We start from the raw sequence: 72,089 nt of genomic DNA, 5'->3' as shown, positions 1-72,089 counted from the left end.
AGTGGAATCATACAGTGTTTGTCCTTTTGTGACTGGCTTATTTCACTTAGCATAATGTCCTCAAGGTTCACACATATTGTAGCGTGTGTCAGAATTTCCTTCCTTTTTAAGGCTGAATACTGTTCCATTCTATAAATATACCACATTTTGCTTATCCACTCATCATCAATGGACTCTTGGGTCACGTCTACCTTTTGGCTATTGTGAATAATGCTCCTATGGACATGGGTGGACTGTCAACTCTTGTAAGGGTTTATTGTGTCACTAGAAACATCCGTGTGCTCTCAAGGATGCCAAAGGAAGGCAGAGGTTCTACATGAAGTTCAGTTGAGTTGACGTAAGTAACACACAGGGCACAGAGGCTGGCGTTTTACTTTCTTCCCACCTCTCTCCCTTCCATGGGGTCTCTCTGTCAAGAATACCACTAAAAGGTACTGGTAAGACACAGTGCATTATTTTAGAGAATAGCATTTTTAAATTATCCAAGTAATACCTCTTCAATGCAGCCTAAAAACAGACTAGAACAAAGAACAGACAACTATTCATAGTCAACCACCCAGAGAGCACTGGTGTTACAAGTTGTATGTCCTTCTCACAGTATTTCAAAGGACATGAAGGTTTTTTTATTGTATTTGTCCCCGAAAATTTTCCCAAGACAATCTAGCAGGGTGAGGAAGGCACACGTCCCCTTCTTCAGGGACATATGCCATCTGGCTGGCTGGGTCTTCAGCGAGTCCTCTCCGTGTGGCCCTGGGCCTCACAGTGGAAGCCCCTTCCTAACTGTGCCTCATCTCCCCAGGGCCACCCGCCTGACCGTGCCCCAGCTGGCGCTGCGAGGGTCCTACGACCTGCAGGACCTGCTCGCCCAGGTCAAGCTGCCCACCCTGCTGGGCGCCGAAGCAAACCTGGGCAAAATCAGTGATGCCAATGTCAGAGTCGGAAAGGTACTGTGCGGCCGTGTCTATCTGTACCTGACTTGGGTTCTGTGTGTTCACACATGGGAGGTGTAATGGGAGGGACACAGAGGACTCTTTGTGGGGGGCAGGGTAGGAGGAAGAGGAGAGCATGGCCAGGTTGGTGAATGCCCAGGGTGGGAGAAAAGTGACCAGAGTTTTCTGGGGCTTTCCAGGGACAGGTGGAGAGTAGCAAACCCCTCCCCACCAAGCGTTCTGTGGCTCTGCCCAGCCTGGCCTAGGCTTGGGTTCCCCCCAGATCCTACAGCAGGATCAGGACTAGGGGCCCTAAGAGTAAGTACCCCCAGGCCCAGTGCTGGCCCTGTCAGACAGCTCCTTGCTTTAGGAAAACACTCAGAAGTAGGCAGACTGTCCCCCTGCCACATGGAACGATGCATCTCTGCAACTGAGAAGGTGCCTGGATGTTCTGGGCACTGTGCTAGGCGCTGGGGATAAAAAGGGGTCACTTACAGTCGTGGCCTCAAAGATCACTGTCGGGGGAGGCATGAGCCCTCTGTGCTAAATTAGTAGAATGAACCAACCACTGGTGGGCCACAGTGGAGGGGCCAGGGATTCTGCCCCAGACAGCCAGGTGGAAGGTGGGAATAGGTGGGTTTGAGGGACCCTTTAAGGAGGAACCGTCACGTGAGTGAGAGTTGTCTACACCGAGGGGCATGCATGCACCACGTGTCACCCAGTAGGCTGGAGAAACGTCCTCCTGTGGGTGGCACTGCACAGCTGTCCTGAACCCTCCCTGGGCCCCCTGAGCCTCCAGGAGCGATCCCAATGCTTGCTGTCTTGCAGGTCCTGAATAGCATTCTTTTTGAACTAAAAGCAGAAGGAGAGCAGCCCATAGAGTCTGCCCAGCAGCCAGAGGTCTTGGAGGTGACCCTGAACCGTCCATTCCTGTTTGCTGTCTACGAGCGAGACTCTACTGCCCTCCACTTCCTGGGCCGTGTGGCCAACCCACTGAGCATGGTATGAGGCCCAGCCGCCACGGAGATGCAGCTGTCACTGTGCGAGGGCAGCAGTGCACAGCAACACTAATTTGTCACCGCCAGTCTTCCACTTTTTCTTCCAATGAGTCATCTTGGAGCTGGAAAGAAGCCGTTTATCCTTGGTAAACGTGGCACTGTGTATAATGGGCAGCAGAACCTACAGGAAGAAGCAGCCCTCCTGGGTTCTTAGGTTTATCTTGGGGGATGTGGCGGGAGCCAAGAGCCAGTGTTTGGCACAAGATGACTGTTCCGGAAAGAGTTTGCACAGACCAATGTATTTGTGAAACCAAACATTGTTTCCTTTTTAATTGGGAACACGAATTGGACTTTAAAATTAAAATACATATTTCATTGTCCTGGGTTTACATTTAGCTTATTGAATGTGAGCCTATGACCTGCATGCAGTCTCCACGATGCCTTAGTTTTTCTTGGTTTCTGTTTTTATTTCCCACGATACTTGTAATTTTTGAAAAACACATTACAAAAAACACAAGCATCTGAATGTAAGAACATATTATCATGTCTGATTATCCCTTGTGTTATTAATAAATGTCTTACAACAACAAGCAAAAAAGAAAAATTCTTTCACGTAGCAGCAGAACAAATATGCCATTTAGCTGACAGACCGTACAAATACAAGTGCTTTCTAGGACTTTGAGCCATATTTTGGACGGCATTTCCATGGAAGGTGCGGGCTGGTACTTAGCCGTCATTTGGAGATGTTTTAGGTGATGCTTTTCTCTGGACACTTCTATTTTTAAGCAGCAGTTACTGACTGTGTGATGGACAGGCAGGTGCATGGGGAGGCCCTGCACCCCACACGCAGCTGGGAAAGAACAAACAAGGCAGATGGACACTTCTTTCTTTCCGGGGACACAGGGTCAGATTGCTGCTCACATTGTGCGCAGGGATGGAAGACAGAGACAGAAATCTTCACAAATGAACATTTGCACACTTCTTGCCATCTGTTGAGTGCCTCTGCCTGTTCCCCCTTGGTGGGATTAGATCCCCACCTTCTAAACCTTGAGCAAAGCCTGAGGAGGAGGCGGGTACTGGCAGGCCCCATTGCTCGCTGATAACAGTGAAGATGCTTGCTGATGTACATAAAGCATTTTCTCTTCATCTCTTCCACAAATATTGCAATAACCGTAATCTTAATAACTATGTAATATGGTAGCTATTGATAAGAGCTCAGAAGCACAGCCTAACAGGGAAGGGAGCTAGGAAGCGTCGAGGGGTGGGAGTGGGGATGGATGGCTTCAAAGTTGACCAAGTTCTTTCCTGCATGGAGTTTCATTGGCATAAGCAGAAGTGTCTGTGTTCTGCTTGTATGGTGACTGCCCTGCCCACTGGTGCTCAGGCCTCGCCCTCCCCTCTACTGGGCCATCCTAGCCATGATCCAAGGGGCTGAAGCTGACCAGAGTATGCTGAGGGTGGGTGGTGGGGTCTGCTCCTCTGACTGAGGCCCAGGCCTACACAGAAGAGCAATGACATCCTCCAAATCTCAGTTTCTCCCCCCCACATTCCCAAGCACCCCTCTCTAGTCTGGAGTGCATCTCCCTAGGTTGAACGTCAAGGGGAACAGGTGGTCCCTCCCACCTCTGTGGCTGTGCCAGGCACATGAGAGGCAGCGTGACGGGTGCGTAGGAGTGTGAGTTCTAGAGATGGATAGGCTGGGCAGGAAGCCCAGCTCCAACACTTACTACTGTGGGACCTGGAGCAAGTCACTTCACCTCTCTGGGCCTCCTTTCTCTTCTGTGTAAAATGGGAAGTGCTTGAATGAATAAATGAATAATAAACACGATTCTGTCAATGGCACTCAGTCCATAAAAAGGTCACGACCTCCACCCTGTCTGGAAGTCCTGTTCCATAACGGTGCAGCAGGAATGGAGGTATTTTACCTGTGGGCAACTGTGGTAGGCTGAAGAACGGCCCCCAAAGATACCCAGGTTCTAATCCCTGGAACCTGTGTATATGACCTTAGATGTCAAAGCGGGCTTTGCAGATGTGATTCAAGATCTTGACATGAGGAGATGGCCCTGGATTATCTGGGTGGGTCCTTAGTGCAGTCACATGCATCCTTATGCGAGGGAGGCAGAGGGAGACTGGGAGACCAAGGAGGAGAAAGGCAATGTGGTATGGGGCCACAGGCCAAGGAATGAGGACAGCCCCCAGAAGGTGGAAAAGGCAAGGTTGGAAATTGCCCACCAACACCTTGATTTTGGCCCAGTGCAATCCATCTTTGACTTCTGGCCTTAGAACTGTAAGAGAATAAATTTGTGTTTTAAGCCACTAAGTTTGTGGTAATTTGTTACAGCAGCAAAAGGCAAGTCATACAGCAACCTTGACACACACCCTCAGATACATCTCCTAATGGCATCTTTGGGGGTCCTTCAAAGGCTGCTCCCTGCACCTTCCAGGCTCTTCTGAAACAACTTTCCTTTGGTGTCTTCTTCAGGGGCCAGTGCTCCCCCTTATCCATTAAAGAGGATCCTTGACCATCCAAGGACCGGGCTGGCGCCTGGGGAGCAGAGGAGGTGAAATGTCCCAGGGGAGGTTTCTGGGAAGGACCTCAAGTTTGCAGCCCCCTTGGTATACAGGCAGCACCCATCCCTGCCTTTAAAGCTGAAGGTGAAGTTGTCTGCTGAGGATCCTTTCAGTTCTCGGTCATCTTCCTCTCCCCTTCCCCAAATCAGCCTTGCTTTCTGAGCCGCACAGGGAGCCCCCAGACACACGTCTCGTGGATACGGACGGATGCTTTTCAACTCTAATTCATGTGGCCTGTCGCCTCCTTCTAGAGAGCAAATGAGCTTTAGCAAGGGGTGCACATTCCTCATAAACCCCCGACCTCACAGCATGGCCGCTCGAGCCATGGCTCCTGACGGGAGAAACACCGCGCAGCACCCGCGCTTTGCTCTGCTACTCTGCGGAGGCTGCATCGGGCCTTGTTCCCTGCCGCAGCGTGTTAGCGAACTGTAAGTGCTGACCAGAGCCCGCTGTTCACGGGCCGTGGGGCCTCTGTCCACTGCAGCCATCCCTGGGGTCCCTTCGTCACTCTTCACCATCACCTGCTGTACTTGGGCTCACCTTTCACCACCCGCACTCCCTGCTTCCTTCTACCCACAGACGGCAGCGTTGGGTAGATACTGGCGCACTTCTGCTCTCCAGTTTGGTCTTTTGGAAATGGCTACTGGACGCCAAGTCTCTTGGGAGAACTGGAAGGTCAGGGAGTTTGAAGTCTCACTACTCAGCGTGGCCCCTGGGCCTGCAGCAGCAGCCGCCCTGGAGGGATATTAGAAACGCAGAACCTCAGGCCTCCCCCAGATCTCCTGAGTCAGAACCTGCATTTTTACAGGAGGCCCAGGTGTGCACACTAGAATTTAGGAAGCACTGCTTTAAAAGGCACACAGAATCTCTGCTCCCAGCACAGGCTTCTAGAAGGGGCTGTGGCCACAACCAGTCAGACTCTACCCCCTGAATTGACGCTCTTAGGGGGATGACACGTCTTCAGATCAGAGCTACAACAGTGGCGGTTTCTTCTGTAATCCCTAAAACAGCTGCAAACGGACAACGGCGTAAATGTGTGTTGATTACTGGATTCAGAGCCACTCCTCCAGCCCCCAGCATATACCTACCTTCTTGTGACAAATAATGATGAGAGGCCACCAGAGTGCCTGGCTCTGTGCTGGGTGCGGGGACCCAGCAGGGAGCCGAGTCACCACCGGTGACGTCATCCTGAATCGTAAACCAGGGTTTTAAAGTTACCGGTAATGACGTGAGACAGACCTGCCACGCTGCAGCTAGAAGAACAGAATGTTTGTATTGTTAACTTTATTGTAAAAAGCAACTGGCAGTAAACTAGTGGATTTCTGCTCGTTAGCAGTCTGTTTCATCTTTGGCAGTTGCTAGGAGTAGAACGTTGCCAACCGACCGCTGTGCTCTGTTCTCCGCTCTTTTATAAATAGGAAGTTGGGTCAGGACGTTACAAGGATACAAAATACCAACATCTTGCAGATTACTTAACACAAAAATATTAACTCTAGGGGTTTGTTCCTCTTAAGCACTTCTGCACTAAATTCTAAATCTTCCTGGAGTTGCAAAGTGCTTATCCAGTAGACAAGGTAATTATTCAGCAATTACAATCACCTTCAACTGGAGATTTGGGCGTGAGACCTGAAGCGATGATGGCCCAGGGATGCTTCCCACGGCCCACCGAGGAAATTCATCAAATTCCAAGTCTTTTACTGAGTTTAGAAAACAGAAAGATTTGGCAGCAAAACCCAACCTAAACAGACGTGAGGCTAAGATCTTTGCATTATAGAAGTTTGTAGTGTGAATAGTCCTCAATTTGCTGCAGAGATGTATGTGTTTGGTCAGCAGGTGCTGTTCCAGAGCCCCTGGGGATGTCACATGACATTACCCAAAGAAACCACATTACCTTTCTAAAATCTGAAAAATTCTGGTCACTGAAACATGTACTGATGGTTTTGGACAGTAGATTGTGGATTTGAATATCATCCCATATGATTTGTTTTTTCCTAATAGGCAATTTTTTTTAGAGCAGTTTTAGGTTCACAGCAAAATTGAGCAGACAGTACAGAGTTCCCATAAAACTCACACAAGCACAGAGTCCCCATGACCAACATCCCCCACCAGAGTGTTACATTTGTTACAGTCCATGAACCTACGCTGACACATCATTATCACCTAGAGTCCATAGTCCATGTTAGGCTCAATCTAGTGTTGTACACTGCATAGGTTTGGACAAATGTATAATGACACGTATCCACCATTATAGTGTCATACAGAGTATTTTCACTGCCCTAAAATCCTCTGTGCTCTGCCTGTTCATTCACCCCAGCACCTGGCCACTGATCTTTTTTACTGTCGCCATAGTTTTGCCTTTTCCAGAATGTCATATTGTTGGAATCATACAGCATGTAGCCTTTCAGACTGGCTTCTTTCACTTAGTAATATGCATTTAAGGTTCCTCCATGTCTTTTCATGCCTTGATAGCTCATTTCTTTTTAGTGCTGAATAGTATTCCGTTGTCTGGATGTACTGCAGTTTATCAATTCACCTGGTGAAGGACATCTTGATTGCTTTCAATTTTTGGCAATGATGAATAAAGCTGCTATAAACATCTGTGTGCAGGTCTTTGTGTGGACACAAGTTTCCCCATGTAGTTTTTAAAGTTGCAGAATGAGCAGAGATGTTCTGGGTGACTATGAGAGACTCACAAACACTGCATGTTGAACGTTAGTGGCTCTAACACTTCAAGGGAGTGGGGGTCTCATAGCCCACATCCCTGCATTCAAGTTACCTCATTCTTCTGTGGTGTTACCTGCAAAGAGTTTGATCCTCTGAGGCTTTTAAGTTTTGTTGGGTAGGTCCAAACCAACCTTTGGTCTAGGCTAATATGGTGCCACTCCTGAGGACACATCCTTCAGAGGATTCTTCTTGTGGCCCATGTGAGAGTCTTTCCATTCTGGCTGGCAGGAACATACATGATTTCTGGGCTTTTTGAGCTCTGAGGATTGTTCCACCTGCTCCTTTCAAGAAATCCTCTCCTGGCCTTGATAGCCTCCTCACAGGGCAGCTGATCATAAATCAAGAGACCCCCCCCCCCGACAGATCCCTACTCTATTACTCTGACCCCCAAGTTCTAGCCTCCTCCTCCTCCTGGGCTCTAAACTGTCTCAACTCAGGGAGGTGGCCAGGCTCCAGGGCCTCCTGTGCTGAGGCCCGGACACTGTCCACGCAGGACGCTGGGTGATCACACGACTCACCTTTCTCGTTTCCCTTCTCTCTGGGACCCTGCACTTGTGTCATCCAACGTCTGAACAGTGTCTGAACAGTGTTGCTTCATGCGTTTGTCTCGATTTTTAGCTGTTTCAGGTGGGAGTATGTAAATCAGGTCCTCATTACTCCATCAAGCTGGATTACACAGAAACTGTAACAATCAAAATGCGATCTCAAAGATTAATAATACATTTTGGTTCAACATTAACAAGAGCTAAGAAAAGATGAGACTCCTGATTGATTGTTCTGAAATTCAATCTGAAAGTGAAAACTAATTGAAACTAAGTGGAACATGAAGGTATTTTTAAAGTCAAATGAAGGTACCACTTCTTTCACTTGGTACTGACAAATTTTTACTGCCATCCAACGTGACGCTTAGTGGCCAATCAAGAGAGGCAGGGTCTTTTAAGGGCAACTGAGACCCGGGGAGTGCCAGAAATGTTTGCACGTCTCAAATGAGAGACAGCGTTTCCTTTACAGCTGCTGAAATTGAGGTATTATGAGGAGAGAGAGGACTGCCAACTGGGAAATGTCTGCTTTTTCACAAATTGGGAAACCTTCGACTGGAATGTTTGGTTGCTGATTAGGCAAGATCTCTCATGTGTATTAAGATGCCATGAACAGAGAAAATAAACAGTGCCTTCAAATAAGAACCCCTAACTGATGTTGCTTAAGAATCTGGCGTTTATCACTGTTCTTGAGTTCTGAAACATCAACATAAGCACGAAGGTCTATGCATTCTCAATGATGTGGTTATGCTAGCGCCAATTATTAGCACTAACCAGAGCTGCTGCCGTCCTTAAAGCAGGGCAACATCTAGCAACCAAAGGAAATGAGCATTAGAGCTCCTGAGGTGCCCTGCTTTCATCCCACCAGGAGAGGCATTAAGACACAGAGCAGCCTTTCCATAAGCAGGTTTTGTGACTGTGCGGTTCTCACATGGGCAACTCCATAAAGTAGTTCTAGGGAGCTGCAAGGAATTACTGATCCAGGCCCCCAATAGGAGATTGAGGTGTGTATCTAAAGAAGCTCCATAATCCATTTTCTTCTCTTCTTCCTGGACACACAGCTAGACTAGTTCCTAGCCTGTGTGGCTGAGCCCCGGACACCAGAGTGTGTGGAAGTGTGGTGCGCTCCCACAACCACTCCCTGGGGTGCCCTTCATGCTCTTTTCCCCTTCTGGTTGGCTGCAGCTGAGGGGGAGTAGACTGAATGGTGGCCCCCAAAAAGATACGTCCACATCCTAACCCCCGGAACCTGTGCAGGTGACCTTATTTGGAAAAAGGATCTTTGCAAATTAAATTAGGCATCTCAAGCTGAGATCATTCTGGGTTAACCAGGTGGGACCTAAATCCAACGACATGTGTTCTTCTAAGAGACAGAAAACACAGAGGAGAGGAGAAAGCCATGTGAAGATGGAGGCAGAGACTAGAGTCGCACTAACTTAAGCCAAGGAACACCTCGAGCCATGAGAAGCTGGGAAAGGCAAGGAAGGACTCTCCCCTAGGGCCCTCAGAGGAAGCAGGGCCCTGCCGACCTCGATTTTGGACTTCTGCCTCCAGAAGTGTGACAGAATAAAATTCTGTTGTTTGCAGCCACCACATTTGTGGTAATTTGTTACAACAGCCCTAGGAAACTAACATAGGAAGTCACCCCCAGGGTGAACACAGAGGCCTCAGGATGGAGATGGCAGACTTGCAGTTAGCCTGCGTCCTTGAGTGACTGCACAGAGCACCCCTACCGACCCCTTCACTGCCTCCCAAGCACGGTTAGATGACGTTGGCAAGGAATACACCTCTCTTGTGCTTGAGACCCCTTTTTCATTCTATATGTTACAAAGTAAAAAATATAGTTTTACAGTAAAAAAATATTACTTCAACTTTATTCATTAATGATCCTCCAAAGCAAAGCTAACTGATAAAATACATATTAAATCAAGGAGACGTTCTGCGGAAGCAAGGGATGAGTGTTCTGGAACTCTTTGCTTTTTACCTAAAGATTCTTGTTTCTTAAGCCTAAAAATAGATATTATGACATCAAGGATGTTGCTATTGTGAATCAAGCTGGGAAACATGATGTTATTGAATCAAGACCGAGCCTGGGGCTTGACAGGTGTTGAAGAAATTGACAACTTGGGTTCCTATTCTGGATTCTTACCTTCTCTGTTCCAATGCTCAGATTAGGGAGGGAGAATTACCTAGCAGTGAATAAACTGGGCTCTGGAACTATCTTACCTGGGTTTAAATTCCACTTATCAGTTATCTCAACTCCTTAATTTCTGTCTCAGTTTCCTCATCTGCAAAATGGGAATAACAGTGCTGGAGTTGGAGGAGGCTAATACATTTTATCCCTCCCCAACCACATTTTGAAACAAACGAGAGGCAAAGCAGCCAGCCATATGGGGACAAAATTTTGAGTCTTTCATTGACTAAGGCTGGCTGGAGGGAGTAGCTCAGCCATGTGGTTACTGAGGTAGACTTGTGCTGGGTCAACCAGGCAAGGCTGGGACTATGCTTCCCCAAACTCCCTTCCAGGTATGGTGAAGGTCTGAGTTGGCCACGGGAGAATCTCTGCATGATCCAGAAGGTGGAGCCATGCAGCATGTTTGGGCCCAGCAGTCCAGTGCAGGGCCAGGCACTGCTGCAGCTCATGCACGTCATGCTGAGCAGTAGGCTCACCGACTGGCATGAGGCACTAGCCCCCACTGGATCTCTTCCTTCAGCTTCCTCAAACCCTGGGCCAAGCATGTGCAGCTTCAAGAAAGCACAACTTCTTCTGCAGGTCACTCCATCACTACACTCGGGAGCCCGGAGGCAGCAAGAGACAGGTGCAGGTTCCATGCTGTCCCTGTGGGTACCAGTTTATCCCCACTGGTTCCAGTTCACCCTTGCTCTCTCCCATTTCACATCCATCTTTCCTTCCAACTGCCCCCTGCTGCCTACAGGTCCAGCAGCATACAAAGTAGCAACAGACTTGTGCAGACTGGTGAGCCAGCTCCCACAGCTGAGTGAGGTCAAACCCGTGCAATAAATGCCTTCTGCTGTTTCGCTCACGTGGTTGTTTCTCTGACCAACTTCCTAATATTAAACTGCAGAGTGAGACACTTATCCATCCAGAAGCAGGGACTGCACTGCTAAGACCAGAGCATATGCTCTCCGTAGGGAGCAGAGAAAGGCCCAGAGTGCTCCCCTCTGGGGGTCCATCACCTGCACACAGAGTGGGAACTACCTCACAGCTGTGAGAGCTGGGAGGATGTGCGGGAGCTCCTCGTGCCCACACGCTGCTGCTCTTGATGCTTTTGCTGGGATTCCTTTCATGCTCCCTCTTATTTCTCTAGCTTTGCACCTCATCACCATGCTAAAAAAAATCATTCCTACTGACTCCCAGATCTGCTTTCTTAACTGCCTATCATTTATGCTTTTCCTTTCTCCCCCTATAGCTAACCTTTTTTTTTTGGTGAGGAAGATCGGCCCTGAGCTAACATCTATTGCCAATCCTCCTCCATTTTTCCCCCCTTTTCTCCCCAAAGCCCCAGTAGATAGTTGTATGTCATAGTTGCACATCCTTCTAGTTGCTGTATGTGGGACGTGGCCTCAGCATGGCCGGAGAAGCTCCAGTAGATAGTTGTATGTCGTAGTTGCACATCCTTCTAGTTGCTGTATGTGGGACGCGGCCTCAGCATGGCCGGAGAAGCGGTGTGTCCGTGCGCGCCCGGGATCTGAACCCGGGCTGTCAGTAGCGGAGCGGAGCGCAAGCACTTAACAACTAAGCCACGGGGCCGGCCCCTCTATAGCTAACCTTTAAACAAAGAGGAGACTGTGATGTAAAGAAATGCAAAGCTAGAGGAATAAGCACAGCTGCGTTGGTATCACTGTTAAGCTGAAAGGGCAGATGCCACAGCTAAGCACAAGTGCTCTACATGCATGTGCAAGTATGCGACTTAACGAACCAACTACATGCTTTTAATACCTCTTTCCAATACTCTCAACTCTTTCTCCTCCCTACCTCCAGGATTAACTTGCCAAGAAGGGTGGGCCTGCTGACTTCTATGGGACGGTGCATTTGTTATCCTCCCATGGAACAGAACTCCCACGCATCTAAAGGCAGGTTCCATGACAGACAGGGCCCTTCCAGGAGGTGTGAAAGAGAGGCACTACCCAAAAGGAAATGTGTGTCATCACAGGGCACAAACAAGGAGTATCTAACTTGTGCTGAATTCACAAATAAAAGGTACACATGCTCTTGGCAGACACTTCTTTATTTAGGAAATAAATCTTCCCTACTGGTTCTAGTTCCTGACAGAGGTCTGAGTGATGAGCAAGATCAGAAGCACTGTTCTTAAATACCTCGTGAAGAATGGAGAACCACCACTTTACAGCCTCTTTCAGAAAGTCAATAAACGTACAGTTATTTCACCTCAGAGAAGGGTGTTTCCACACAATATGGTCTCTCCACTGCAGTTAGTTGCCTCCAACTGCAGGACCAGGAAGACAACTTTTTATATTCATACCTATAGATTTACTCTAATCATATTTTAGAAATCAGCTCTTCCTAAGATTTACAGTAAAAATAAAAAATTTGCTCTGTAAACTATAGTAGAAAGTTTCAAATGTCTTAAAAACTATCTTCCATACAATGGAAAAAGGCTTTTGTGTTCTTTTGGGTGAGAGAAGACCCAAATATGCTGAGAGAGCTGCATTGGCATGTTGCTGGAGATGAGTGGAAGCACTTTGCTGCAGAGGCCGGTAAGAGAACAGAGCCACTTTCTTCCCTCTGGGCCCCAGTCCAACTTTCCTCTCCCCTCGGGCTTGTCCCAGATACTTAAGGCTGTTCTGCTGTTGCCTGGTCCTTGGCGGTGACAACAAGCTCCATGAGAGCTGCAAAACTTTTTATGTCCTTTGTTTGGAGCCCCATCTTTTGTATCTGCAAAGGCCATGAGAATGAACTAAGTTACTACAATTTAAGCTGAATGTGGAAAAAAATACCCTTATAAAAAAAAACAAAATATCCATCCCCACCTTCTACTAAATCAGAAAAAGTTCCCTAAAGACTGGTTGAACATTTTTTCTTTAGAGCCAAGGATTTATTTATTGTAAAACTTTAATTTTGGGGCCAAACACTTGGCATTCTGAGAAGCTAATATGTTAATTTATCTCAGTCCATGAAATCAGGTTCTTACCAGGATAAGAGCCTCTTTTGTGGACTGGAAAAGAAAATTCACACTAGAAGAAATAATAAAGTGAGCTATTTTTTTAAGTGAAGAATTTTCAAAAAAGGATTGTTCTGAGCTCTTAATTTCTTAACATGTCATCCACAATCTTTTCTGAGAATTTGACGAACTGAAAACACTTTGGCTTAGCAACTACCGTGGATTATTTTGGCAATTGAGACATAGCACACCAGGTTCCCTCTTTTGTTTAACAACAACACATGCACACACACATATGCACACATACACACGCACACACAGGAAGATCTGGAAAAGTCTACACCAAATATTTAGTATTTGCTAGTGTGCTGTGGTTCATTCTGCGGACTGGGATGGAGGAGGGTCTTGTCTTTTCCTTTTCCCCATCTTCCCTCCCATCCCTCCCTCTTTCTTTTGCTTATTTGCTCTTCATGATCTATAACAAACTTTCTTGCTTGTAAAAAGTTTTTAAGTTTCTCTTGTGAATTAAAGAAACAGGCAATGGACTTTTGCCAGGATATATCTCTAAATTCACCTCAAAGCAGAAAAATTTTGATTTTCAGTGATGATCCTGATGTGTAAAAGAGAGTCCTTAGGGGGCTAGAAAGCCAAGCATCTTCTAATGGAAATTTTACAATTTCACTTCTTTTTCTTAGCAAAAAGGTCTTCCTTGAGGATCTACTGCTATATAGTAAATCTAAACACTTTAGAAAGCCAGTTTCTGAACATCTTACAGTTTTATGATACTCAAGAAAGTCACCTCAGTGAGAATGAAAGGCCTTGCATGTAATTCCTATCTGCCTCCTAAGTACATTCATTTACACTGATATTCATCCACCTCATGACTCTAACATCTACGTTTTACAGAAAACCTACAAAACCCAGGCAGAGAAGCAAAAAAGTTGTGTTCCGATGATTTCTCAAGTACCACAGTGAGAAATCGGTGGGCTAATGCTTTGCTAATTATTCTAAGCCAAACTAACAAATATTTCAAAAGACCCTGATTTGGCACTGATTACACATCAGGCACTCTCCAGGGAGTGGACCAAAAAGACACCATCTCTGTGAGCTCATACTCCAGTGGGCTTTGTGAACATGTGTGCCAGTGAACCAAGCCAATGTCAACTGCACCAGAGATCAATTCATCAAGGTTCAACAAGTCAATTTTCAGTATTCTTCTATCTTTTCTTTCTCATAATTCCTAGATGCAAATCTCTGACCTTTGAAAGTATTTTGAGGCCCTGGCTCTTTTTTCGAGCACCCGGGGAATGTACTCCCTAGCCCCCCAGCAGCATTTCTGGCTCACATGAACCACCAGGAGACTGCTGAGCCCTCAGAATGCGGTTTCAGACTCGCTGGAACTGATGACAGTTCATGGGTTACCTGCTCTCCTAAGTATTCAACATCCAAGGCCAACTGCAGCCTGATTTTGTCGTCATCACTCATGCCGCCACCACTGGAACCAACGGGGTTGGCAGGAGTGGTTTTTCTGGCTTGTTTTAGCCTTTTCAGGCTCTCCTCCATTTTCTTCACAGAGTTCAGGACATCTGACACAGTTTCATAGTACCTTAAGCACAAAACACATTTACTGGTGAAATAGACTCATTTGTATACAACACCAAATAGACTAACTGGCTTTGTGTACCAAAAAAGATTTTTTAAGACAAAAATTGATTTCTAATAGAAAAAAAAAAAAAAAAAAAATCAACCATGGTAAATATTTAATGTTTCTTAAAATTGAAAGATAAATAGGGTCTTGATCCTCTAGCACTCTATTCTCTCAGAACTTAAGAAATAGGTACATGGATTTTGTTTAAAATTTTAGTCCTAAACACTAAGAAAATCATAGGCCAAATTGTTTTTCCTCTATCAAGGGTGAACATCTATAGCTCATTCCCCAAATGCAAGTAACAAATTCATTTACAATTAGTTCTAGGAACAGTTCATCTTTTAAAGAGTAAAAGCACTTCAAAATTTTAAATAAAACTGCCTTCAAAATATTACAATTATATATTATATTAATATTATAATTATATTCCAAATTACAAATGAGTTACTTCTCAAAACTTTGTTTGTAAGATGGTTACTTGGCATTTGGAATACATTTGCCCACAAAAACAATATTATTATTCATTGTTATGTTCTAAATTAACCCACAAATGCACTTACGTCATAAGTTATTGAAATAAATAAAATACTACTGCAAAATTGATAATTAAACAAAATTCAAGAATAAAATTGAATAGTAAACTTTCTGACATAACTCAAGCTGGCACTTGGGCAAAGTAGATTTAATTAGAAATGGAGACATTCAACCACAGTGATTCTGAAGATCTCCTCTATTTTCAAGGATTTTAGGGTTTTAAACACCAATCCTTTATGAGTTGTAATTACACTTCAAAATAGCTTTTCTCTTCCTTGATTACAATGGTCTCATCAATGTTAAGTCCTTTGGTTATCCAGCACTATCAGAGTCATTTTGGACTGAGAAAGCTGAGGAGAGAAAAAATCTAAAGGAAACAATGTGCCTGGACTTGTACAATGATACCTGCATGAAATGGCATTAAGGGTAGTAAAAGGCAGGCATGCCCAGGGGGAGCATGGAATGTGCCTGGACCCCCAGAAGGTACACAGCCTGGGAGATGCCAGGGCCAGCGTGAGCCCCAGCTAGCCAGAGGCAGGCGGCTCAAAGCCTTGGGCAGGCGAGTACAGCAAGCACAGCTCACTGTCAACATAGACAGGAAGGGACTGAGCACCTACACCCTTACTTGTCCAGCAACAAAACGATTTGATGTTCTTACTACCCTATCTACAAGCAACCTGTGATGGTCTTAGTGGTCTCTGACTCAAGGCTTTTCTAAGAAAGTCTGGAGTATCTACATTTAAGTTACTTACTTATGAGTGCTCTCAGAGAGCGCACCTTCTAACCACTGCTGAATTCTGGGCTGTTTGAGCTTATCCTTGTGCCCACTCTGAAGCTGGTAAAATGGCCTCAGAGCACTGTCCACATAAGAGGAAGCTGTAGATGGCACCTCCTGGAATAATGTTGGTAGGGGTTATAGATGCACAGAAAAAAAATAAAAGACAGCAAGCTACTTAAACTTCAAGTTCAAAAGGATACTACCCACGTACCAGTTTTAAGACATGTACCACCTCCATCCCTCCCAAAAAGTAACAATAATATTGTCTACAGAAAGGCACCTGGAGAACAGGAGAGAGTCAAGAAGAGTAGGCAAGGGAAGATGTTGGGAGCCCAAGTGGATTCAGATGCTGGGCCAGCACCAACAGCTAGCTACCTAAGGCGCTGCTTCCCGTAATTTCACATCCATGCTAATCACAGGGTGACCTCATTAAATTCTGGCTCTGATGTGATGTGTGTATATGGGGGAGGGCTGGGGAGGGGTAGGGGTAGGGGTAGGGGGCTGAGTTTTGAGATTGTGCATTTCTAAAAAGTTCCCACCAGATGATGCTAATCCTGCTGGTCAACAGACCACCATTTGAGAAGCAAGGATCTCTGGTGAGTAACTTCACTTTTCTTAATTTTGGTTTCTTCATTTATAAATAAAGGACACTAGCACCCACTTTGTAGGAGGACTAATGAGAGTGTACGTAAGGTTTTTAGCACAGTGTCTGATCCAAAATGCAAGCACTCAGTAAATATAACATCCTATTGAATAGAAAGGGAAAGTTGGTAGATTACTAAAAGAAAAATAATGTATTCGGCAATATAAAATAGGTCTCTCTTTCCCACTTCCAAGTGGGAGCTTCAAGTCAGACCAGAAAGAGAAAATTAGGTGACAAGGTATTTTTGCTAGAACTGGTAATTCTATCACATGTCCCACATTTTAAAAGGAAAAGGAGAGCAGCCATAGAGGAGATTAGCTCAATCCTAGTTCAGCAGTGACAAGCCACTCACTGCATCCAGAACACCGCTTCGGACGGGAAGATTAATGCAAACAGCAGACAAGGCCGCCACACTTAGCACTCAACAAAGAGTCTGGCCCTAAACCAGGTGTGTTTGTAGGAACCCCAGGGATATTCCAAAACAGCACAATGTCTTAGGAGAGTTTCACAGTTCCTGAGAATAATTTCGGTAGTAAACTGCCTAAAATCCAACTCTACACCCGGGAAAAAGAAAATTAAGTGAGATCTAACAAGAATGAAATAAGCATAAACGCATGAAAATGAGAGTTCAGCAGGGAAAACTGAAACACTGGTAAAAACAAATTCCCCAAATCACCATTCCATAAAATGAGCAAACAAGAGAATTTGACTTTAAACCAGTGTTCGCACAATTTTTCATCTTATAAATGGATTTAATATTTCTTAATGCAGCCTTTCAAATCTTATCCAGTAAAAGAACAGGAGAAAGCAGGTACTTCCAATGACAATATGACGGGATCAAAATAAATTCAGATTTTTTCAAATACAAGATCTGAAGACAAAGTACAGGACTTACAAATATTTTGTTAAACTACTTTCTTTTGAAAATACTGTCTTTCCTTAAGGTCAAAAGAGTCCAGAAAAAGTTCATCCTGCCCAAGTGCCACAGTCTAAGAGAAGTCTGACCACCCACTGTGCAGTGCCCTCTCACAGATACAGTCGATCTGACTGGGACAGATGAAGTCTGCCTCAGGCGACCCCTGGGAACCTATTTCTGTCTCTCACTCAATCACCTCATCCCTCTTTCGCTTTCCTAAAATATATTTCCCCACCCTAAAATTCTTTCCAGTGAATGATGCTGACCTTATTGGTTCTTCTGTAAAGCCGAGGAATTTCCAGGGCACTTTTCAGGTAACTGAAGCAAGACTCACTCAGGTCCTGGACGATCCTGTTGCTCAAGGAAGGCAGACAGGCTGACAGAGACAGCTGGGAGTCCTCCAGGGCTGCTGCTGAGACAGGAAGGTTGTGCTGAATCACTGTTTAGGCCCAGATGTGAATTTTATCTTAACTACTGTCATAGTATTTAGATAGCATACTACAACTAATCAAATCAAATTAAGAAAAGTAAACAAAATACCTCATTTAGGGAAGTTATAATCACAGAACAGAATACAGAAACAACCAAGGATTTACAATTAGAGAAGAAAATGGTAGTTTACATATATCCTACAGTCTCTAAAATTTTATTTTAAATTATTTCTTATTCAAAGATTTGCTGAGTCTAAAGATTCGTTTTTACCTGAGATGGAAGAAAAATTCTTAAAGCCAATCGTTTCAAGTTTTGGCTTGATTGTTTCCAAGAGTTCTGGAAGCTGAAATAAACATGCACTTTATATATTCAGTCACTTTTTATAAACCAAAGGAAGAGGCAATTCTATTTGCATCTAAAACTCTAGAATACTGTTAATGAATGATAAAACTAAACTCAGGACTTTCAGCAATTTTCATGAGAAGAAAGCAAAATTCTTAATGCTTTCACTATACAAGAATCCAACAACATGGGAAACAGCAGTTTCATGGCTATTAACAGGCCCAGAGAATACATAAAATCATTTTCTATTCTGTGGCTTTTCTCAGCACCAAAAAAGCTCATGATAAAGACTGTATTCTTGCTCAAAACGTACGTTATTTGTCCAAGCACCAGAAAATATTTAGATTTGAGGAAAGCAGAATTATGTATCAGAGCACTTAAACACAAATTTATCCTATCAAGTTCTCTTAATGGTAAAAGCAAAAACATGGGACCTATACAGAGAAAATAGAGGAAGTTTTAACAGTTTAGCACTTTCAAAGTATAGCTGAAAATAAAATGTTACCAAACATTTGGGTAAGTGAATTAGAAATAACTAAAATCCAACTCATTAGAGATGGTGCCTGCACAGAATAAGTTGAGCTAATGAAAAAAAGTGGAGCATGGCTTGCTCTGAGCTTGTAACATCACTACTGAAATAGAAACAGAGGCCCCAGGTTAACACAATACTAGACTAGACTGGTAAGCAAGGAGGGAGAGAGCACAGCTGTCAGGGAAAGTTGGAGAGACACCAAGATGTTCACCTTGTTCCCTTGGGCCCCACAATTCTAAGCCCCATGAAGCCAGATGGTGTCATGTCTTTGCACATACTACTTTCTGTGAAAACACTGAACTTAGAAGTCTTAGAAGTCTTCTAAGACACAGGCTTACCTGCTCCTGAAGCTTGTCCAGGTCTGCAACCACATACACAAGTTGAGTACTGGAAATGGAAACTACAGGCTTTGTTTCAGGAGGACCACTTCCTTGGTCTTCATTGTTTCCTTGTGCAATGGAAGGGTCTTTGTTACCAGTTACCAAAGGCTTTTTAATATCCTTGACGCTTTCATTAGAGATGGGCCTGAGTAAAAGCTGAGACAGGATTTCAATGATTAAATACTTTTCCACTAGCAAGATACATGAGCATTTATACATGTGGGTCACCAACTCACGATTAAATGCTAGCTGCACAAAGTATTCAGTTTATGTTTACTAAAGAAAGAATACAGTAGCATCTCTCTCCAGGCAGGTGTGAAGAACTGAGAGAAATCGAAACAAACTACAACCCCATGTACATTTACCCTCCTTGAATTCACACCTAATTTCTGGTGATAAAAAGTAACAGGTAAACAAAATAACAGGTCCATAAACCAAAGGAAAACTAATTTTTGGAACACCACAGATTTTTAAAAATTAATTAACTATATTAGGTAAATAATTTACTGGATTGACTTAATTAACGTAATAATTAATAAGGATAAAAAAAATCAAAATCCGAACCACATTACGCTTCAAATAATAGAAACAACAAAAGTATTATTTGCATAATGTATTGTTACAAGGGAAAAACCAAAGAGAAGTACACTAGCATCAAGAAAAGAATGGAATAATGACCATTCAAGGCAAAATAATTTATTAGACATAGAAGAAAAAGAATTCCTGGCTAGCAAGAACGTATGACTTAGCAGGCTCAAGCCTAACAAGAATCATACCAACACCACTGTGTCCCAGGAATCGCACAGTGGTCTTCAGAAACGGCTGGATGGACCAGGGTGCTCTGCTAACACCCTTCCGAGCAGAGGGAAGGAAAAAGCGAAGGAGGAAATTAACTCCCACTGAGCTCCCATTATCTGCCAGGCACTTCTGTCAACAGTTTGTGAGTCAACAAATTTCTCTTTACTTCTCATGACAACCAGGTACAGAAGCTGTTTTCCTACTTCACAGATGATGAATCTGAGATTCATAGAGCTAATTTCCCCAAATCAAAAACTGACAGAGCCAAGGTTTGATTTTGTCTGACTCAAAGCCTGTGCTCTTTCCATTAAAACACTCTGCAAGAAGACAACCGGTTCCCCCTACTCCAGTTAACAAAGATTGTATTCCTTTCAATGGATGATATCATCATGTTGTCTTTCTTAGAACTTACACATAGATCTCATTTTCATACTCAGCACATTGCAATGACCAGGGTGCATGTCTGTCTGTCACTTGAGACTGTCCATGAAGGCAGGACATCTCTGAGACCAAGACGCTGACACAGGACCTGGTGGAGCCTGGGTGCTCAGCACTGAACTGTACAAACACTCCTGTGGCTTTATGCATAATATCTAATAATCTTCACAGGCACGTGGACATTTAATATATTCAACTATTTGAAAACGGAAAAAGTAGGATATTCTGAAATGAAGGAAAGATTAATTTTACTAACTTTTAATCTCGATGATCATATGATTTTTTAAACTTCTAAATATTAACTATTAACATATGTTTGTTTTTATTTCTAATTATTTTCATTAAAATGAGCATCTTTGTTTTAATTTGAAGGCACCTCCAAGATGCTGGTTTTGAGAAGGGAAGAAGAGCGCGTCTGTCAGCGTGGTGCTTTTCAACAAGACAAAGCACTGAATATGCGATAAGAACCACCCCTAAAGGCAACACTTGCCAGAGTAAGAAGGAAACACAAACAGAGCTAGAGACAAACTGGAGAAGTTAGCCTACTGCTGTCCGCTGAATTCACCTCTTGTGACAACACGGCCTTTTAAAATCTTAGCGGATTTATCTTAATGTATCTTTAGGTCTTATCAGTCTTGATTACAGACGAGCCAGCACTCACCTCGTTGACAAACACGGAGTACCGGGCTAAAATCTGCAGTGTGAGTCTCCACAGACGATGCGTCAGCGACGGCAAGAACAGCTCGTCTGACCAACACCTCTGAAGACTGCTCCATGTTCTATGAGAAGCCAAGAGGCAATACGAACTTCCAGCTAGAGAAAAAACATACATTTAAGGACTCTTAGTCAATCAAGGGCTAAAATGTCATATTTTCAATATATAACTTGAGAGTGAAGAAAGTGGCAGTCTGAAGAGCTATTATGTGGTCAGCAAAGCTGCAGGTGGAGGCAACATGAATGACCAAGCGGCCATCACCCACGTTACCACAGCATCTCTCACGGCAAAGGGATTTTCTAATTTTACATGATTCCACCTCCCAGGCATTTGATAAATATTAAACATATATAGCATTCAGAAATAATTTGTTAATAAGTACCTTATGCCAAGTCAACAAAGACAAGCCAGAATGGCAGTCACTTGCAAGAGTTTAAACTTTAGTTTTGAATTTGTCCTGTTTCACTTCTCTTCCCCTACCTGAACATACTATTTATATCTAGGAAGTCAATTACATATGACCATTTTTGGCAAAGATAAATGAAAACTTAACTTTGAGGCTAAAATAGTGTGGTTCAGATTGACTTAGCTGCATGTAAGGAAACAGAAATTTAAGTGCAGCAGCCTAGAGACCTATGTGGCTATAGAAATAGCCATATATTATGTGAGTGGCCTTTGGGAATGACTACAACATAACACAAGCTTAATGAGGCTGTGAGGAATGCAAACATGTCTGCAAAGTCTGCATACTGACCACTGTCATCTGCCCAGTGTCCCAGGACTGGGGCCAAGGGCTAGGGAGGCCTGGGGCATGAGCCTCAGCTATAAGTCATCCCCTGGGAGAGAAGGGCCATCCTGACCCTTTACCTCAGCCTGGGAGGAAAGCCAATCATAGCCAGTTTGCTATAAAAAGGGTTGATCCCTTCAGCACACCACGGGCTATATCCACTTGATATGTTATATTCAGGAACGAAAATGAGGTCTGCTTCCTATATTCTTAAATCATCCTTTTTATCATCTCTACAAAACAAGAAGCTCTATAAACCAAAAGTTTAATTTCTTTTTGCCTCTTTAAAAAAAAAGAAGTTAAACTAAGTCTTTAAGGTATAACTTACTGTATGATAGGAAAAGGTGAAAGTACCCTAGGGGTATTAAGGTCTAGATGACTTGGTGAGCTTAATTAACTCATTTAGTGACATCTTCTCATTTACCACTTTAAGGAAGTTACCTGGAGCATCATGCAGTATATCTGTAAGCGCTGCTTCTAAGGATCCCGCTATTTCTCTAAATCTGAGATAAAAAAACAAGAGAGCAAATTAGCGTTGACGACTGTTAGATGCCTCTGTGTCCATTCTCCCTTCTTCCTAAGTAACAGGAACTCCTGTTAAGTTCAATGCTCTTAGAGATGCCCAACCAGCCCTGGAATGCCAATTCTCCCAGACATTTTTACTAAGCAAGAAATAAACTTATCTTGATTAAGCCACTGTTATGTAGGAGGGGTTTCTCTGTTATTTGCAGCTGATCTGAATCACAACTAACCCCTTGGCTTTCAAACTAAACAAACCTCCTATCAAGAAGTCATTTCTGGCTAGCCCCACCTGGCTATGATCATGTCATCACCTTGTGGCCATAGACTGTGGTTTCTCCAATCCATCTGTATTAGCATTATCGCAGGAAAGTAATGTCCCCAAACTAAGAAATGGGAAAGCTGTATTCTGTATCTTTGTTTGTAGCTTGAGAAAAATCACGAAGTAGACAGTAAAACTAGAACAACTCATTGGTTGGTGCTCTGTGAATTTCTGCTGGCCCTCTCATGCTGTCATGGTACAGGCCCCACTGTACTGCTGCTCAGTATCTACACCACTGCTTCATTTTTTTTTTCTGTTGACAGCTGGCTCACCTGGCATCTCAGATCATCCTGTCACAGACTTCTGTTTTAATAACTGATATGGACACATTTTTACAACTTTGTGAAACTGTCTATATATTTAGTTTTTAAACTAGCTGCTTATGTAGTATTCTGTTTCCCAACTATATAACTCTTCTATTTTCATACCTTCTGTAACAGCACACTTTTTTCACCTGCTAATTCCCTCGCTACCAATAAATTCTGACGTATGCTTAAGAACAATTTATCTAAATGATAATTTTAGGTTTTTGAGAGCACATATGTGCTGTTTAAAAGCAGTTCAGAGACTGAGCTTAAGGAAATTGTCTGAAGAATAAAAAGGACAGCATTTCAGACAAAAAGTAGCAGCCCTGCCCTCAACAAGGGTGTAATACAGCTGAGAGCTGAAGACTAGAAGCCTGCCCTGGACCATTAGAACTAGCTGGTTTCCTGCAGCTTCCTATATGCTACATGGAAGGAAAGGAACTCTCCAATTGCCTAGTGAAGTTTGTAAAAGTGTAGAATCTCCAAGCTGCAGCTGAGAGGCACAGAGGGAACAAGTGACAGATAGAAAAGTGGCACAAGAGAAGACAGCACTGGAGACTAACCCAAGAACAGCAGCAAAAAGAAGAGAAGAGAAAAGGGACTACTCTGCAGCTGGTAGAGCAAACCAGCACTAGATCTCAACCTCACACCCCTAATTCCACCTTTTTTCAAAATCTACAGAAAATATAGGAAGTAACCTCCAATACAGAAAAGGCCTGAAAGTTAACACAGCATTGTGTATAGTAGGGAAAAACCGGAAGCAACCTAAAAGGCCCCAAGTAAGGGAATGGTTAGGATATTCATCCTAGAATGCAGTGTGAAAAGCAGTCAGCTTGAAGCTATATAGCAATGAGCAAAAATAGGTATAACTTAGTAGTAAGTAACGACACGGATATAAAATTATATGTGCATTTATGATAATTCTGAAAAACATACAAACGGAAAGTACAAGAACCAAATGCAGCAGACACCCTGGTCCCAGTGCACTTCAAAGACGTTGTGACTGTGTACGACCAAATGGAAAGATCCATGAAAGCGAAACTGCCTGAATCCCTTGACACAGTGGTGCCTCCAGGAGCCTGGCACCAGCCCCCCAGGCGGCTTTGCTGGGCAGTAACTCTGGGAGTGAAGTGATAAGTCATATGTCCCCTTGGAAAATGGCAAAAAGGAGAGAGGATACTTTGGTGAAACTTGAAAAACTGTGCTGTAGTTTTCACATGTATATGGAATATCATACTCTGGATAGGATATTTGTAAGAAAGGCAACTCCAAATACAAACATTTCTCAATTCTTAAATTTGGGTTTGGAGAAGATCTCTAGACATATTCCTCCATGCATGCCACAGGTCTACAATAATACAAAAGTACTCATATAAAAATAAAAATGGGGGACCGGCCCCATGGCTTAGCAGTTAAGTGAGCACGCTCCGCTACTGGCAGCCCGGGGTTTGGATCCCAGGCGCGCACCTACGCACCACTTGTTGGGCCATGCTGAGGCAGTGTCCCACATACAGCAACTAGAAGGATGTGCAACTATGATATACAACTATCTACTGGGGCTTTGGGGAAAAAAAGGAGGAGGATTGGCCTGGATGTTAGCTCAGGGCTGATCTTCCTCAAAAAATAAATAAATAAATTAAAAAAAAAAAAAAAAGTGGTAATAAGAAGAGTTATGGGGGCCGGCTCAGTGGCGCGGCAGTTAAGTGCGCACGCTCAGCTTCGGTGGCCCGGGGTTCATGCGTTTGGACCCCAGGTGTGCACTGACGCACCGCGTGTCAAGGCATGCTGTGGCGGCATCCCAAGAGAAAGATGGGCACAGATGTTAGCCCAGGGCCAACCTTCCTCAGCCAAAAAGAGGAGGATTGGCATTGGATGTTAGCTCAGGGCTAGTCCTCCCCACAAAAAAAAAAAATGGTAATAAGAAGAGTTATGGGCATTGCTTTTGCTGCTGGGTAGTGGCAGAAACACCGTAGGGCACAGCTCCACTTTGTGCAGAAGCACACCTGAGGAGAGCAGGGGGGAAGGGAAAGCACGTCAATACTGGATAGATTCTACGTCATAAAGGAGCAGATATACTATGTTCAGAATGTACTGAATATAATATTTATAGTACAGACATGTGAATGTTCTGGGAGTATATAACATTCTAGAAAGATTTCAATTAAAAAAGACCTAAAACTTAGCCTTTGGCATTTAAGGTGCTAACACTAGTTTTCAGGAAGCCATTGATTCACTACAAGTTGAGACTGTTTTGGTCACATTTGCATTTATTTTCTTCCTATGAGAAACTAAGTCCTAAACCTACTTTCCAATGCTCCTGTAAGAACAAATGAAATGTGGACACAGCAGGCTATCAGAACAGTGAGGGGATACAGACGTGTTCACAGAATGGTGGTGGGGGGGGTGGTGTTGCTTTCTTTCCTGAAGAAGAGTGTGACACAGACATACAGTCAGATCCAGGAGCATAAGCCTGTTACTGAGAGGGCAATATTAATACTTCTTCTGAGAAACATGTCAGAACATTATCACCCCACTGGCTTTCAGGCTTACTTTAAATGACCCTGAGGTGAATCAGATAACAATGCAACTCTGACCTTAATCTTGTTTGCAGAACTTTTTGTCATCCCTCAGAGTAAATAATCCAACACCTGATAAAAATCAATAGAACAGTCCTACAAAGTATTAACTTGAATTTATTTTTTAAATGGAAAAACAAATATATCGAAAACAAGTTCCACATTTCATAACTCAAACATAATTTTTAAAAATTTAAAATAAAATTTTCTTAAATTTGAAATATTTAAATTCAAATAAGCATTTGAATGTTTAAAGCTAAGATCTGGTCAAGGTCAAAAAACCCTTCAGAAAACTGCTGGCTGAGTTTCAACATAGTTGAAGGCTAAATGACCAGCTCTGAGAGAACATGTAATGAGAAGAGAACCCACTGAGGTGAGGCTGTGTGTGCCATCACTGTGGGGCTCAGCCTGGCAAACCCAGAGCAGGGGCTGGAAGCAGCCCGGAGGAGCTCCAGGAGGTGGGGTGACAGTACAAGATTACTAAGCATGGGGTCATGGGATCTGGGGGAAACAACTAGGAAAGAGGAGTTTGGAGACAGCAAGCAGCAGCATGTAATGTGAAGGCGTTAGATAGCTAAAGCAATCTAACTCCAAACTTGGACTTCAAAAGAAATGGTAAAATTTAAACATTATTTTTCTATTGCAATCTTATACTGTAAAATGATGCTTTACTATTTTAAACTCTGCTCATGAATCAAAAGGGCTTCTTGCTCTGGCGTGATCTTTATTATTGTTTAACAATTATTTCCAATGCAGTCAGTGAATATCTTGGATGAACAAATCCTTAATTTCCTACTGAAAGACAACATACATGATGATGTAACCTTGGAAAATTAAGCATAAAGCACAGTATTAAATGTGAAAGGGCACCTTACTAACATTCTGACAACTGTGACTTCATTATCAAAAGATGATTACATACATTCTCAATCACGGCAAGCTGTTATAATCAAGGTACCCGATTCTTAATATATTTCCCTCTCTCTAATTTTTCCTCAGACTCTGAGGAAAAGGACTGCATCGTAGTTAATGAAAGAATCCAGCAATTTAAGCAAAAAGTCTATGATTCTTTAAAGAGCATTTCAACTAAAATGTTCTAGTTTACATCATTCTATGGAGGAACTTACCATGACCTCACTCAAGAGAATCTGCAAAAATGGGTATAATGACCTATTTTTCTAGTGAAACATATGTTGTTAAGGGTTTATCCTAAATCCATTATTTGAGGCAGATGATGAGAAAGGGAAAACGGAAAGAAGATTGCTGTATAACTCCTACTTTCTCTACCTCTTCATGATGGACGAGAGAATTCGTGGGAATGAAGCTGGGCTTGGAGTCTAGCTCATTCCAAGCCCAGTGTTCTGAGCTCTCTAATTACCTCAAAATAAAACTTTCTTGTTGTCACGCCAGCCAGAACTTTGGCAATCATGATACTTCTTGTAAATTTGCACTTTAAATTTTGTTTCCCAAAGAATAGTATAATGATCACAAAGGAGGGGCTAGCGGGGTAACACCCTTAACTGGTATTCAAATTCTATTTTAGAAAGGTAGAGGAGGGGTGAATAAATTACTGACCTTATTTGAAAATAAACAGGCAAGTTCCACTTATTATTGAAGCTGTGATAGGCAGGATGTGCTCTTAATCTTTTTACACTGGCCTGTGATCCACATTGCCGTTCAAATGTTCTTACAAAATCCATACTTACGGTATATTTCTAAAATAAGAACAAACAGGTGGAATTTTCATTGTAAGCAGACTAACCAGAACTAGGAGCATATACTGAAAACTATAATCAAGATAAAGAAGGTCAACATGTAGAAACATAGTTTCTAGAGCTGATAGGGACCTTTAGGGACCTTCCCTCCAAGGTCGCCACCTGAAGATCAGGTAATGCGTGAAGCGGTTACACGTCATGCTCAAGGGCTTATGTGGCCAGCCCATCTGGAAGCCCAGGTTATTTATTCTAAGTCTAGAGCTCTTTAAATGACAGTGCTCATATTCTCGGGCACCCCTAACCCCATCCATTGGAATCAAAAGACATGGTGCATTAGGTGGCATAATTTTCATTGCCTCTCCAGAAGAAGTAGAAAATTTTAAAAAGGAAAGAATCAAACTATGTGAGTAATTACATTATTTTTATAGACAAGACAGCACAAAAACAGACAGGAGAATCTAACAGCACCAGTAGAGCTGCAGCTAATACTTATTTAACATTTACCATCTCCACACTGTGCTTAAAATTGTACTATTTAATTTTACCCACAAAACTACTCTACCAGGTAACTACTATCATTACCAACCCCCATTTTGCAAATGCTTAGGCTCTTCTGTTTAGGCTCAGAGAGAATATGCCCAAAAGACAAGGCTAGGAAATAGAGAAAACAGAACACTGGTCAGTTGGCAGAAAAGAGCTGCAGCTGCTATAATGCACATACCTGCCTCTCGTGGGTATCTATCCCTAAGCCCCCAGGCTCTAGGGAGAACACTGCTGGACTCTCCATATACTCACTAGGAGGGGCTCAAGTCCAGGTCATCAAACCCAGCAACCTAAACATGCTGATCTCTGTGCTTATACAGGAATTTTAGTGCTGTAAAAACTAAAGGTTTTAAATTTTTTTCAACTGGTTTTGAGCAACACTTATGGAATCCTGAGTGTGGTCTAGGTGTGTGGAGTTGAGACAAAGAAAGGTATTATTCATCCCTTTTGGGATAAAACTATGCCTCTGCATATAATGGATGCTAAAGGAATACAAGCATATTTCCCTCTTCACAAGAAGCATGTCACATTAAAGCCAAAAGCATTTTTTGAAAAAAATTGATAGATACTTGCTGGAAACTGTACTCACAAACATTAAGTATTGCTTTAGAATTCTAAAATCAGAGTTCTATTAGAAAGCTTCATTTCTGAGCTGAAACATCTCCTGAGTCTAACATGATCAATATGATTCTCTAACGAATACAGCAAAATGTAAAGGGTCTTAAATTGCTAATGCATAAGACTGTTATTTCACTATGCATATGGTATCTAGTTTTAAAAGTCCTACTTTTTAAAATCACAAAAACCATTGTCACACAATTTATTGAAAATGATACAGAGTAATCATATTGTTCAACATACTGTAACATAGGGCAATTAGCCAAGAGAACAGATAAGTGGTATTTCTGGGACAATAAAGCTTCAAATTTATTGGCCTATTTTTAAGTCTATCAGGCCTCAGGCTCACCATACTTACCTTGTGCCTCTCTACACTTTAAAAATTAATAAGTAAATTGACCAAGCAGATTAGAAAAAGAAGCAAGTAGAACTTCTAAAAATGATAATTAGGATAATTAAAATTGGAAACTCAATGTACAGGGGAAAAAAGACTTTAGACACAACTGAAGAAGGAATTAGTGACCTAGAAGACTGATCCCAAGAAATTATCCAGAATGCAGCACAGAAACAAAGATAAAAAAATATAAAAGTGAATTTAGGAAACATAAAGGATAAAGTGAGGAGATCTAATCAAGAGTTCTAGAAGGAAATAATAGAAGAATGGGAGAGAAGCACAATTAAAGAGATAAGGGATAAAAATGTTCCAGAACTGATAAAAGATGCCAATCCTCAAATTCAGGAAACTCAACAAATCCCAAATACAATAAATAAAAAGAAGCCACACTAGACATACCATAATGAAACAGCATATCAAAGTCACAGAGAAGATTTTAAATGCAGCCAGATATAAAAGGCATTAACTACAGAGAAATCACAATTCAATTAACAGCTAATTTCATAAGAGAAGTCAAAGACAATGTTCAAAGTACAGAGAATTCTATTTCCAGCAAAATTACCCTTCAAACACAAAAGCAATAAAGTTATTTTCAGACAAACACAAACACACACACACACACAAAATGAAGTTTATTATCAGCAGCCCGTTACTAAAAAGTTGCCTCCCAGATGAATTTCAGGGAGAAGGAAAATGATCCAAGAAGGAATATCTAACATCCAAGAAGGAACAGTAAGCAAAGGAAATGATAAACATGCAGGATAATTCTGAGAGAATGATGACCATGAAAATAATGCCTTATTCTGGGGATAAAAAAATTTAAAATAGAAATAAGACCCTGGAAACAATAATATATACTATGGAATGGGGTGATTGGTATTAAAGTGCTCTAAGTATCCCGTACTGTTCGGGAGGCTAAGGAACACCAATGAACTTTTAGATTCTGTTAAGTAACTACTAAGATTACTTAATACGCACAGAAATAAAGGACAGAATTCCAAATTAGTAGAGAAAAAACACAGAATAATCCCTAAAAGCCCAAAATACAAAGAAGGTGGAAAAGGAAGGAAGAAAAGAAGGGAGGAAGAAAAGAAGGGAGGAAGGAAACGAGGGAAGAAAAGTGGGAGAAATAGAAAGTACAAAATAAGACCCAAATATATCAGTAATTACAATCATTGCAAATTTAATAAATTACCTAATTAAAAGACAAAGATTATCATATTGAATAAAAAAATCAAAATCAAGGGAAGGAGGAGGAGCATAAGCCCGAAGAGGTTGAGCAACACAGGCAGTAAGCCGGAAAGCTAGCACAAGAGTCTTTATTCTTCACCATGATGCTATGCACTGCCTTAAAAAAATGGTACAACAGAAAATCAACATATGAATTTACTTGTGAAATATCAACCATGAAATCTTTTTTTTTTTTTTTGTGGTGAGGAAGATCAGCTCTGAGCTAACATCCATGCCAATCCTCTTTTTGCTGAGGAAGACTGGCCCTGGGCTAACATCTGTGCCCATCTTCCTCTACTTTATATGGGACACCAACACAGCATGGCTTGACAAGTGGTGCATCGGTGTGCGCCTGGGATCCAAACCCGGGCCACCAGCAGCGGCGGAGCGCGCGCACTTAACTGCTATGTCACGGGGCCAGCCCCTCAACCATGAAATCTTTTAAGTGATAATTTTTTTTTAAAGTAAATATTAGGGCCTCCAAATCTTTTAAATTATATAGGACATTTATATACTACATTTTAAAATCCTATCAGTACTTTTTACAGTAGAGATATATAAACTTAATTTTTCATGGAAAACAACTGCAAAGAGACTGGTCCTTACAATCTCTTTTAAAAAGTTAGTGAGCGGGGCCGGCCCCGTGGTGTAGCAGTTAAGTGTGCGCGCTCCACTGCTGGCGCCCTGGGTTGGGATCCCAGGCGCGCACCAACACACTGCTTGTCAGGCCATGCTGTGCCGGCGTCCCACATAAAGTGGAGGAAGATCGGCATGGATGTTAGCTCAGGGCCAGTCTTCCTCAGCAAAAAGAGGAAGATTGGCATGGATGTTAGCTCAGGGCTGATCTTCCTCACACACACACAAAAAAAAGTTAGTGAGAACAACAGGGGTGATGTCAGCATCATGGCAGAGTGAGCTGTTCCCTTAGTCTCCCCCCTCTAAGTTACAACCTAACAGACATTCATGAACCAACAGGGGATTCCCTACACAGCACAATAGGACGTCTGAGAGATCCACACAGCCATACACCTGAAGCTGGGGGTACGGGATCCCCAGGAAGCAATGGAAGGAGGAGAGCAGATCCTTTCCCAGTCCCCAGTAGCAGCGATCTAGGTCGCAGGTCGTCACACAGTAGCCAAAACGTTCCTGCAAAAGGAGGTGGGGGAGCAGGCAGGCCTGCCCACAATGCCTTCACTTTCAGAGTTGCAGCCCAGCGCGCAGGAATGCTCCACACCGAGTGGCATGGCTCAGCGACCACATGGGCGCCCCCACCAAGCACAGCAGCCCAGATGAACTGTCCATGAGAGCAGAGTACCCCTCCCCTCCCATCCAACACAACAATTCGGCCGGGCCCCCGGCCAAGGTTCTGCACCAGAGCACCTGCATGTCTGTGTGTGATCCGCCAAGTGGCTGCAGCCGGCGGGCAAATGCACACAAGCCCTATCCGCACAACTTCCAGCAGACACGGCGGGTTCAGAAAACACAGCTCCTACCCACCCCCCAGTGGTGGCAGGTGGAATCAGCGACCTGATACTACCACTATGCACCAGTAAGGGATCACTTCCTCAAATACCATGAAGAACTCCAATAACACTTCAGAGCAGAAGGAAAAAGACAAGTCTCCAGAAACCAATCCTGAAGTCACAGAAATTTATAATCTAAATGACAGAGAATTCAAAATAGTTGTCATAAAGAAACTGAATGAGTTACAAGAAAACTCAGACACACAGTTCAATGAACTCAGGAATAAAATTAATGAACAGAAGAAATACTTCACCAAAGAGACTGAAGCTCTTAAAAAAAAAACCCAAACAGAAATTCTAGAGATGAACAACACAATGAATGAGATAAAAAGCAATCTAAAACAGAACTGATGTTATGGAGGACAGAATTAGTAATTTAGAGGACAGAAATATGGAAATGCTTCAGTTGGAGGAGGAGAGAGAAATAAGACTTTAAAAAAATGAATAAGGGGCCGGCCCTGTGGCACAAGCGGTTAAGTGCACGCGCTGTGCTGCGGTGGCCGGGGCTTTGTCGGTTCGGATCCTGGGCACGCACCAAAGCACCACCTGTCAAGCCATGCTGTGGCGGCATCCCATATAAAGTGGAGGAAGATGGGCATGGATGTTAGCCCAGGGCCAGTATTCCTCAGCAAAAAAAGAGGACGATTGGCAGATGTTAGCTCAGGGCCAATCTTCCTCACAAAAAAAAAATGAATAAATACTTTGAGAAATATCTGACTCAATTATGATATGCAACATAAGGATTATAGGTATTTCAGAGGGAGAAAGGAGCAAAGAGATTGTTCAAAGAAATAATAGCTGAGAACTTCCCAAACCTGGGGAAGGAATTGGACTTAAAAGTACATGAAGCCAATAGAACTCCTAATTACATCAATGCAAAAAGGCCTTCTCCAAGGTCTATATTATTAAAACTGTCAAAAGTCAATGACAAAGAAAAAAATATTAAGGGCAGCAAGGCAAAAGAGAATAACTTACAAAGGAACCCCTAACAGGCTTTCAGTGGATTTCTCGGCAGAAACCTCACAGGCTAGGAGAGAGTGGAATGATATATTCAAAATACTGAAAGACAAAACCTTTCAGCCAAGAATGCTCTATCCAGTGAAACTATCCTTCAGGGATGATGAATAAATAAAGGTTTTCCCAGATAAACAAAAGCTGAGGGAGTTCATTGCCACTAGACCTCCCTTACAAGAAATAATCAAGGATGCCCTCATACCTGAAACAAAAAAGCAAAGGTTTAAAAAGCCTTGAGCAAGGAGATAAACACAGACTAAATCATAAAATTGCAGCTCTCTATCAGAACAGGTTAACAAACACTTAATTACAACGTTAAAGATAAAGGGAAGGAAAGCATCAAAACTAACCATAAACACTTCATTTTAGCACAAACTCACAACACAAAATGGAATAATTTGTGATAATGACTTAGATGGGGAAGGGGAAAGGGATGGAACCTGCTTAGGTTCATGGAGATAAGCGGCTATCGGAAAATGGACTATCTCCTTTCTGAGATCTTTTACACAAACCTCATGGTGACCACTAAACAAAAAATCAGAGCAGAGACACAATTCATAAATAAAGAGAAAACTGAGAAAACCATCACAGAAAACCACCAAGCTGAAATGACAGTCAGAAATATAAGGGAAGAAAAACAGGGAAATATAGAACAACCGGAAAACAAGAGAGAAAATGGCAGTATTAAGCCCTCATATAGCAATAATCACTCTAAATGTAAATGGATTGAATTCTCAAATCAAAAGACACAGAGTGTCTGGATGGATTAAAAAACAAGAGCCAACAATATGCTGCCTCCAGGGAACATATCTCAGCTCTAAAGACAAACAAAGGCTCAGAGTAAAGGGATAGATGACAATACTCCAAGCAAATGGCAAGCAGAAGAAAGCAGGTGTTGAAATACTTATATCAGACAAAGCAGACTTCAAGATAAGAAAGACAGTAAGAGACAAAGAGGGGGAGTATATAATGCTAAAAGGGATATTCCACCAAGAGGAAGTGTTATATTCATAACAGTTATGAATATATATACACCTAATGCTGAAGCATCAAAGTATATAAAGCAACTATTAACAGACCTAAAGGGAGAAACTAGCAGCAAAACAATAATAGTAGGGGACCTCAACACCCCACTTACATCAATGGACAATTCATCCAGACAGAAAGTCAAAAAGGAAATAGTGGATTTAAATGAAAAGCCAGACCAGATGGACTTAATAGATATATATAGAACATTCCATCCAAAAACATAGAATATACATTCTTCTCAAGTGCACATGGAACATTCTCAAAGATAGACCTTATGCTGGGAAAGTCACAAATATGTGGAAACTAAACAACATGCTACTGAACAACCATTGGGTCAATGAAGAAATCAAAGGGGAAATCAAAACATAGACAAATGAAAATGGAAAAGCACCATACCAACTCTTGCGGGATGCAGCAAAAGCAATGCTCAGGGGGAATTCACAGTAATAAAGGCCCACCTCAACAAACAAGAAAAATCTCAAATAGGTAATCTTAAACTACACCTAACAGAACTAGTACAAGAAGAACAAATAAAGCCCAAAGTTAGCAGAAGGAGGGAAATAATAAAAATTAGAGCAGAAATATATGAAAGAGACTAAAAAAACAGTAGAAAGGATCAACGAAAGTAAGATCTGGTTCTTTGAGAAGATAAACAAAATTGACAAACCCTTAGCGAGACTCACTAAGAAAAAAAGAAAGAAGGCGCAAATAAATAAAATTAGAAATGAAAGAGGAGAAATTACAACCGATACCACACAAATACAAAGGATTATAAAGGAATACTGTGAAAAACTATATGCCAACAAATTGGATAACCTAGAAGAAATGGATAAATTCTTAGACTCATACAACTTCCCAAAACTGAATCAAGAAGAAATAGAGAATCAGAATAGAACAAACACAAGTAAAGAGATTGAAACAGTAATCAAAAACCTCCCACAAAACAAAAGTCCAGGACCAGATGGCTTCTCTGGAAAATTCTACCAAACATTCCAAGAATATTTTATACCTATCCTTCTCAAACTATTTCAAAAAACTGAGGAAGACAGAACACTTCCTAAACTCATTCTATGAGCCAACCTCATCCTGATCCCAAAGCTAGACAAGGACAAAACAAAGAAAAAATTACTGGCCAATATCACTGATGAACATAAGTCCTCGACAAAATATAGGCAAACCAAATACAGTGATCCATTAAAAGGATCATACACCACGATCAACTGGGATTTATACCAGGGACACAGGGATGGTTCAACATCTGCAAATCAATGTGATACACCACATTAACAAAATGAGGAATAAAAATCACACGATCATCTCAATAGATGCAGAGAAAGCATTTGAGAAGATCCAAAATCCATTTATGATACAAACTCTCAATAAAATGGGTATAGAAGGAAAGTACCTCAACATAATAAAGACCATATATCATAAACCCTCAGGCAACATCATACTCAATGGTGAAAAACTGAAAGCCATCCCTCTGAGAATAGGAACAAGACAAGGGTGGCCACTCTCGCCACTCTTATTCAACATAGTACTGGAGGTTTTGGCCAGAGCAATTGGGCAAGAAAAAGAAATAAAAAGCGTCCAGATTGGAAAGGGAGAAGTGAAACTCTCTCTGTGGATGACATGAACCTACATATAGAAAGCCCTAAAGAATCTACCAGAAAACTATTAGAAATAATCAACAACTATAACAAAGTTGCAGGGTACAAAATCAACTTACAAAAATCAGTTGCATTTCTATACACTAATAACAAACTGGCAGAAAGAGAACTGAAGAACACAATCCCATTTATAAGTGCAATAAAAGGAATAAAATATCTAGGAATAAATTTAACCAAGGAGGTGAAAGACCTATACAATGAAAACTATAAGACATTATTGTAAGAAATCGAAGATGGCATAAATAAATGGAAAGATATTCCATGCCTATGGATTGGAAGAATAAACATAGTTAAAATGTCCATATTACCTAAAGCAATCTACAGATTCAATGCAATCCCAATCAGAATCCCAATGACATTCTTCATGGAAATAGAACACAGAATCCTAAAATTTATATAGAACAACCAAAGACCCCAAATAGCCAAAGCAATCCTGAGAGAAAAGAACAAAGCTGGAGGCATCACAATCCCTGACTTTGAAATATACTAGAAAGCTACAGTACTCAAAACAGCATGGTACTGGCACAAAAACAGACACACAGATCAAAAGAACAGAATTGAAAGCTCAGAAATAAAACCACACATCTACAGATAGCTAATCTTCGACAAAGGAGCCAAGTACATACAACAGAGAAAGCAAAGTCTCTTCAATAAATGGTGTTGGGAAACCAGACAGCCACATGCAAAAGAATAAAAGTAGACCATTATCTTACACCATACATAAAAATTAACTCAAAATGGATTCAAGACTTGAATGTAAGACCTGAAACCATAAAACTCCTAGAAGAAAATATAGGCAGTATACTCTTTGACATCGGTCTTAGCAGCATCTTTTTGAATAACATGTCTACTTAGGCAAGGGAAACAAAAGAAAAAATAAACAAATGGGGCGATATCAGTCTAAAGAGATTCTGCAAGGCAAAGGAAACTGTGAAGAAAACAAAAAGACAACCCACCAAGTGGGAGAACATATTTTTCAACAAGCGTTTAATTTCTAAACTATATAAAGAACTCATACAACTCAACAACAAAACAATGAACAACCCAATCAAAAAATGGGCAGAGAACATGAACAGACATTTTTCCCAAGAAGACATACAGATGGTCAACAGGCACATGAAAAGATGTTCAACATCACTAATTATCAGGGAAATGCAAATCAAAACTACAATGAGATATCAACTTATACCTGTCAGAACGGCTATAATTACCAAGACAAAAAATAACAAATGTTGGAGAGGATGTGGAGAAAAGGGAACCCTCACACACTGCTGGTAGGAATGCAAACTGGTGCAGCCACTACAGAAAACACTATGAAGATTTCTCAAAAAATTAAAAATAGAAATACCATAGGATCCAGCTATCACACTACCGGGTATTTATCCAAAGAACCTGAAATCAACAATTCAAAGAGACTTATGCACCCCTATCTTCTTTGCAGCATTCTTCACAATAGCCAAGACGTGGAAGCAATCCAAGTGCCCACCAACTGATGAATGGATCAAGAAGACGTGGTGTGTGTGTGTGTGTGTGTGTGTGTGTATATATAATGGAATACTTAGCCATAAAAAAAGACAAAATCATCCCATTTGCAACAACATGGATGGATCTTGAGGGTATTATGTTAAGAGAAATAAGCCAGACAAAGAAAGACAAACACTGCATGACTTCACTCATATGTCAAAGATAAACCCATGGATAAAGAGAACAGATCAGTGGTTACCAGAGGGGAAGGGGGTTAGGGGGTGAGCGAAAGGGGTAAAGGGGCACATACATATGGTGACAGATAAAAATCTGACTCTTGGTGGTGAGCACAATGCAGTCTATGCAGAAACTGATAAATAATAATGTACACCTGAAATTACACAATGTTATAAACCATTATGACCTCAATAAAATAACTGAAAAAAAAGTTAGAAAATAATGTACATACCTAGCCATAACTGTTACTAGACTGAACTTCACCTTACATTCTAAAATTATTCTTATTCTCAGAAGTATCAGAGACTATTACTTAGATAAAACAATGTGTATATTTTAAGGTAAATGCTCACTCAGAAACTCAAATTTCTCTGTTTAATAAAGCACAGAACCAAGACTGTGCAGAAGAGAACACAACTATTCTAAAGCCTCAGGTTAACATCTTTAAGAATCAAGGCCATGGGGGAAAAGTACCTCATGAAATGCATCCGGATTCCCAGGATTAAAAAGTGAGGGCAATTTTTCTTCTAATCCTCGTACTATTTCTGGCCAGACAGAATTCACCAAAAAATCATATCCAGGAACAGTATTGCCTTTTTCACTGTAAGATAAGAGCAAACTTGCAGTCAAATACACCATAATCTTCTATTTACAAAGAGCAAAATTCCATTGTGGTGCTTTTACTAAATGTTCCTCAGCCTAAAACTTATTTCAAACTTTTTTTTAAACTACATTTCTCAATTAGTTTGTTTCTAGACCCAAACTTCTATTTCACTCCTTGATCTCAGTCTCACCTTGAACCTGACACATCCTCTCTATCCTGACTGCTATTTCTATCACATATTAGAGCAAGCTAGTCTCAAGGATAAGGCAAAACTACTACATCAAATCACCTTGGCACAATTTTCTCCCCTAAAATAGGCTACACATTTACACTCTATCTTGGAAAAGAAGTAGTCTAATACCATAAGAAAAGCAATCGTTGCATTCAACCTTAACACCACGAAATCCTAAAGCAATGTAAATTATGCTAATTTACCAATTACTAACAGCTTTGTGATTTTTAAGGCATCTCTAAGATTATCTTCAGTTCTAGAATTCTATGACTATTTCATGTAATATCCTGATCACAAATCTTGATACAAAAAACTGTTAACATGTTTTTGGTGTGTGCATGCTTTATTTTGCAGTTTTTAGCAAAAGGCTGGACTTTGAATTTCTAATTCACAAACTTAGATGAGAGGCAACATTAAGATAAAAGCATGCACTCAGGAGCAAGAGTACTTGAGTTCCAATCTTGGGTCATTCAACTTATCTGTGATTTGGTTTCTTCATCTTTAAAACAGGGATGATGATAATACCCAACTAATAGGATCACTATATGGATTAATATTTAAAGTATTTAGGATGGTGCCTCGCTTATAGCAAGTGCTATGTTAGTAATGGTTATATACATAACTAAATAAGGCAGATTCCTTAAGTTTCTCTAGAACTTAAAGACCTGGAAGTATCTTCTAGGCAAACACCATCTCACTGATGTACCCCCTTTGATTGTTGTATATGGAGTAATATGCTCTATTTTAAGAAAATTTTCATTAAAAATGGTCAGCAATTCAATATTTGGTCTTATTTTAGCAAAACTGAAAGTTCTGTAGCTAAGCTGTGATATAAAAATGGAACATTCTGTTAAGTATTAAAAATAAACAGAAAAAAGTTTTCATAATTTTCCTACTCAGCAAAAATTATCAAGAACTATTGGTTATCAAGGAAGCTCTGCTTTACTGTCCAGAAAGGGCTATCAACTAATCTTATTATAGTTAAGTATTGATAAGAAATTACTGGCAGGGTTGGAGGAGGGCTGAGGAGGGTAAAGAAGATGCCTACTTCCCATCTACCCAATTCCACATAGCATATCATATCCTTTTAAGCATAATGAGAACTAACTTTATTAAGGTATCTGGTGAAGGAAAGAAGAGAATTGAGGATTTTAAAACTACAGATGCACATAATATAAGCAATATTAAATGACAAGATCTCCTCATCCCCAAAGTAAATATCTAATTAAAGCCTCAAAGAGAAAATTTAAATCTGCAAGATTACCAATTGAAACAGAGGGCTAATTATAAACCTAATCCACATTCTTTGGAAGACAAATCCTGAAGGTCACTGGTGTTGCCAGTTATTAAAGGCATTGAGGGTGATACAAGAACAAAGAAATCAATGGATGAGGGAAGCAATTGGAAACCGGAAGACAGGAGCTGAGCAACGGAAGGTCAGGGGCAGCATAACGATGGGGGGGCTTGAAGCAAATGACCGTGACCTACCAGAGTACAATGTAGGTTCCTCAAATTTCTGAGGTTTCTACAAGAATTCTGCACACTGAAAACTGTGAAAAAGAACTTGTGAAGCTTTGAAACTTGACATTTCAGGACCAAGACTGACCTTGTCAAATCTAATGACTGACTGGTTGCTTCATAATTGTGGCTTTTTTAATTTTACACATCATGACTTCTACTAAATTCTTACCCCAAATCCAAATCCACCTAATCTTCATGAGTACTAAACAAAACTAGCAAAACTAAGCTTCATCTGAAATCATGTAGAGGAAATAGAGAGGGTACTTCAAAGGTTAAGCAGCATATTTATTACCCCAGACTTTTTTTTTTTTTTCAAAGAACAAAAATTCTGGCCTGGGGCTGGTCCCGTGGTGTAATGGTTAAGTTCGGCACGCTTCACTTCAGTGGCCCCGGGTTAGCAGGCTCAGATCCTGGGTGCAGACCTACACTTGTCAGCCATGCTGTGGCAGCGACCCATATATAAAGTGGAGGAAGATTGGCACAGATGGTTAGCTCAAGGCTAATCTCCCTCAAGCAAAAACAGAGGAAGACTGGTAACAGATGTTAGATCACGGCTAATCTTCCTCAGCAAAAAAAAAAAAATTCTGGCTGGCCCTGTAGCGTAGTGGTTAAATTCAGCCCTCTCCGCTTCAGCAGCCCAGGTTCACAGGTTCGGATCTCAGGCAAAGACCTACACCATCTGTTGTCAGCCATGCTGTGGTAGCGACCCACAAACAGAGGAAGATTGGCATAGATGTTAGCTCAGGGTGAATCTTCCTCAGCAAAAAGAGGAAGACTGGTAACAGATGTTAGCTCAGGGCAAATCTTCCTCAGCAAAAAAAAAAAAAAAATTCAAGACCAAATATATTGCTTACTCCATGAAGATAGGGACCTTATTTGCCTTTCTAATGTTGAGAATAGATTAGTTCTTCCCTTCTGCAAACACTGGGTAGTTGCTATCTTTAAGACACTGTGCCAGGAGGTAGGGGAGGTGTGGGCAGTGCAGGAGGTGAGCATACTGTTAAGATGGAAATTAGTCTTCAAAAGAAGTAAAAGCAACAGGTAATGGAATCTAGAGGACATGCTTAATGCTGAACATCAGGATGAAGGATGGTCTCTTGAAGGAAGTAGTAGCTGAGCTGGAGCTTCATGTGGAGTGACACGTCAACAGAAAAAAAAGGAAACAGGAAGGGCAGGGGACAATGAGGAAAAACACAGAAGCACACAAGTAGGGAAGGGCAAGTGCTGTGTGGCCGGAGACTAGGTGGTATGAGGGAAGTTCCACCGTACAGAGTTCTACAGTAGAGAACCACCTAGCCCAGAGCATGAAGGGCCTTACACACTACGTCAAGAAGCCTGGATTGTCCTCCATCAACAATGAGAAGCCACTAAAGACTTAAAAAGAAGGCAGTCTATGAATCTCAGCATTCTGGGTAAATGTGATAGCCAAAGGCTGCAGTGGAGGTAGGGAGACCAGGTGGGGAGATCTGTTACTCTGGACAAAAGATGACAAAAGGCCTGGACTGGGACAATGGCAATGTGAAAGGTAATGGGATACTTAGAAAACTGAACTGGAAAGTCGTGGAAATTAAATAAAAGGAGGGAAAACTGAAGATGACTTTAATCACAATTAGTACCAAACTTGAATTAAATAGAATTAATTTATAGATAGATTATGACATTAGAATAATGGAAAGAAATTAATTTTGATTTCAAACTTGATTTAGAAAAAAGACAGTGTAGAGAAGGAAAAAGTATGGGCTTTGGATTCAGAGAGATGTTACCTTCAATCTTACCTTCATTTGTTAGTTTCCTTATCTGAAAACAAGGCTAACGATACCTGCCTCATAGCATTGTGGTAACAATCAAACAGAAAAGTACATATGTACCTAGTTCATACCAGACAGCCAGTAATCAGTAGTGCACTAGTAGTTACAGGTGCAATCATTAGACTGAGGTGAGTTCTAAGCACAGCAGTTTAAATTACCTTGAGATGGCTCCTCCTGTGACCTCTCGAAGAAGGCGGCAATGGTGAGGAACAAACTCCAGGAGTTTATTATACATGATCTGAAGGCCATTTGGATGAGACTCAACAATCTGCTCTACAATCACCTATCAAAAGGAACATCATTTTTTTAAAAAGCATCTAAAAGAGAAGTACGAACTATATTCTACAGAGAAAAGAAGAAAACCTTAAAATTATGCTTCCTCATGCCCACCTTCCTCCCCAATTGACATGTTTACTAAACAGTAAGGTAAATATAATAGCCACACTCAAAACTAGCTCCTAAGATTAGAGCGTACAGTTCTGACCTTGGGGGAGACATAGGCTGGGGGACAGAGACTGGCCTGAAGCTGAAAAACCAGGCACATTCATCTGCTTCCCTTCTGAGCTTGAAAGTAAAACAATGATTCCCCACAACAGTTCTCTACTGTCTTGGCTTTGGCCTTTTCCTCTACTATCGTTCAGATTAGGGGAAGGTTTGAGGCAGAGAAAGATGGAAGAAAATACATTTTATTTTACTTTATTATTTTATTTTTTGTGGTAAAGTTAAAAGTCAAGAGGTAAATGACAAGATGATAAGTATATGAATTTAAATAAGATAAAAATATGGCCATGGTTTATATAATATGCCACTGAAACTTCAAATATTTCTTTAATTTAGCACATTAGATTCAGTTCAATGAAAAACAAAGGCATAAATTAGTAACTAAAATATTTTTGCTTATTGATAACAAAATAATGTAGATAATTTGTCTTTTTCACTCCCGTAGAGATAGCCATGAAATACAACAGGATACAGAGGGAACTGACAGATTATTTATTTTTAGTAATCCTAATGAAGTTGACAGGATTATTGAAATTAATCGTTAAATTTCATTTTTATCCATGAGAGTCAATTTTCCCCTTTTAAAAACAGAAGACTTTCATCCTGAAACGCTCAGTAGAAGTTTTGTACTTATTGGACAGAAAGCACATTCACACTGACAGGTAACTGGGAGAAAGTCTGCAAACACCGAGGATGGGCTTTGTGACTTCCATCCCTGTTTAAACCAGATGAAACTGTCATATTTGTATGTCAGAAACTGTTGAGTAGTGACAAGTTCATATGCTACAATCTCTATTCTAGCTGCTCAAGACAGAATATACCTACTTCCTATATTTTAACTGCATCCTAATAGGTAAAGGATACTGCATAGCCAAGTTCTGGATCTAAAGTATTACTCTGCTAATTTGCGTGTAACAGTCCTTTGTCTTTGAATATGCCCTTCCTCCCACCTCCCTAGCTTGGCAAAATCCTCCACGTTTTTCAAGACTTAGGCCAAATCTATTCTGTGAAGACTTCCCTCCTCACAGACTTTTCAAGTTCACAGAGTTCTCTGCACGCTCCTCCACCAGGCACACACTGCAGTATCATCTGCTTAATTGTTCTATTCTACCCATGAGACCAGTTGTTCAAAAACACTTTTTAACAACTTTATTGATGTATAATTCACATACCATAAAATTGACCTAAAAATGTTTTGATACATACTTTCTTCCTAGGCAAGACCCTCACCCTCACTAAATTAAGATGATCCCTGGGCTACAGCATCACTAGAAAATACTAGAGAGCATGCCCAACTCCTGGCATGCTGATTGTAACCAACAGGGACCACTGATTTCTTACAACTGGTTCTGCAGTAACTCTCAGAATCTTTACAGAAAGATCTCTGATCTATTCCTCACACCCAATGAAGTATCAAAGACAGAACAGATGCTCTTAGATGTTCTATGAACATCTGCTGAATGAAGCCTTGAGGTGGACAAACCTCATCCATGTATGGTTTCACTAGCACTTGACCAACTAATGCCTCTGCATCTCGTGTCTTGTCAATCGTAGCATAAGTCCGTAAGCAGTGGCGTATTATATCAACATTGGAAGTCTGAAGACCTTCTAACAGGAGGCCTTCCAGTGACTGCTGTAACATGGCCGTAATGCCAGCTATACGCTGCAAGAAAAAATAGACAAGAAAGCTCCAGCTGGAACAATTTCTAAAAATTTACTATATATATAACAAGTCTCTTATTCCAACATAAGATAATATATATGAAGTTAAAATATCAATATTTCCTGGAGAGTAGAAATGAATCTCTCCTCCTCCCCACAATTTCTTTATAAGTAAATCTTTGCTTCATCAAAGGAGTTCAGACAGAATTACAGAATAAAAAAAAGTTCTTTTCCTCTTAGGCCACAGAGTAAATCTAACAAACACCATGAGTCTAAAGCCCAGTCAAGAGCTTTGGATAAATTAACTTTGACTACATCACATAATGTGTCCAGTTACAGGAAATCCAGAATTAATTGTACTCTTCTAATTCGGAGAATATGCCTGCCTATTTACACAAAATCTACCATGTGTGACACTTAGGAAGCAGGGGCCCAAAAGATAAAAACTAAAAGAAAAATTCAAAGCTAGCTTCAAAATCCTGTAGATCAACAATTATCAGGGCATTATTAGGTTAAACCAAAATTATTCAGCAAATTCCTAAATACCAAACTGTGAAAATCTAAAACAACACTTACTGGTCTTACTTTGTCCAAAAGAGGCATGCCTTTGCTTTGAACAGCATGAAACTGTAACTGGTTAAATTCTGTAGCAATTCTCTCCAAAATTTGTCCAGTCAAAAGTGGGCTAATAGAGACAATTATAGACATTTAATTCCTAAAGTTTTTTAATTTCCAAGAGAATACACCACACGGTTAGCAATAGTGATACTTTAGTACCCTCTGTGTTTTAACTTTCCTCAGTGAGTGTTGTTCCACTCATTATAAGCTCAGAACTAAAGCAGCCATTTTCACTACGAGTCATGTGCACAGCATGTTCTAGGGACAGTGGGGAAGTAATAAGTACAGGGCACTGACGCTGCCTGGCCTCAGGCCACAGGGCCCAGACAACAAGCAGGAGCTGGACTAGGTCAGCACGGATGCAATTACATGTTTCCACCACCTTCTCCAGGCTCTCCCATTCATGACCCTCTTCATCTTTAACCTCCCTTCTTTCTCTCTTGCCCTGTCCTATTATTTACACCTGAATCCTCTTCTACTTCTCGCCTGTCTCATTCTCCTTTCTCCTAAGATACTTCTAATACTTATAAAATACCAAATACTGTTGTCTCCTCAATAAAATAAAACTGCCCCTCTAGCAACAATAAATGAAATACCTCAAAATAGCTTACTTTAAATTTACATTCACCAAATAGCTGAAAGAACAGTCAATCTATATGCTCTGGGTTCTAGTGAGAAGACATTCATTGTGTATCTGCCACAAAGTGGAGCAAATGCACTTTTTTCCTAAAACACATTAAAAAGCATCAATACCACTCAAAAGTAAGTTAAATAGCAAAAGAAGAAAAATATAAAGGCATTGAAGCACTTGCTGGGCTTTTCTGAGGCATCTTATACTTGATGATGATCAAACAGTTGTGAGGGAAAAAATCCACATCATAAGGAAATAGGAAATACCATACTGAGACCATCAGTGGTCTACCCAGTCCTGTATTTGTAGCATCCAAACTAGTTTAGAGGGAGAGTAATTGCCCAGCATGACCAACCCAAAAGGTTAATCCCTAACTCCTTCCTGAATAACCTAGTGTGGATTTATTATTTATAAATTATCTATTATCTAAATCTTTCTTGGCCTAAAAACCATGATATATTTACTACTCACATTGCTCTGGTTTTCCCTTATCTACAGCTCAAAGCTACTGATGTGAATTAAAGAAAAGGTCCTCAAAGGCAATTGTGAGCAAGAAACAGCATAATGTCTATTACATTGAAGATGGAACATTGCAAAGGAATAGTACTATATAAATAGAAATCAATGAGGTATTTCTCTCAAAGGAACAGAGTAGGAATGGGCAAAGATGGAAGGAAAATGGAGAGACAGGTATCGTGGATGCCGAGTGAGGACACAGCTGAAAGGGGCTGCTGATGCTGCCGAGGGCAACAGAGAAGCAGAGCAGGTCAAAGACGAACATTAATGGAGACTCTGAAAAGAGCAGATGAAGGGGAACGGAAGAAGCGCAGTGGGCTGAGAAAACAAAGATGGCAGGTGTTGATCACTTATTTATACATCTTGATTAAAAGGCAGTAGAGACCTAGGACAAGGGAGTCACTTCCTTTTTGGTTGCCTTATTTCTTAATCTGTATAATGAGAGACATGGAGCATACTGTCTCTAAGGTCATCCCAAATCTAAAATTTTGATTCCTAAAATTAAGAAATCCAACATGCCTTTATCATATGACCAAGACTTTGAACTACAAGTATATTTGATTTGGCTTCGGTTGGTTTTGCAGCAGATTACTCAATATTACTCATGGAAAATTGTTATGGCTGTCAACGTGACTTTAAGAAAAGCTCTTGTGAGATCCAAATTGGACATGTATGATGGCCTACATATGCCAGGTACTGGTGACAGTATCTGTGATTGTCAGACAACCCTGCAAGTGGAGTTGTTATTAGCCTTACACTACACGACAGAGAGAACTGAAGTACCTTAACGCAGGCTGCCCTACTGGTAGGTGCAACACAAACCTACACTCTTTCCCCTATACGACGGCACTTCCCACTGGTGTTGATATGAGCTACTCAACTCATTTTCTGAGTCATTCATCTACCTGACTGATTTAAAGTTCAGACTAGGAAGGTAATAAGACAGTTACAGAATAACAAGGAAATGGTCATTTTTTTCTTATAAGCTTTCTCTTTCCTGTTTATAAATTTCAACTAAATGTGTCTTATAGTGTTTCTTAATGATATAACGCTGGTACAAGATAAATCAATAGTACTACTCTGGGCATGTCTAAAAAAATCTAAGAAAGATGAATGCTACACCACACCTTGAAGAGCAACGAGGATTTTGCCAGCTTTTAGGTAAGGCAATTCCAAAGATAAAAATCTTCCACTGAAATCACACTGCCTCCGAGTCCCTGAAAGGTGATGTGTTAGAACTGTGGCCTACAACCACAAAAGTTTTATAACAACACATTATATACACTTTACCACTTCACGTACTCCGCTTTTCTTGAGCTACATTCAAAAACACTAAGCCATAGACTTGGATTTTCGTCTTTTTCAGAAATGACTTCTAATTAAAAAGAAAAAATTTAGCCTGGGTGTAAAATGTTAATTTATGTGCTATTTAGTAAAAAACACTTACCTGCTTGCTTCTAGTGCAGATGTTTCTTTAGAACTTTGAGAATTTAAGATTTTTTCAATTTTCTCAACCGATCGAATTACTTGTATAAGCCTCAACACACACATCTATAAAAATAAAAATGAAGCAGAAAAAAAAAAGTTATAATGTTTAATCTTAATTATTTTATTTCCCTATGCTAAATGCAGGAAAAATACAAAGTTGAAGTCAATTTAGGATATTTAGATCATCCCACATTTTGAATATTTCTACATAACACCGAATTCCCAAGAATGCAAATCTCAATTTTGGCTTTCTAGAACAAGCATATTTCAATATTCTATTGCAAGTTTATAGTTAAAAAAAAAAAAAAAAACTAAGACTTTTTTGCCTTCTCATATTCCACATTCTTATTCCTTCTTTCTTTTTCCATCTTAAAGGAATCTATTGATACTACATTTATTTTCTTATGACCCCTTTTTCATGTTTAACTTTACTTTCTGATCATATTTATCCTCTCAATTTACATGTGTATAATATACCTATATGCCTAAGTGTCGAGTGATTGAAGACATTATTATACTCTGATAAATATTATCACAAGGTTGAGGAACATTATAAAAACTCTCATCCTTAAAAGAACAAGATACAAAAATCATTCATTAAACAAATAGTTACTGAGCACCTATTATGAGCTAGACATTCTTCTAGACAGTGGGAACATTAGTGAACAAAACAAGAAAAATTCCCTGCTCTCATGAAGCTTACAATCTTTTCTAAAACCTCACTACGTTCTTGAAATCTTTGGATAAAAGCTGAGAGGAGATCTAAAGGAGAATTAAACAGATCTCTAAAATAGGCTTCTCTCCCTTGCAATTTTTAAAAAATATGCTAATAAACAAATTTAGAAAACACCGTATAGGGGCCGGCCCCGTGGCTTAGCGGTTAAGTGCGCACGCTCTGCTACTGGCAGCCCGGGTTCGGATCCTGGGCGCGCACCGATGCACCGCTTCTCCAGTCATGCTGAGGCAGCGTCCCACATATAGCAACTAGCAGGATGTGCAACTACGACATACAATTATCTACCAGGGCTTTGGGGAGAAAAAGGGAAAAAACGGAAGAGGAATAGCAATAGACGTTAGCTCAGGGCCGGTCTTCCTCAGCAAAAAGAGGAGGATTGGCATGGATGTAAGCTCAGGGCTGATCTTCCTCACAAAAAAAAAAAAAAAGAAGAAGACACTGTATAGAGCATCAGGCTAGAGTTGGGAGTCTTAAAGCCTAATTGTATCCTCTGCCTAATTGTATTATTATGATTATACATAAAATCAGAAAAGAAAACTAAAACAAAGGACCACTAAAAACTAAAGGCAGTGCACGCAGAGGTATATTTAAAGAAGGGAGACAAAAGATGACAAAAATATGGCAGAATGAGAAAGCAACACACTCCTTTTTCTAAAACAATAAGCCTGCAGTAGAATACTGCAAGTTTGCTTTAGAAAGCCCACTTACTCCCTAATCTCTAAAATACGAATATCTTCCTTACAGGGGTGCTGAACTTACATGCCTATTAAATTGTAAAGCGCTTCACTGATGTCAGTTATTATTGTTTCTTGTTCTGGAAAAAATGAGGAATTTTAATTTTGTGACCACTCGAGTACCTCTAAAATTCTGTCTTATTATAGTTTTTATAATGTTCCTCAACCTCTGCAATAAATATCACAGAGTATAATAATGTCTTTAATCACTTGACACTTAGGCATATAGATCATTTCAAATAGGTAACATGACATTATGATGCATAAATATACACACGCAAAAGAGCATTGGAAAAAAACAGTTTCATTGTACTGAGACGATATGAGGAGAGGGCTTTTAGCTGGCAGGTAGCATAAGAAATCTAGTTTTCTTTAAAAGTGTCAATGCTACCATGAATAAATTAAAGCACAAGAAGATTACACAATTTTGTCTTTTTTCTTTAATTAATTACTTCACCACACCCCTCTTATTAAGAGGACTTTAATCAGACCAGGAGTGAGAAGACCTGGGCTCCAGCTCTGGCTCTTCCCTTCACTAGCCTTGCTCAGCTACTGATCCCTAAAAAGAAGAAAGACGTTGTGTTTCCTCTCTGCAAAGGTCCCCAGAGGAGTAAATGAGACTATACGCGTGAAAGTGCCTTAACTCCAAGACGCTATTGTGAGTCCATGTTTTAAGAGTATAACACTTGAGTATACCTTTTTTTTCCTAATGTCCTCTTGTTTAGACATTCGTTCATCTACTGCCCGAATTCCTTCACTGACAGATGACCTAAGATTCTTGAAAAGAATAAAGAAAAAGTATTGCAGAAATTGTTTTGTAACATTATGAAATTTATACTTTTAATTCAATCCCACAGAACTTAGTATCTACAAGCCAATATTAGGCAGATACTGACAAAAATACAAAGTATCAGACATAATTTCTATTGAGAGTATTTATGATTCAGAGGCAAAATGACATGTAAAGCCAAGGTCACACAGGATTAATGGCCAAAAGAATAATAATACACATACAATGAATGTCACAGGTGGTCAGGGTAGAGAAAGGATAATCTGAATCAAAGTATAGGGAAGTTTGGCAAAGGAGACGAAACTTGAGTTGGACTCTGAAAATCTGTGTATGTTGACAAGGGTGGAGACATTATCAGAAGATGAAACATAGGAAGATATAACTGAGAACGACATAGTCAGGGTTGGTGAGGCATACACTTGGGTGCACTGCAAGCTTCATTTTGGAAAGAAGTAGAAATAAAAAAGGAGGCATGAATTTAGGAGGACTTTACTCAGTAAAATCTTTAGACTAGATTCGATACATTTTGGAGAACTAGAGAATACAATGAGGACATAATAATGAACAAGACAGAAAGGGTCTTATCCCTCAATGACCTTAGAATCTCACAGAGTAGCTTCAGGAGTTGAGATCAAAAAGGAAGGTAAGGTCTGTGGCTGACTAGGAGAAAGGCGGCTATAACAACAGCTGTGGAAAAAGGGAGAGGATATGGTACTGGCAGGTGGTAAGGCAGGACTAGCGTCTGTGCCTGTGAGAGCAGTCTACGAAGTTCAGAGCAGAAGTGAGCAGAGTGAATCTACCACCACCGAGAGAGTTTAGAGAGAAGAGTGGAAGGCTAAAGAAAGGCTGAGGCTCAGGAAACACCACAGCTATAAGGCTGGAGGGTGGAAGAGGCACACCAAAAAGAAGGCAGGAGAGCCATGCAGAGGCTGGTGTGGAATCCAACAGCGGACCACAAAAACCATTTCTCTTCCAATCCAAGGAAGAGCACTTTAACAAGCTTTTATAAAATTCATACAAGACATAAACATTCAAAAATATTTGCTAGTTCTAGGCACAGCTCAAGACTTCTCTCTTTTATGAATTCTTTCCTGCCTACTCCTCCTCTGGACTTCTCAGCACTGCCACTTCTGCTATTCTGCATTTTTTTCAGCTCTATTCATGCACTGCATCTTTACTTATATTATCGTAAGAGCCTCTTACGTGTCAGGCACTGTCTTGGGACTCGGTGCACAAGGCCACTCAAGCTAGTGTGGTCTGGTGGTGACACACACAATGATGGTGTAGTGCACCAAGTTTATGAAAAGTGCATCAGAGCTAAGGGAGCCCAGAAGTCGGGACTCCTGACACAGACTGGGGTCAAGGCAGGACAGGGCAGCAGAGTTTTCTGTTGGAAGTCATGCCAAAATTCCTCCTCTACTGTTCATCCAGATGGAGACCCTGTCCCCAGAGGTTTACAGGTGGGGAGTCTCATTCCCACAGCAGAGATTCTTTCAGAGAAACATTAAAATGTAATGTTTACTAGGTAGTACATTACATTTACATTATCTTTCAGCTACATTCGGGGTTAAATAGCTTTAGTGGACTTGTCTAGGAATCTAACCACACATAAGATATTGTCTGGAAAATACTTGTAAAACTACAAATTCTTAAAATATAAGCCATTTGTAAATTGGAGACCATTTACATATGAGTGAGGTGGCATTAACAAGTTGAATTTTAAAATAGCCTTCTTCTCCTCCCCTGACATTTTAAAGCTGTCTACTCTGAGAATCTCTCACCTTCAAATCAAACAAGTTTTTTAGGTTGTAATATCACAGGCAAAAAATAGAGAATCATTTACAACTTTTTTGAAGGTGGGTACCACAATCATAGACCATTAAACAACCACTACTAACCAACCTAACAGATTAAAGAAATTCTTCTTGGAAAAGGCAAACAAGCATAACATGCTTTACGGTAGACTGTTGAGTATTACTTGGGGACTTACCAGAACCTCTTCTCGTAACTGTCCCAAAGGCACAGAAAGCTGGTTGAGGGCTTTGTCCATGCCAACCTAAAGGCAAAATCATGTTGGCACAAACACATCCAATCCAGAGTAATAATGAAGTATCTGCTTAATGATCAAAGCAGTACTAGACTTAGGTTATTCTTTCTGTACAACAAAAACGGACAACCATATATTGCTAAGTAACTAGCTAAATAACAGAAATGTTATTTTGCCATAAACATTGCTCATAGAATATGAAAAAAATCTGTTGACATACATGAAACTATAAAAATAAGGCAAGTCATAATAAATGAAAGCTTCTTTATGCATCATTCGCCCTCGGATGAATCCAAAATTTTAAATGAATTTGAAAAATTTTAACAGGTAGTGAATAGCTATCTGTCTGTTATTTACGATGTTGAAGTCTGATGGACTCTCTCTCTCTTAAACATTATTACAACTAGCTGATGTTAAGGGCTGACAGACTATCTCTCTCCCAACCATTATTACAACCCTTGAGAAAAATCCAAATTAAATAGAATGGAAATAAAATTTGGGGGATTTCAAATCCTACTGGAACATTTATCTTAGTGGTATATTTCCCAAAGGCAAATATGGCTCATTAATTTTAATGCTTCTTGAAATTCTCATGGAGATGGCTACTTTCTGTAATTCTTTGGACAAACATTTAAAAACAAAATAAAATATGAACAAGAAAATTCTTTTACAAGTACTAAACCCAAGCATTTCTAAACAACTTTTATAAACAACTGATATGCTCATTACAAACCATTCTTACATTTTTATAAAACCAAGCCTCCTAAAAATCAATATTGGCCAATGTTTCTTTAACCTAGCTCTGGCTAACACATGTACCTGAAAGTAAATTAAACACTTCCTTAAGAATAGTTGATATTTACTCTTGCAAATTAATCTAAACCAGTGAGATTTCATGGTGACCACTTAGCAACTAACAAAAACAACCACTCTGATATTATTATCCTTTACTTTTCACTATTTCTTAATAACTAATTCAAAAAAAATCAATCTAGAACATCTTAAAACAGTAAAAACAAAAAATGTATACCAAGGAAGTTTACTTCTTTTATTAATGAGATTAGTAATCTCTTCAAGTTTCTGGGGGAAAAAATCAACTGAAAGGTTTCTAAAAACACTTAGCATTTTTAAGAATAAATATGAGTGAGAAAGAGTGTTACGTGTATGTGTAAATATTGACTAGTAGGAATTGTGGATTTAAGGTTTACCAAGTTTGTTGAAAGGTTGACAAAATCTGCATAATCCTTGTTGATGAGTTCGACCATGGCTGTTTTAAGAAGTTTATAGTAGAGTTCCAGGTCATCTCTCAGCTCTTCCAGCTGGACACGCTTCCTACAGTCAGACACAAAATGATCGACATCAAAATCCTCCTGAAAATAAAACCAGAAAAGAAAAATTATTGCAATGATATCACATTTTACATAAAAAAAAGTACTTTTACATATAAAAATAAAACGAGACAGGGGCCAGTCCCGTGGCTTACCGGTTGGGTGCGCGCGCTCCGCTACTGGCGGCCCAGGTTCGGATCCCGGGCGCACACCGACGCACTGCTTCTCTGGCCATGCTGAGGCCGAGTCCCACACACAGCAACTAGAAGGATGTGCAACTATGACAGACAACTATCTACTGGGGCTTTGGGGGAAAAAAAGGAGGAGGATTGGCAATAGATGTTAGCTCAGAGCCGGTCTTCCTCAGCAAAAAGAGGAGGATTAGCACGGATGTTAGCTCAGGGCTGATCTTCCTCACAAAAAAATAAAATAAAATAAAATAAAATGAGACAAAGAATAAGGGTATACTGCTGCAGGGAAAAAGTACCTTTGAGTACACACGATGACAAAGGTGCTTGCTCCCATTATAAAGGTGCCAAGAAGGGGGCCCCTGACCTAGAGCATTCTCTCCTGTTGCCTAAATGCTACAAGGGATTTTATTTTTTCAAATTACACATTTCAAATAGGCTCTTCTCAAGATAGAAACAGCTTTACTCCCTTTATTTTAAAAGTAATAAACGTTCAAGGTAAAACTTTTAACTAACAAAGAAGTAATTACATAAAAGACAGAGAGTAAAAAAATCACCCATACTCTAATGCAATACAGATAAGCACTATTAATGTTTTTTTAACACTATTTACTCTTGTGATTCACATCCTTCCAGACTTTTTTTTGTCTTTCTCTTTAAAATAAATTACTTTTTTTTAATTGAGATATAATTGACATATAACATTATATTAGTTTCAGACATACAACATAATGATTTCATAGTTATCTATTGCCAAATGAACACCACAATAAGTCTAGCTAACATCCATCACTACACGGTTTATACAAACTTTTTTTCTTGTGATAAGGACTTTTAAGATTTACTCTCTTAGCAGCTTTCAAATAAACAATACAGTATTATTAACTGTAGTCACAATGCTGCATATTACACCCCCAGGACATAAATTATTTATCTTATAACTGGAAGTTTGTACCATTTGACCCCTCTTCAACCATTTCACACTCCCCTGTCCCCACCTCTGGCAACCACCAATCATCCGTTCTCTGTATCTGAGGGTTTTTTTTTTTTTGAGGAAGATTGGCCCTGAGCTAACATCTGTTGCCAACCCTCCTCCCTTCTTCCTTTTCTCTCCTCAAAGCTCCAGTAGATAGTTGTATGTCATAGTTGTACATCCTTCTAGTCGCTCTATGTGGGACGCCGCCTCAGCATAGCTAGATGAGCCATGCGTAGGTCTGCACTCAGGATCCGAACTGGCGAACCCCAGGCCGCCAAAGAGGAGCACGCAAATTGAAGTGCTACACCACCGGGCCAGCCCGAGTTTGTTTTTGTTTTTTTTGGATTCCACATATAAATGAGATCATACAGTACTTGTCTTTCTCTGTCTGACTTATTTAGGTTAGTATTATGCCCTCAAGGTCCAACCACCTTGTACCAAATAGCAAGATTTCCCTTTTTTTTTTTGTGAGGAGATCAGCCCTGTGCTAATACCTGCCAATCCTCCTCTTTTTTTCCGCTGAGGAAGACTGGCCCTGGGCTAACATCCATGCCCATCTTCCTCCACTTTATATGGGACGCCGCCACAGCATGGCTTGCCAAGCAGCGTGTTGGTGCACACCCAGGATCCAAACTGGCGAACCCCAGGCCGCCACAGCGGAGCGCGTGCACTTAACCACTTGTGCCACCGAGCCAGCCCCCAAGATTTCCTTTTTTATGGCTGAATAATATCCCTTTGTTTATATATACCACATTTTCTTTATCCATTCATCCATCGATGGACACAGGTTGCTTCCATGCCTTGCTATTGTAAATAATGCTGCAATGAACATGAGGGATCTGCGAGCATAAGCCTCACTGGCCACCAGAGCCAGGTGATCTAGAGGTGTCCCCTGGGCAGCAGCTGCAAAAATAGGGGTGCCAGATGAGCATACAAACTCCTTTCCAGGAGATACCAGTGAGCTGGAGTGAGGCAGAGGGAGAGCATAAAGACGGCACCTGCCAGCCTCCGTTTTTGAAGAGTATTTCAAGAGGCCCCTAGATGTCTGTTAAATTAGATGCCTGCCACTCAGGCCAATGCTTTCAGATAAGCAAATAAACCTCTTTCACAGAGAGTCTGGGTGCTTTTCAGTTGGCTGCCCCTCTGCTGGGCCCTGGGGTGGGTGAGTCCACACCCATCCCCTTTAAGAACTGTTTCTCAGTTCACTGTGGATCTTGTGAACACAAGCCCTATTGGCTTTCAAAGCTAGATATTTTAGGAGCTCATCTCTCAGGTGTAGGTCTTAAGAGTTTGGGTAGCAGATGTGGGGTTCAAACTCTCCATTCCTCAGAGAAGCTTAGGGTTGTGAGTTCTCTCCTGATTGTGGGTCGCTGCAACAGGCGTGGGGTTTATGGCAAGACTGTGTCTCAGCCTCTCCTATGGGCTTCAATGTGGGTTTCTTCTTGGTTGTCCAATGTATAGGAATCACTGAGCTAGTTTAGGGTTTTTTCCAGACAACTGTTCTGTATGTAGCTGTAGATTCAGTGTGTCCATGGAAAGAGGTGAATTCACGATCCTCCTATGTTGCCATCTTGAATTGGAACCCCAGACCCTTTTCTGTGTGTACACATACACACACATACACACAGAATCTTAATACTCTTGCTGTTTTCCAAACTGCTTTTCCTCATACAAAAAAACTTCAATGTCTTTTCATAATACATATAAATTCATATTAACATTTTATATGGATGCTGAGTATTCCACTGAATAGATGTTCAGAATCTTTCATAACCAACTTCCAAGTATTAGTCTCACAGGATTAGCTATGTTCTGTTTTCCCTTTGTAACATTCTGATGCCCCTAGTAGGCTGACATGCTTAGAACCAGCAGGTTACTGTGTACTTCACCCGTGACTTTGATTGCTACTAGTTGACCTGTTTAGTCATAAAGAATCAGATGTGATGATTCCCAAACCTGTTAAGGCCACTTGCACTTATCATAATTACAGAATTTTTCTGAAGATGTGCCCTGAGCTAACATCTGTTGCCCATCTTCCTCTATTTTGTACGTGGGTCACCGCCACAGCACGGCCGCCGCCAAGTGGCATAGGTCTGTACCTAGGAACCGAACCCGGGCCGCCAAAGCAGAGCGCACTGAACTCAACCACCAGGCCACAGGGCAGGGCTCCCTGTTAATTTTACTAAATATTATGTAAGTCAACAAAATGAGTACAAAAAGATAATTGTTTTTATGAAAACTAAGGAAGATACTTTGGAAAGACTTGATACAGGGAAATTGATAAGAAAATTTTTGTTGAATTAGATATGAATGAGATGATCATGAACCAGGTAGCACAGCAGGGAGGAGGATCATACAAACCTAGAAGCATTCTACAGCGAGATTCTATGCAAACGCCTTAGGGTTCTCATTCAACTTAAAGTGAAACTGAATGCAAAAAAGATAATACAGAAATCTCATCAGCAGACCAATAATCAGAGAAAACAGCTCAGTACCACATCAATGGAGAATAAACATACACATATATGTTTTAAGATAAAATGTTAAGGACTCTATGCATCATTCCTTAAGAGTACTTGTTTAAACTGATTTTCTTAGTTAATTAGCCAAACACTGGCACTGATAGTGTCAGATATAAAGATTTCTTATCAAACCATAATTTCACAGCCACCTACTGAAAAACCACCTGCTTCTTTATCTGGGGCCAGAATTAGCCTGGTCATTTCGCTTCCTGAGACTACCTCAGGCAACACTTTGCATTCATAGTTACACAGCAGATCACAGAAAGAACATGGGAGCAGGACACAGCTTGTAATCCCGGCCTTGCTACTAACCAGTCATATGACTTTAGGCAGATCACTTTACCTGCCTCAGTTACATATTCTTTAGGTTCTGAACTTCACATGGATGAAGGTCAGGTCTGAACTTCACGATGGCATTCCAAATCATATAACTCAGCTCTAATGAACAATGCTATTAGGTAATATTAAAAATCAACTTGCCATTTATGTATTTATTCTCAGGTAAGCAAACGTTGCATAGCTTAAAACTAAATCACTTACAACATCTGTGAATACTGAATTAGGCAGCTTTCGCTGCAGCAACAACCAGCCTCAAATTCACAGTGGCACGTAACAATAAACACATTTGTTTTACCAGAAATAGTTTTACTTTATATTGTATATTTACTAAACATTTAAAAAGAAAGAACTTAAAACCCATACATTTACAGTCAACTGGTTTTTTACAAGGGTGCCAAGATCATTCAATGGAGAAAGAATAGTCTTTTCAACAAATGATCCTGGGACAAGTGAATAGCTACATGCAAAAGAATAAATGTGGACACCAACATCATATCATATATAAAAATTTAACTCAAAATGCATCAAAGACTTCAACATGAGAGCTAAAAGTATAAAACTCATAGAAGAAAACAGGTGAAAATCTGTGTGACCTTGGATTAGGCAATGGTTTTTTAGATACGACATAAAAAAACATAATAGATAAATTGAATTTGATCAAAAGAAAAACTTTTGTGCATCAAAGGACACTATTAAGAAAGTGAAAAGACAACCCACAGAATGGGAGAAAATATCTGCAAATCATATATCTGACAAGAGTCTAAATCAAGAATACAGAAAGAACTCTTACAACTCAACAATAAAAAGACAAATAACCTGATTAAAAAATGAGCAAAGGATTTGAATATACCTTTCTCCAAAGAAGATATACAAATGGCCAATATGCACATGAAAAGATGCTCAACAGCATTAGTCATTAGGGAAATGCAAATCAAAATCACAAGATACCACTTCACACCCACTAGGATGGCCACAATAAAATAAGAAAAAGAAACAAAACAGCAAATAAGTGTTGGCAAGGATATGGAGAAACTAGAATTCTCCTACACTGCTGGTGAGAATGTAAAATGGTGCAGCTGCAGTGGAAAATAGTTTGGCAGTTCCTCAAAAAGTTAAACATGAAATTACCCAGCAATTCCATGCCTAGGTATATACCTGATGGAACTGAAACCAGATGTTCACACAGAAACTTGTGTATGAATGTTCACAGCAGCATTATTCATAACAGCCAACAAATAAACACAACCCAAGTGTCTATCAACTGATGAACAGATAAACAAAATGGATAAATAAAAATCCACACAGTGGAATATTATTCAGCCATAAAAGGAATAAAGTCTGTTACATGCTATAATATGGATGAACCTTGAAAACATTACACTAACTGAAAGAAGCCAAACACAAAAGGCCACATATTGTATGATTCCATTTATATGAGATGTTCCAGAATAGGCAAATCCATAAAGATAGAAAGTAGATTAGCAGTTGCCAGGAGAGGGGAGAATTGGAATGAATAGGTATGAGGTTTCTTTCTGAGGTGACGGAAATGTTCTGGAACTAGATAGTGGTGATAGATGCAAAACATACTAAATATACTACAAACCACTGAAGTGTACACTTTAAAATGGTAAATTTTATGTTAAGTGAATTATATCTCAATAAAAAAAGAAAAAACTTAAATATCAACAAGAAAAATGTTCAGATACGTTAAAAATTCCAAGGTAACAGTAATCCAAAGAAAGCTGGAGTAGCTATATTAATTTCAGACAAAGCAATTTTCAGAGCAAGGAAAATTATCATGCATAAAGAGGAGCATTACATAATGATAAAGAAGTCAATTCACAAAGAAGACACAACAATCTTAATGTGTAATGTGCTTAACAACAAAGCTTCAAAATACAAGAGGCAAAAACTGACAGAACTGTACAGAGAAATAAACAAATCTATTACTACAGCTGATGACTTCAACACCTCTCTATCAGTAATGGACAGATCTAGTAGTAAGGCAATAAGGATCTGACAGATCCAGAAAATCAGTCAAGACAGTTAATTCAACACCACTATCAATCAACTGTCCATATAATGGACATCTACAGACAACTTCACCCAATAACACCAGAATACATATTCTTCTCAAGCTCAGTGGGAACATTCATCAAGACAAACCAATTCTGGGCCATAAAACATACCTTAACAAATTTTTAAAAATAGAAATTATACAAAGTACACTTTCAGACTACAATAAAATTAAACTAGAAATCAATAACAGAAAGGTAGCTGGAAAATTCCAAAATACTTGGAGATTAAACAACACACTTCTAAATAACATACGAGATAAAGAAGTCTCAAGAGAAATGAAAACATATTTTTAACCAAATGAAAATAAAATACAACTTAGCAAAATGTGTGGGATGCAGCAAAAACAGTGCTTAAAGGGGAAATATGGTATTGAATGCAAATATTAGGGGGAAAAAAATCTAAAGTCAATAATCTAAGCTTCTATTTTAGGAAACCTTTTATGGTTCTTTTTATAGAACAAATTAAGTCTAAAATAAGCAGAAGAAAAGAAAAAATAAAAATTAGAGCAGAAATCAATGAAATTAAAACTAGGAAATTAAAATAAAAAACTAATGAAACCAAAGTCTACTTCTTTGAAAATATCAGTAAAATAGATAAGACGCTAGCCAGACTAACAAAGAAATAAAGGGAAAAGACATAAATTACTAATATCAGATGAAAGAAGGGCTATCACTATTGATCCCATGGTCAATGGTGAATTCAACCAAATATTTAAGGAAGAAATAATACAATTACAAGAAATTATACAATTCTCTACAATCTCTTCCAGAAAATAAAAGCAGAGGGAACACTCCCTAACTCATTCTATGAGGCCACCATTACTTAATACCAAAACCAAAGATATGCAAAGCTGGTTCAATATTAGAAAATCTCTTAATGTGATCCATCACATAAATAGAAAAATCACAAGATCATATCAACAGATGCAGAAAAAGCATTTGACAAAGTCCACACCCATTCTTGATAAAAACTCTCAGAAAACTAGGAATAGACAGGAACTTACGTAACTTGATAAAGAATTTCTACAAAAAACTCACAGCTAACATCATATTAATAGTGAGAAAATAGAAGATGGGGAACAAGGCAAGGATGTCCCTTTTACTACTCCTATTCAACATTGTACTGGAAGTCCAAACTAATGAAATAAGGTAAGAAAAGGATATAAAAGATGCACAAATTGGGAAAGAAGAAATAAAACTTTGTTCATAGATTACATGATTTCTGTATAGAAAATCCTGAAGAAATGACCAAAAAACTCCTGAAACTAATAAGTGATTATAGCAAGATTGCAGGATACAAGGTTAATATACTAAAGTCAATTGCTTTCCTACATACCAGCAATGAACAAGCGGAATCTGAAATTAAAAATATACCATCATTGGGGCTGGCCCGGTGGCACAGTGGTTGGGTCTGCTTAGGCGGCCCAGGGTTCGCAGGTTCGAATTTCTGGCGCAGACGGAGGCACTGCTCAAGTCAAGCTATGGTGGCGTCCCATGTACAAAATGGAGGAAGATGGGCATGGATGTTGGCTCAGAGCCAATCTTCCTCAGCAAAAAGAAGACGACTGGCAACAGATGTGCTCAGGGCCAATCTTCCTCACCAAAAAAACCCCAACATCATTTATATTAGGAGATAAAACAATGAAAGATTCAGGTACAAATCTAACAAAATATGTAGAAGATTTATCTGAGAAAAAATACAAAATTCTGATGAAAGAAAGCAAAGAAGGGGGCCGGCCCGGTGGCGTAGCGGTTAAGTGTGCATGCTCCGCTCTGGTGGCCCAGGGTTCGCTGGTTCGGATCCTGGGCGCACACTGACGCACCGCTTGTCAAGCCATGCTGTGGTGGCATCCCATATAAAGTATAGGAAGACGGGTACGGATGTTAGCCCAGGGCCAATCTTCCTCAGCAAAAAAAAAAAGGAAGAAAGAAAGAAAAGCAAAGAAGGTGAGATCTAAATAAATGGAGAGATATTCCATACTCCTGGATATGAAGACTCAACATCGTTAATGTGTCAGTTCTTCCCAAATTGATCTATAGATTCAATGCAATCCCAATCAAAATCTCAGAAAGTTATTCTGTGGATATCAACAAATTGATTCTAAAGTTTACATGAAAAGGCAAAAGGCCCAGGGTAGCCAACACAATATGGAAGAAAAAAAGCAAATTCAGAGGACTGACACTACCCAACCTCAAGACTTACTATTAAAGCTACAGCAGTTAAGAAAGAATGGTGCTGACAAAAGAAGAGACAAATAGATCAATGGAACAGAACAGAGAGCTCAGAAACAGATCCACACAAATATGCAATTCAGTGGAGGCAATTCAATGGAGAAAGGATAGTCTTCCACAAATGGTACCGCAACAGTGCAAAAACATGAATCCACATGTAAAAAACAAATAAAGACACAGATGTTTCACAAAAAAATTAATTCAAAATGGATCACAGACCTAACTGTAAAATGCAAAAGTTCTGGAAGATAACATAAGAGAAAATCTAGGTGACTTTGAATTTGGCAATGACTGTTTAGATACAACACCAAAAGCATGATCTATGAAAGAAAAAACTGATAAGGTGGACTCCATTAAAATTAAAAACTACTTCTCTGCAAAAGACACTGTTAAGAGCATGAAAAGACTACTCACAGAATGGAGAAAATACTCACAAAACACATACATGATAAAGGACTTGAATCCAAAATATACAAAGAACTCTTAATAACAATAATAAATCAAACAACCTAATTTAAAAACCGGCAAACGATCTGAAAAGATGCTCAGCATAATGTCATTAGGGAATTGCAAATTCAAACGAGATACCATTACACATCTACTAGAAAGACAAAAATCCAAAACACTGACAACACCAAATGCCGGTGACGATGTGGAGTAACAGGAACTCTCATTCATTGTTGGTGGGAATGCAAAAGGGTACAGACACTTTGGAAGACAGCTTGGTAATTTCTTACAAAACTAAACATCCTCTTACCATATGATCCAGCAAGTGCATTCCTTGGTATGTACCCAAGGAGTAGAAAACTTACGTCCACACAAAAACCTGCACACAGATATTTATGGCAGCTTTATTCATAATTGCCAAAACTTGGAAGCAATCAAGATTTCCTTCAATAGATGAACAGATGAACAAACTGTGATACACCCACACAATGGAATATTATTCAGCAATAAAAAGAAAGGAACTACCACAGTCTCGAAGACTTTAAAGAACCCTATATGTATATTGCTAAGTGAAAGACCAGTCTGAAAAGGCTATACACTATATGATTCCAACTATGTAACATTCTGGAAAAGGCAGAACTTTAGAGACAGTAAAAAGACAAGTGGTTGCAGAGGTGACACTGAGGGAGTTGCAGAGAGAGAAGAAAAAATGAATAGGTGGAGTACAGGGGGTTTTTAAGGCAGTGAAACCACCTGTATGATACTGTAATTGAAGATATATGACACTATGCACGTCAAAACCCACAGAACTGTACAACACAAAGAGTGAACCCCAATGTGAACCATGGACTTCAGTTAATAACACTGTATCATGGGCTGGCCCCATGGCTTGGCAGTTAAGTGCGCGTGCTCCGCTACTGGCAGCCCGGGTTCGGATCCCGGGCGCGCACCGACACACCGCCTCTCCAGCCATGCTGAGGCCGCGTCCCACATACAGCAACTAGAAGGATGCGCAACTATGACATACAACTATCTGCTGGGGCTTTGGGGGAACAAAAGGAGGAACACTGGCAATAAATGTTAGCTCAGAGCCGGTCTTCCTCAGCAAAAAGAGGAGGATTAGCATGGATGTTAGCTCAGGGCTGATCTTCCTCACAAAAAAAAAAACAAACAAACACTGTATCAATATTGGTTCATCAGTTGTAACAAATGTACCACTATAACGCAAGATATTAATAATAGGAGAAACTGTGAAGGAGGAGGAGAGGGGACATATGGGAACTCTGCTTTCCACTCAATTTTTCTATAAAACTAAAACTGCTCTAAAAACAGTCTATTAAAAATTCTAAGATAGATGAACTTTCTTTTTCTGAATGGAGTATTACTTTTTGAAAACAGGCTAATTTTAAAAATCATTTTAAAAGTGGATTTTTTCTTTTGTTAAAATATATGCTTCCTCCTATGTCTGAAAAGCTGGAAGGAGTCAACAATTAGGCTCTGTAAGCCCAGAAATTAGAAGAAAAATAGTTTCCCTTTATACTCAGGTATTTCCTACTTGAACCCAGGTAAAGCACCAAGAAGAGATTAGTATGGGCTTATGTGAGTGTTTCTAATCATTCTTGAAGACTAATGAACAACACAGATGAATAAATGCTCTTTATATTCAATACATACTACTTAAATATTTACTATGTGACTCAGGCACTACTCTAAGTACTCGGGACACAGCCATAAAAAGGAAAGACAAGGTCCCTGCTCTCAAGGAATATATATTCAAAATGGAGAAATGAGAAAATAAACATGTAAACAGATAAATGTGGTATTAATAAATAGTGATAAATTCTAAAAAAAGTAAATAAACACCGACATTGTGAATGTGAGTGATGAAGGGGAGGTGCTTTAATTTGGATGATCAGGAAGGACCCTTACAGAACAGTGACATCTAAGCTGAGATCCGACTGACACAAAAGAGCTAGCCATGGGAACAACCATGTGAAGAGTGTTCCTGCCTGAGAGAACAGCAAGTGTCCAAAAACGTCCCTGGAGTTCGTCCTTCCAGCCTGTGCCCTCAAATCTAATACTCTCACGGATGTACAGTGACCCCACTGGCACGTGACAGAGTTAGTCTGGAACTTGTGTGTCCCAAAGCTCATTCTAAATCTTTATTTGGCTACCAAATTATTCAAGTTTGAGAAATTAGATATGTATACGAAAGAGTTCTTTCTACCATCTATGTGCAGATGATCTTAAAAGTATTAAGAAATAATAACACCTAAATTCTAAGGAATTTATGTTCTAATGGATTAGCCAATTTTATATCTAACTCTTTGGTTAAATATTATACCTGTGTTTGTGAAATTTATGAAAAAGCAAAGAAAATCTATATTCTGTAAATTTATTCATCCATCTAACAAATATTTGAATACCTAAATAGACTGTGTTCCAGCTGATTTCTTCTCTTTCTCTCCCCATTTCCCTCCAATTTAACACTAATCATAATCTATATGGTGTTTTAGCTTACTTTTTTCAACTTAATTTCTTGGGCTATTTAGTGGGATGATCTAGTTCCAAAGTTCTCAATGCTGGTTGTGTATGAGAATAACCTGAGGAACTTAAAAAAAAAAGGCCAAGACTCAGTTTGGGATCAATTTGTTTAAATGTTTAAAGAAATGTGATGCTAAATGCTATCAGATTAATTAAATTAAAAAAAGATATATTTACATAATGCTTATTGCTATCTAAATTTGAACAAATACTACAAGTATGTACTACAGTCAGCCCTCTCTGTATTCGCAGGTTCCGAATCCGTGGATTCAACCAAGCACAGATCATGTACTATGTTTACCACCATGAATCTGTGGATGCAGAACCCACGGGTACAGAGGACCGACTAAGGGACTTGAGCATCCGTGGATTTTGGTATCCGGAGGAGGCCAGGGGTCCCTGGAACCAATCCGCTGCGGATACCAAGGGAAGATTGTAATAATAACTCACAGGGCCATAAGTTCAACATTTTATTCAAATGATAAGTTTTATATTGCAAGAAGTGAATTAGAAAATCAAAAGCAAGGACAACAAGAAAAACTGCTTTTTGCAAAGAACTTCTTTTTACCAAGTGCCAACCAAATAAACTTTATGTTCAATGTTACTTACATCATCAAGAAAAGTATTTCACATGAGTAAATTTTTCTATAAAATGAAGTTCCATATATGGCTAATTAGAATTTTTCTGGCAGTCAGTCTCAAAGATATTACTTACGTCTGTCTCAAACTGATGAAGAGAACTCAAGCTTTTCATGAAGACTTAGAGTCAAGTTATGAACCTATAAGCTAAGTGCTGAGTTGCTGTGAAATGAGGATGGCTCCCAGGAGTGTAGGGCACTCGGCAGCACAAACTGCACTGCTTTCGAAGTGCTATCTGTGTTTCGTCATTTTTCTCTTTTCCTTTCCCGTCAGCTACTATTTCTTGCTGTTGTCAATGAGTCTACCTCTACCACCTTTTCCCTCTCATCACATTTACTGTACCTAATCTACAGGCCAAGAGTCCAGATCACTAGACTTGTTAGAATTTCTTCTAAAATAAGAGACAGCCCCCAATCACTTCCCTATTGGTAAAATGCAGGAGCTTCAGCATACGGACTTTGTGCCATCTTTTGGGCTGTTCTTTTTTTTTTTTTTTTTTTTTTTTTGTGAGGAAGATCAGCCCTGAGCTAACATCCATGCTAATCCTCTTCTTTTTGCTGAGGAAGACCAGCTCTGAGCTAACATCTATTGCCAATCCTCTTCCTTTTTTTTTTTCCCCCAAAGCCCCAGTAGATAGTTGCATGACATAGTTGCACATCCTTCTAGTTGCTGTATGTGGGACGCGGCCTCAGCATGGTCGGAGAAGCAGTGTGTCGGTGCACACCGGGATCCAAACCCGGGCCGCCAGTAGCAGAGCGTGCGCACTTAACCGCTAAGCCACGGGGCCGGCCCTTTTGGGCTATTCTTGATGATATTGCAAATTTTCCACTTCCCAAAGTTCCCACCTCTGGAACTCTGGGAAGGGAAGTGTTACACTATTATTTTCCCAGGACTGAAGCCCAGGAGTCAGGGAATTAGGAGATAACGGCGTGATTTGCCCCAACTAGCTATATGACTTTGAGGGAAGTCATGGCACCCTGGGGCCTCAGTTTTCTTATCTGCAAACCAGAAAAACTGACGTCTTTTTTCACAGAAACATAAAATGTCAAGAGCTGGAAGAGACTGCAAATATGATTTAGATAAGCACCACCCCATCATACTTATGAGCAAACTGAAGCCCAGAGGCCAGCAATTTGCCCAAAGTCACACTAGTGGGCAGCAGAGCTGATACTGGCACCCACATTTCCAGGTCACTATTCAACTGGTGCAACACAAAGAGATCCGAACAGCTGCTCATTTTTCCCTTTTCCATTAGAATATATGCTCCTTGAGAATAGGAGACTCTTGGACACAATTCCTGTTTCAATATTCCCAATTCAGCCAGTTAGAACAGGGAGGAGCCTCAATGACCTATTTTCTACTAGTTCTTTAACATATCATAGTTGCTTGCAGTCACCATAAGGAGGGTTCCCAATTTCTCTCTTCATTAAAAAGGTATCATGTGGGGGCCGGCCCCGTGGCTTAGCGGTTAAGTGCGCACGCTCCGCTACCGGCGGCCCGGGTTCAGATCCTGGGTGCGCACCGACGCACCGCTTCTCCGGCCATGCTGAGGCTGCATCCCATATACAGCAACTAGAGGGATGTGCAACTATGACATACAACTATCCACTGGGGCTTTGGGGAAGGAAAAAAGGAAGAGGATTGGCGATAGATGTTAGCTCAGAGCCGGTCTTCCTCAGCAAAAAGAGGAGGATTAGCACGGATGTTAGCTCAGGGCTGATCTCCCTCACAAAAAAAAAAAAAAACATATCATGTGCCTACCAAGAGTGCCAACAAAGCCACTAAGAGGTGGGGGTTCAGGAAAGGAACTGATGAATAGAAGTTCAATGGAGGCAGATTTTGGCTTAGCAGAGATACAAACTATCTACCATTAAAACCATCCAACAATAGAATGAGCTGCTTTGAAATATTTTCAAATGTTTTGAAAAATGTTTTCTCATGACCAGGCAGACTGACTATCCACCTGTTACACATACAAGATCGGATATGCATTTTGAGAAGAACAGCCTGCCTGCAATGTAGAACACAAGATTAGAAAGAGCAAGAATGAATGCACGGAGACTAGTTAAGAAGCCATTCTAGTATAATCGCATAAGATGATAATTTGGAAGGTAGGAAAAGAGGAGATGTAGAGAAGTAGATGGATTCAACAGATATTCAGGAAGTGAAATCTATAGGACTTGGTAAAATCCATAGATTGGATTTTGGAAAGGTGAGAGAGAGAGGAGCCGACTCCTGGTTTTCTGACTCACAACTAGATGGATGGTGGAGCATTTACTGAGATAGGTAATACTACAAGAGAGCTAGTATTGGAGGGAGAAGGTACTCATGAATTCAGTTTTGAACATGATGAGTTTGAGATGCCAGAAATATTCAAAAAGAGATGTCAAAGAGAAGTTCATGATATGGGATTGGAGATCAGGAGACATTTGGGCCAGAAATATGAATCTGTGTCACCTGCCTATAGATGGTCAGTGAAGTTGCACAGAGGATCATCTAGGAAAAGGGGAGGACATGTGATTGAGCCCATAACCAGCCATTTAATTGCTACAACAAGGAGAATGATTATGCACAGGAGACAGCAAGACCAGAGATGTAACAAGAAAACCAGAAAGCAATAAAGAGAGCATTTGGTCTGCAGAGAGGGCAAGTAAGGAGACAGAAAAAGGTCTGCTGGATTAACTTACATCTAGTTAACTTGGGTGAAAACTGTTGGTGGAATGATGGGGCCAGAATGGAAAGAGTTTAAGGGTGAAAGGTGAGAAAATACAGACAATTCTTAAGCATTTGGCTGCGATATGGAAGAGAGTGACAGGGCAATAACTAAAGGCGGGAGGATAAAGTGGAAGAAACTAAAATAGGAGTGTGTATGAAAGCCAAAGGGAAGGAGGATAGAGCAGGAAAAGATAACGGTTCTGAGAAGGCAAGAGGGCATGGGATCCAAGCATGGGTAGAAGAATGAACCTCAGGAGGAAAGAAAGCTCCTCCACATACCAGGCAAGGAGGAGAAAGAAAATGGGTACAAATACAAGAATGGGATTGGTTTTTTGTTTTGTAGTTGTTTTTAAGAATGGGATTGTTATCAGCAAGATAAAGGAGTTCCCATTTGATGGCCTCTGTTTTTTTCTCTAAAACAGGAGATGAAGTCATATGCTGAGAGAGAAGGGGAAGGCTATGATTTCAACAGCACACCTAGGTAAATGGGTCTAATTTACCTTTGTTAGCATGCCACTTTCTCTCTCCTACTACACCATGTCCTATTTCATTCATTAGTCAACCCTCTCAGGACTTGTGTACTTTAAGCTGACAAAGCTAACAGTTCGATGTTGCCACCACCTCCACCCCAAAGTGATTCTTCCATCTGCCAGTCCTGCCTTTTGATCACTTACATCTTTCACAAACCTGTTCCCTCCTCTGTATTTTTCATTAGATTTCATAGGGGCCACTGAAATGATTTTTTAAGTAGCCTCCTGCCACCAGTCAGCTCCAATGCAACAGAAATGACCATGTAATTTCCTGCTTTAAATTAGACTGTAACTCCATAACGAATAGTGCATCAGGCACAAACGCCTCAGTGCAGTGTACAAGGCCCAGCACAACTTGTGACCCCACCCCCATCTACCTTTCTAAGCTTCCAGTCTCATACCTGGCCATTCTTCCATACCCCAACCGACTTTGAACTAAGTGCAATTTCATGGCGCACACATTCTTCCTATCACCATACTCAAAAGCCAAAACCGTATCTTATCTTTCCTTGTACCATCATGTCTAGATGGCTGGCTGGCACACAGTAGGTGATCAGTGAATCCCTGTTTATTTTAAATGAGCAATTGTTACCACTGCCCTACCAGGTCATCATGTTTGGCAGACTAATGACACAGTTTCCAATCAACTAACTGGATTTCAAGTAATCTCAACTCTCCTAATGCAAATCTGATATTCCCTAACATTCCCACAGGCACAAAACCTATCCAATTCCAAAATGTGTTGAATAAGACACAAATGTAGAAACATAAGCCCAAGAGCAGGTTCTCCACCCATCTTCTGTGCACGGAACTATAACTTATTAAATGTCTCTTCAAAGGGAACACAAATTTGCAAATAACCTTTATCTCCAGGTCCCACCTAGAAAATCAATAGCGTTTTACACAGAACAGCTGTTCTACGTATTTTTCTTCTCCATATGAAGTGGTCACATTTATTAGCACTAAAAATTGCATGGCATATTCAGAGGTTTAACAGCCATGAAAGAATACGGAATTGCTGGCATTCCAGCCACTTCCCCAGTTTGCTCTCTCCCTACCTCTAAGTTCTATTTTAGAACTTACATTTTGAGATTTTTACTTTCTGAAGCTGCTTTTACCAAAGGCATTCTGACAGCTCAGAGTGAGAAAGATGGTGGGGCTAGTGAGTCAGAAAGGATGCTGGTGTTGGGCCTGAGGAAGTATAAAGAAGTCAAAAGATGGACAAGAGTTTTCGGTACTCTGAGATCCTCGAAGTCAGAACAAAGCCCTGATCTCTGTGTGCACCTTTTCTTCTTCCAGTGCACCTCTCCGCATCATGTATCCTCAGTTCCTTCTTTCCACCCTCACGTCAGGGTAGCTCTCAGGACGTGGAACAAAGGGTTTCTGGATCCATGAGTTCACTTTGTACTCTCTTTCAGACATCCCATTCAAGTTACACGTTTTATTACAGTGGTTTAGCAGAAACATCACTGTACAAAAACAAGAGTACAACATTCCTGGGTCTAGATAGCCCCACATATTAAAAATGATATGGCCACTCTGGAGAGGATCCAGATGTAAATACTTTTTTAAAACCAGAGTTTTGGAGATGTGACCTGAATGTAAAAATCAAAAAGAGAGCTAATTAACCTAGAAAAACATATTCTGAAGTCATCACAAAACACAGGATAATAACAGATTTAAACTCGTTCAAAATTTGAAGTGTCTACTGAGCTAAAACTTTTAACTTTTTAACATTGAAACCAGCTACTAGGTGGTGTCAAAAGTTTCAATCCTTAGAAATTAAACAAATATATTTTTTGATGGTTTAAGTGCAGACACATAGGTAGGCAAAGCTCCTCCTAGCTCTGATTCAGACCTTGGACATTTTCAAGGCTGTGCCTGATGAACTTTTACTATCAGTAAATCGTTTTCAGCCTATATTTCTATTCTGTAAGTTTATGTCCAACAATTAGCTGCAGACCAAGTTCAAGTTCACCTTGTAAAAGGAGAAGTAGGGCACCTTTAGAAAAGGAAAATGGTTTGCTTTGTTGTACTGCAACAAAATCAATAAGAATATTCTAATCTTTTAAATATCTCATTCCAGAAGCTTTAACATGAATGTTAGGCAAAAACCTTAGATTAAGTGCCTTTTTTTCCAACCCGATCCCTGGGTAAGTACGTGCGTTCAGAGATTTATTCAACACATATTTACTGAGCTTCTAGGTTTAAGGCACTGGGCAACAAGCTTCCGCCTGGCAAGGGGATTGGTAATCTTGACTGCACCACGTGGTAACAGCATCAGATAATAACACGGGCTTTTAGATTCGGCTCAAAATCCCTTGCCTAGAACTTTCAGACCATTTCTCTTAATATGCACGATTTCACAGAAGTGCTCTCTCCAGGCTGCACCTGCCAAACCTGAGGCCAGGAGTCCACGCAGTGCAGCGCGGGGCCTGTCACAGAGCGGGCGCCGACGGGCGAGCGCGGCCGGGACGCGGCAGGAGGACCCGAGGGGAGGCCCGGGGCGACGCAGGGCCGGCACCCACAGCCCGGCCCGGGGGAAGCCCGGCGCGCACCTTCATAAACTCGTCCTTGTCGAAGCAGAGCGTGTCCGGCCCCTTGGGCAGGTTCATCCTACTTTTCTCCATCCCGCCGGCCGCCGCCTCTCAGCGCCAAAACCAGCGAGGCCAAAACAGCAGGAGTCTGCGCGCAGGGACGCAGCGCTAGCCACAGCGTCTCCACGGCCCGGGAGCCACTGCTTCCGCCAACATGGCAGCGCCCGCGCCGCGGCCAATGAGCGAGGGCGCGCGGGCGGCCTCCGCCTGCCGCCGCCAAGAGAGGCTCCTGGGCCGCCGCCGCCGTGCTGCAGGCAGTGCTGCCCCGTGCGGTGGAGGCCGGCAGTGCAGCCTCGCGCGCGCCGCTGCTGGGCGGCCCGGCGCCCAGGGAGGCGGGGCTGAGCCCTGGAGGGGATGGGCCGGATCCGCCAGCCCGGCTATCTCCCCACCCCAGCGTTTCCACTGGGAAAAGTCTGCTTGCCGCGCTGTTACTGTGTCTTCTCCCCGAGACTGCGCTGCAGCGGAATGCTGAAAGAAGAGCCATGGCCGAATGTCAGCTCTCTGGTTGTGAGGCGGGTCTGCGAGCCTCCCCTCCTAGCCTTGGCGCCCACGGGCGAGAGTAGTGTCTTCTCCCATGGGCTCCGTTCCAGGGGCCTGTGGGGAATTAGGTGGTTAGCTGGAGGATCACTGCTCAATTTTGGGCTCAGTTCCAGCTGGGCAGCCTCTGAGCACAGCTTTGGGTCTTCAAGGTTCTTCAAGGAGTGCCTCACCAGCTGCTTAGTCAAAACACAGCAAACAAATATATGTGCATACGTATTTATTTTTCATCTAAACCAGGAATGGACAAATTTTTGTGTTTGTAGCTAGTATTGGTGCAATCACTACCCCCTCCAATTTCTCAGACTTTCTCCCTCCTCCTCCCACACCCATCCCAATTTTATTCTGAGATTTTCTTTTTCTCTTCCCTTGCTCTTTGTCCTATTGTCCTTTCCACTAGTGGTGAATACCATGGTTAGATGATGACGATTCATTTCTATTTTTTCTCGTTGAGACTCTGACAACTCAAACCACAAAGCTCACTTCACACTTCTCAATCTGCAAGTTTTTCCTTCCTGCAGCGTGGCTTTTATAAACTTGGTAAAAGCTGTTCCTCCCAATGCTGTCTTCTCCTTAGAGATGACATTAACCTGTCTTAGCCCTTCAGAAGGAGTGGGACAGAGGAAGGCAATACCTTAAAATGAGACTCATGTATTCAAGTTACTCCAAAGAGGAAACTGGTCACTCTTTTAAAATGTGGGTATAGAATCCGACACACCCTAGCATTGGGCCTGGCAAGCCTATTAAAGAGCATATTCCCTGCCAATGTCTGGAGGAGATGAGATAGGATGAGCGCTGGAACCTATCTGGAGAATCAAAATAGATTGCCAAAGGAGCAATTATGAAAAGTGCATCCTACGTGCCTGTTATGTTTGTTTGGATACGGGGAATGAATGCCTCGTTATTTGTTTTTTGTTTGCTTACTCTTATGAAAATTTTCAAACAAACACAAAGTCTGGAGAGCACAAGGATACCAGGAGACCCCACATGTACTCGTCACCGGGCTTTGACAGTCATCAACATTTTGCCGTACCTGTGTCATCTGTCTTCCTCCTACCACTGCACCACCACCTCCTTTTTTGGCTGGGATATATTTTAAAGCAAATCCCAAATATCATATCGTTTCCCGCTCTCCAAATACCTCAGTTTACACATCAAAGAAGAAGAAAACAAGACATTTCCTTATAAACCTGCAATGCCATCTTCAGACCTAACAAAATTAATGGTTCTAATAACCAGCCCATGTTGGCTCTGAAAGGTGTGACTTTTAGCCCAAGGCCAAACCCAGGCAGCACAAACTGCAAAGCCCATGCTCCTAACCAAGTCACCAAGAGAAGGGGCAAGGATGCTGGGCAGACCAAACAAAGCTGCCTTCTCGTGAAGTCTAGATGAGCTAGAACTTGAACTCCTTCCTTCCTTCATTATAGTTCCTTTCTGAAATTCTTCCTAGGCCTTTAGTAAAGAGAGGAACCTAAATTTGTAAGCCTGCTGTGTCAACCTTGGGGGTGCTGAAGGGATTAGGTGG

At 40.8% G+C, this 72,089-nt stretch overlaps 2 protein-coding genes across 4 annotated transcripts in view; one reads left to right on the top strand and one right to left on the bottom strand.

The window, feature by feature from the left end:
* Positions 1–2,828, top strand: part of AGT (angiotensinogen) — an 8,670-nt gene extending 5,842 nt beyond the window's left edge. Inside the window, exons 3-4 of the mRNA XM_014784787.2 lie at positions 800–944; positions 1,758–2,828. Coding sequence (XP_014640273.2) covers positions 800–944; positions 1,758–1,937 — 325 coding nt within the window. The 3' untranslated portion in view covers positions 1,938–2,828. The remainder of the gene's footprint in view (positions 1–799; positions 945–1,757) is intronic.
* Positions 2,829–11,993: 9,165 nt separating this feature from the next.
* Positions 11,994–70,167, bottom strand: COG2 (component of oligomeric golgi complex 2). Of its 3 annotated transcripts, none has more exons than XM_014784786.2 (18): positions 69,989–70,166; positions 52,101–52,262; positions 50,836–50,901; positions 48,752–48,832; positions 46,545–46,648; positions 43,909–44,017; positions 43,154–43,333; positions 41,328–41,452; positions 37,479–37,605; positions 27,143–27,282; positions 22,287–22,348; positions 21,005–21,156; positions 19,066–19,263; positions 18,124–18,196; positions 17,688–17,833; positions 15,837–15,976; positions 14,325–14,508; positions 11,994–12,676 (listed from the first exon to the last, which is right to left on the bottom strand). In XM_014784786.2, the coding sequence occupies exons 1-18, from the start codon at positions 70,058–70,060 to the stop codon at positions 12,575–12,577; spliced, it is 2,223 nt and encodes a 740-aa protein (XP_014640272.1). In that variant the 5' UTR covers positions 70,061–70,166; the 3' UTR covers positions 11,994–12,574. The 3 variants fall into 3 exon arrangements, with proteins under 3 accessions (XP_014640272.1, XP_004426945.1, XP_087288099.1); XM_004426888.2 differs by having other exon boundaries at positions 17,688–17,830; XM_087431973.1 differs by lacking the exon at positions 50,836–50,901 and having other exon boundaries at positions 69,989–70,167.
* Positions 70,168–72,089: the final 1,922 nt, after the last annotated feature.

Source organism: Ceratotherium simum, chromosome 6, assembly GCF_057802395.1.
Source record: "Ceratotherium simum simum isolate JZ-2026a chromosome 6, ASM5780239v1, whole genome shotgun sequence".
NCBI lineage: Eukaryota > Metazoa > Chordata > Mammalia > Perissodactyla > Rhinocerotidae > Ceratotherium > Ceratotherium simum.
The sequence above is the reverse complement of the archived record's forward strand: the minus strand, read 5'-3'. Positions and strand labels throughout refer to the sequence as shown.

Coding starts and splice junctions, on each gene's coding strand:
- COG2 (XM_014784786.2), bottom strand. CDS start 70,060: ATGGAGAAAAGTAGGATGAACCTGCCCAAGGGGCCGGACACGCTCTGC. Junction 46,649..48,751: donor AGGACATTAGGAAAAAAAAG/GTATACTCAAGT, acceptor TTATTTTTATAG/ATGTGTGTGTTGAGGCTTAT. Junction 15,977..17,687: donor TTTACAGAAGAACCAATAAG/GTCAGCATCATT, acceptor ACATTATTCCAG/GAGGTGCCATCTACAGCTTC.